The 69816-nt window shown below is 43.1% G+C and overlaps 7 protein-coding genes across 10 annotated transcripts in view; 3 read left to right on the top strand and 4 right to left on the bottom strand.

The window, feature by feature from the left end:
• The window catches only part of usp13 (ubiquitin specific peptidase 13), a 36803-nt gene extending 36051 nt beyond the window's left edge, over positions 1–752 (bottom strand). The window contains exon 1 of one of the 2 annotated variants that reach the window (XM_086284290.1): positions 314–752. In XM_086284290.1, the coding sequence (XP_086140416.1) occupies positions 314–424 (111 nt within the window). In that variant the 5' untranslated portion in view covers positions 425–752. The remainder of the gene's footprint in view (positions 1–313) is intronic. The other variant, XM_086284289.1, reaches the window with a different exon arrangement.
• A 911-nt stretch (positions 753–1663) lies between these two features.
• ndufb5 (NADH:ubiquinone oxidoreductase subunit B5) lies at positions 1664–7542 on the bottom strand. Its single transcript, XM_086284623.1, has 6 exons — positions 7382–7542; positions 5762–5844; positions 5158–5224; positions 4978–5039; positions 2629–2735; positions 1664–1872 (listed from the first exon to the last, which is right to left on the bottom strand). The coding sequence occupies exons 1-6, from the start codon at positions 7497–7499 to the stop codon at positions 1752–1754; spliced, it is 558 nt and encodes a 185-aa protein (XP_086140749.1). The 5' UTR covers positions 7500–7542; the 3' UTR covers positions 1664–1751.
• Positions 7543–7737: 195 nt separating this feature from the next.
• Positions 7738–12433, top strand: mrpl47 (mitochondrial ribosomal protein L47). Its single transcript, XM_086284624.1, has 7 exons — positions 7738–7898; positions 8507–8655; positions 8919–8979; positions 9060–9156; positions 9231–9361; positions 10378–10473; positions 10559–12433. The coding sequence occupies exons 1-7, from the start codon at positions 7744–7746 to the stop codon at positions 10668–10670; spliced, it is 801 nt and encodes a 266-aa protein (XP_086140750.1). The 5' UTR covers positions 7738–7743; the 3' UTR covers positions 10671–12433.
• Positions 10898–20326, bottom strand: actl6a (actin-like 6A). Of its 2 annotated transcripts, none has more exons than XM_086284621.1 (14): positions 20082–20326; positions 17166–17443; positions 16331–16505; positions 14337–14437; positions 14019–14116; positions 13785–13879; positions 12956–13062; positions 12705–12794; positions 12570–12631; positions 12303–12417; positions 12102–12182; positions 11878–11973; positions 11632–11718; positions 10898–11538 (listed from the first exon to the last, which is right to left on the bottom strand). In XM_086284621.1, exons 2-14 carry the CDS (start codon positions 17274–17276, stop codon positions 11458–11460), a joined length of 1299 nt encoding a protein of 432 aa, XP_086140747.1. In that variant the 5' UTR covers positions 17277–17443; positions 20082–20326; the 3' UTR covers positions 10898–11457. The 2 variants fall into 2 exon arrangements, with proteins under 2 accessions (XP_086140747.1, XP_086140748.1); XM_086284622.1 differs by having other exon boundaries at positions 17166–17242; positions 20082–20322.
• Positions 20248–23913, top strand: aldh7a1 (aldehyde dehydrogenase 7 family, member A1). The gene is made up of 2 exons (XM_086284619.1): positions 20248–20364; positions 21808–23913. The coding sequence occupies exon 2, from the start codon at positions 21813–21815 to the stop codon at positions 23439–23441; it is 1629 nt and encodes a 542-aa protein (XP_086140745.1). The 5' UTR covers positions 20248–20364; positions 21808–21812; the 3' UTR covers positions 23442–23913.
• Positions 23914–26133: 2220 nt separating this feature from the next.
• On the top strand, positions 26134–47353 carry LOC147300797 (guanine nucleotide-binding protein subunit beta-4). 2 transcript variants are annotated; one of them, XM_086284766.1, is made up of 10 exons: positions 26134–26287; positions 35703–35879; positions 36167–36205; positions 36555–36661; positions 39784–39847; positions 40196–40358; positions 41139–41205; positions 41433–41634; positions 42263–42479; positions 43008–47353. In XM_086284766.1, exons 2-10 carry the CDS (start codon positions 35823–35825, stop codon positions 43112–43114), a joined length of 1023 nt encoding a protein of 340 aa, XP_086140892.1. In that variant the 5' UTR covers positions 26134–26287; positions 35703–35822; the 3' UTR covers positions 43115–47353. The 2 variants fall into 2 exon arrangements, with proteins under 2 accessions (XP_086140892.1, XP_086140891.1); XM_086284765.1 differs by lacking the exon at positions 26134–26287 and adding an exon at positions 31254–31484.
• Positions 47354–48299: 946 nt separating this feature from the next.
• Positions 48300–61661, bottom strand: mfn1b (mitofusin 1b). Its single transcript, XM_086282445.1, has 18 exons — positions 61496–61661; positions 60912–61069; positions 60663–60798; positions 59840–60002; positions 58353–58477; positions 58163–58271; positions 56078–56185; positions 55815–55968; positions 55512–55579; positions 53967–54088; positions 53585–53711; positions 52272–52376; positions 51790–51892; positions 50967–51193; positions 50716–50886; positions 49818–50014; positions 49442–49576; positions 48300–49217 (listed from the first exon to the last, which is right to left on the bottom strand). The coding sequence occupies exons 2-18, from the start codon at positions 61057–61059 to the stop codon at positions 49148–49150; spliced, it is 2268 nt and encodes a 755-aa protein (XP_086138571.1). The 5' UTR covers positions 61060–61069; positions 61496–61661; the 3' UTR covers positions 48300–49147.
• Between the last annotated feature and the right edge of the window lie 8155 nt (positions 61662–69816).

Genomic DNA, 69816 nt, shown 5'->3' with positions numbered 1-69816 from the left:
CTGGCCTGCGTGTGGACCTCCAGTAGTAGTGGGGTGGTGTGAAGTGGACACAAAGGAAACCCCTTTCATCTCTTTCGCCTGAGACGTAAACACCCTTTAATTGTCTTTTCCCCTCTCAAGCTCGCGGGGACGGTGACCATGGAAACACGCTCATTTACAGCAGATTCACGTGCGCCGCTGAGCTCGTGCAAAACAAGCTGTCAGCTCGCCTGCGACGCACTTTCTCTCCCCAAACAAGCCGCTCGTGTCGCACCGTGTGTGTGTGTGTGTGTGTGTGTGTGTGTGTGTGGAAGGGGGCGACAGGCACACTCACGGGAGAGTCGAAAGAAAAGGCGCACTCGCTCTTGAACACCCGGTCTCCTGTTCTGGGGACCCTGATGGTGGGCATGTATGGGACCAGCAGCTCTCCGAGGTCTGCAGCCATCTTCGCATTCCTGCTTCTCGCACCACAGTGCTGCGGAGCCTCCGGGGCAGCGCCTGTCACAGGAGAGGATGCTATTTTTAAAGCACTCCGTCTCTACATTCCTCCGACCAGGGGGATGTGACGCTGAAAAACATAAAAATAAAATGACCGAGGGGTGGAGGCAGGCAGGCTGCTGCACGGTGCGGCGCAAAGCTAATGTTGTTCTTTTGTGTTTCTATTCTTTTTCCTGTCTCCCATCACACAAAAAAAGAAAAATCTCGGACCTGCGCAGAAATTACATTGCTGCTGTTGGCTGTGGTGACGCCGCTGTGCTGCTCCTGCTCACGGGGATGTTTTACGAGAAGGCCCCTCCCGCCTCTGAGGATGATTCATAAAGCCGCCCACATTTACTACAGCATGTTTCCAGCTTCCAGGATTCAGGAAGTGCGTGATTATGGAGGACACTTTGATTTTTAGTAGCTGCTGCTGATCCTTTATCAATCTGCAGTCGGTTTGTTTAAAAAAGAGAGAGAGCAGGAAATGTCATTGCTCTGCAGGATTTTGCGAATATAATAAGTAAATAAACAAAAAATATACTGCAGATGGCAGATTTTTATTTTTAATATGTGATTTTAAGTCCACTTGTGCTGCGTGTGTCTAAAGAAGCCCTTTGTCCGCATGACCAGGCTAGTCTTGTCTGCAGAGCTCTGCCACCCGGTGGACGCTCGTGTTCATCGCAAGAAAATAAACTATAAACCAACAGGAGACCAACCTTCCTCAGAGATCTGGAAGAATTTACAGTACAAATAAATGTAAGGTGCAATTTGTTTTTAATTGCACTTGGCTGAAGCTTTCTCAGCCCTGGCTAAGCATTTGGATATATCTTGATCTTTGTCAACAGGCCAAGTATATCCTGGACAGGTTGTCAGCTCGATGCCGGGCTGATACAGAGACGGACAACCATAGGAGACTTTTAGAGTCACTAATTAACCCCACTAACTGCACGCGACGGAGAAAATTCAAACTCCTTCATGGAAAAAAAAATGTAATTATAGATATTATGCACATTTGATTTACTCTTCAACTTGAACTTTATTGGATGATTTCAGCTCAGAAGTATTCACACAAACTGAAGACCCCCCTCAGTGGGTTTCCTGCTCTGACACAAGCTGCCAGTCCCTGATCATCTGTAACTCTGGAATATCATCACGGTAAAGGTGTTTGCTGCATGAACTGAATTAAGACGCTAAAACATGAATATCAGAGTTCGATAGATACTTTATTCACGCAATAAGGGAAAAAATGTACAAACAGTGAGATTGATGTACAGATGACAGAAACATCTGGATTAATGGTCAGGCGATGACTTGGGGCTGTTGTCAATTAGCTCCTTGTTAAGGGTCGGCACTTGAAACCAGGGGCCGTCTCCTTGCTGCCTCATATGGCGACGCACCTCCAGCTGCGTCAGTCTGTGACAACAAAATCATGAATAAAAAGAGGCGGAGAATGTAACACCATGCTTTAGAAATGAGCAACCGGTTAAGTATGGAAGACTAATAATGTACGATGCTCGTAAAATAACAAAGAACTACATTTGTCACAGCTGCAGCACACACACTTAAATTGATTCCTCAAGATTTACCAATCTTATTAAATTTACCAATTTCAATAACCAATCTGCATATTTTTCAGAGAGCGTGTTCTGAAAAAGCCAAAGATGGTTCCCTCATAGGCTCGCCTGCACCTGTTTTCTTTTGGAGAGAGAAGAAAAACAAAAAACTGAGGTTTTCCACATCAGTGGAAGAATGCTATTATCAAGGAATGCAGCTGCTCTGCACGCCCTTTCAGGATCCCTCCCTGCACCAGAACTGCATCATGTTCTGGTGCTTTCCATGACTGGACACACTTAAGAACGGCTGCCGCTTTAGCGTTTGTAGTGAGTTTTCCATGACGGTGGTAGCAAACTGCTGTTTCCCATTTGTGCTGTAAAGCACATTTGTAAACCTCTGTGACAGTTAAAAACTCTCTCTTGGATGCTTCCCTCTGTAAAACTCAATATCAAGACACTGTTGGTTACACTACATAAACAGCTAAACACCAGCTGTAGCACATCAGTGTATCGTGTGGTGTATATGAGCCAAGCAGACACGTCTTCTAAAAGCATTTAAATTCATGTGTTTGTGTTGATGGTGAAGCGCACGAAGCACACTGGCAGTAACACCCACCTCATGTCTGCTTTTTCCTTTTCAATCTGGATCGCAGCCATCATCTTTTCGTAGTCCTTCACTGGGGAATCATAGATGTTCCGTGTGATCCACCTGGTGATGGGGTGCTGAAACAACAGCGCACAAGGATTTTGTGCAAACATAGGACTGTCCCTTTAGTGCAGGCATGTGACATACATTTGTTGCAGTTCAGTGTTATTGTGGTTACAGAGGAGCTTTGGTCAAGTAAACTTTCTTGAGGGGACATTTTTTATCCTGTTTTAATTCTTAAGCTCAAGATCCGCCTCACCAACAGCTTAAGGTCATAAGGAGCATTTACCAGGCTCTGCCCATGAAAACTCAGAAACCATACACTTTTTTTACAAAGATTATTTTCCTTTGGAGATGCTTTCATGTTGACTGTGGCTGGTGCTGCTGTGCGTTCGTGTCGTCTGGATCGGCTTTGGTGAATGTTTTGGGTTTGGTGTTGACATCTGTCCAGCCTCGCTTGTGGAATATTCCACTCTCACCCAAGGTGGAAGCGTGCCACTTGTGGCTAGGGAAGATTGAGTGCTTTAATGAACTTTGATTCACTGCTTGATCAAAGCTTGTGCGCCAAAACACACTGGAGGGTTTTTTTTTATAGGAATAAAAGCATTTTTAAGAAATAGAGTGCCACTGAGTCCTTTGAAGACTTTGCTTAAAAATCATACCCAGTTTAAAATTAGTTGCTTTCTCCTTATCAGAAGCCTCCTTAGACAGGAGACTAGCATGGCTGCTATTTTTAACTCCTTTCCTGGAAGTCCCGGTCTGTTCCATTGCACTTGTGCATCTGCAGCACATGATGGATCTCCTCCAGTGTGTCACTGCAATAATACTTCAACTCTAACTTCATTTTTGGGAAAAGGACAAAGAGCCAGAATCTAGAAAGTGCAAGGCAGTCGTCAGTGTGTGGACACAGACTGGTACGTGCTACGTACAGACTGCTTGCTCCAAGTCCAGAGATTATACTCTCACCATCTACAAGTCCGCTATGGCCTGCTTGAGTCCCAGTGATGGGACACTGGGCCATGTTGCCACTGTGTGCACCTATGTGTCTATGGAACTGTGCAGGCTGCACTACCGCACCCCCACACCCTCAGAGATGCAGGATTTTGAACTGAGCACTGATAACAAGCCGGACGGTCCCTCTCCTCTTTAGTCTGAAGGATGCTGTGTTCATGTTTTCCAAAAAACTTTGATTTGTCTGACCACAGGACTGTTTCCCCACTTGGCTCCAGTCCATTTTAAACGAGCTTTGTCCTGGATCATGTTCACATACGCCTTGTCTTTACATTATGATGCTTTGACATGCATTTGTTGATGACACGGTGACAGAATTATGACGGTTTATCTCTGACAGGAGCAAACAGGAGGGACACAAAGTAAGGAAGCAGCCCAGGGCAGACGCACACCCAGGCTACTGCAGCCCTTTGGCATACAGGTCGTTTGCACAACCAGGTCAGCTATGCCAGGGCTCCATGTCTGGTTTGAATGCAGAGCAGCCTGAGGGCCTGGAACTGAAGGGCAGCCAATATTGATTTTCTCCTTGTCCCTTTGCCCCAAAAGGAGGTTTCTCCAGAATCTCCAGCTGTGCTGATATTATTTACTGTGAATGATGAGATATTCAGTCTTCTTTGTGGTGGGAAACATTCAGTTTTGTGCAGTTTAGTGAGCCTCTGCTCATCGACACGTCTGAAACTCTGCCTCTCTAACATCATCTTTTTACACACAATCATGTTACTGACCTATTATCAGTTAACTTCATTAGATGTGAATTTCCCCCCAGTTATTTCTTTTTAGTACTGCTTACTTTTCAAGCTTTTTTTTTTTGGCCTCCATCCCATCAGTTTTTTGTTAAACCACGTAGCTCTAATCAAATTCAAAACGATCAAATGTTTTCAAATAATGTTTTCAAATAATTTTGGCCTGTTATAGGATACCTGTCAAAAAATAAAGATGCTGCAGTGCACATAATGATGAGCCAGCTCTGCCTCACCGACATAACAGACATTTAATCGAGCAACATAATGACGTGCAAAGCACGCGGTTTCAGTCGAGGCTTCTTTTAACTCTACACTGAACGGGGCCCTCGGAGAGACTTTTACCTGAGGGACCCGTCGTAGCACCTGGGTTTGAAAATGTAACACAACAGTCCCATAAAACACTCACTGGAGGAAAACATGATGTTGGGGGGGGTTAACAATGAATATGCACATATTATGATTACACTTCAAAATAAAATCCGTGAGCATATCCTTCCCTTAATACGAGTTTGAAGCAATGACAGAAAGAAGCACCACAAACAACCAAAGAGACAAAGGGACGCACCTTGTAGTACTCCCAGTGCTCGGGCTCGTAGCCTTCAGGAATTTCAGCCAGCTCTGCCTCACCTACACGACAGACATTTAATCGAGCAACAGAGATATTCATTCCATACGTATTTGAGTAAGTCCTGGAAAATATTAGAAGCCGACTAGAATACACAATAAAACACTTATGCTTACTCACCGATGAAGATATTCACCCCCGTGACGACGATAGCCACTGGAACACCAGTCAGCAAGATGTAAAATTGCTGAGGGAAAAAATGAGAAGAAAATCAAATATATGGCAAATTCAGTTGTTGATGCGTCCATCCAAAATTAACCAAGTAAGAAATATCTCTTACTTTTTAACTCAGCGAACTGACTTTTTTATTTTTTTAAACCAGCTTAAACAGTATCATGTTGGCCATTTTAGTTTTGATGTATGCACTGCTCTCTGCTGCTGGTGCCTTTGAGCAAGGTGAGTAACACAAATGTGGAAGCTTGTTTTTTGGCTGAGTGTAAGAACATGAACACAAACATTCTTTAAAATAAGAGAGAAAACATGGTTACTATTTAGAAACCTGCACTGTGGGTGAATAATAAACTTCCAACAGTACGTCTGAGCAGTCAAGGAAAATATGTTGAGGGAAAACTTCCTTTGTTACATTTCAATAACAAGATTTTGTTTTGTTCTTTCAAAGGGTGAACACAAACATTATATTATAATGATACAGCAAAGTTAACAGAGAGCACTTCTGCAGTGTATGTACGTGAGCTTGGTGGATGTGATGGTGCTCTGCACTTACCAATAGGCGCAGAAATCTCCTGTCATAGTAGTCAGAGGGTTTGATGACAAACAGTCTCTTTCCGTGACCCCAACGGACCGCAACTGCAAAACAGGGCACAGTTACTATCATGATGCCTGTGATTGGTTATAGTGAGCACGCACGCTGCCTCTTCAGTTGCATGGAGGCTCTGTCCAGTGTACCAAGTATCTCTATAATGTATTACAAATGCAAAGTCTATGACCTACCACTACATCATGATTAGGTGGGTGGAGCTTGTATTTTGTGTTGTTTTTCTAGCAGGCTTAGATGTTTTACATGGTTGACACGTTTGCCCCATCTCCCTTGTTGAAGAGACGTTGTTTCTAATGGTGGCTGCCCGATTGAGTTTAGTGCTATAATTACATATTCATATAATTGGACTACAAAAACTCAGATTATGATTACGTTTCACTTCAACAATAAATAATCCCAGATTATTTTTGCAATAATGGCAGTCATCCATTACTGCGGACATCTTCTTAGTAATAATCTTTGGTTTGACCATATGGGCAAAAATCAAGAATGACCATCACTGCAGCTCTTCAAATGTGTATTCGTGTGGCTGTTCCCTTTAGAGGTTGCCACAGCAGATCGTCTCCCTCCTTCACTACATCCACAAATCTTCTCAGCGGCCTTCCCTTTTATCTGCCTTTGCAAAACAAATCCACTACCTCTCCTCTGTAATTGTCCAAACCATCTCAGCCTTGCTTCTCTAACTTTGTCTCCAAAGCGCTCAGCCTGAGCTCATGTGCTCATTTCTAACCTTGTCCATCATGGTCACTCCCAATGAAAGTCTGAGCATCTTTAACTGTGCCACCTGCAAATCTGCCTTCTGTCTTTTTGTCCATACATAATAGCAGACCTCACTACAGCCTTGTAAACATTTATTTTCGCTCTTGCAAAGTATTGCATGAACTGTTTAAAACAGGGGTAGGGAACTCCAGGCCTCGAGAACCGGTGTCCGGCAGGTTTTAGATGTGTCCTTGAGCCAACAAAGCTGATTTAAAGGGCTAAATTAGCTCCTCAACATGTCTTGAAGTTCTGCAGAGGCCTGGTAATGAACTAATCATTTGATTCAAGTGTGGTGACCCAGGGTGAGATCTAAAACCTGCAGGACACCAGCTCTCGAGGACTGACGGTCCCTACCCCTGGTTTAAAGGGTGTCCCACTGAGTCAGGTGGCTTTACTGAAACCTTATAATTTAAGGATATTAAAGAACATGTCGCTATTAAAAACATGGTGAAACGCCTTTAGATAAAACTGCAGACCATAGCACTGCATGCAACAAGCAGATTTATGTTAAGCGTTGACACAGAGATGACAAACTATCATTCAAACCCTGTAACCCAACTAATGTTTACTAAATACGCACCGCTTACTGCAATGAAAAGGCAGAGGTTGAAACTGGAGGATAAACAGTGGCGTATATAAACAGTACATATGTATACGGAGCTATAATAAAGTCACTGTCTTCCTTTATTGACACCAGGACACACGTTAACAGCTAGCTCTTGTTAGCAAGCTAACAAGGTCATGAGAAAAGACAAGCAGCCTTCCGGTCAGTCGTCTCATTTTTTAAACGACTGGGGTGTGTCTTACCTTTATCTGTGCGGGGGATTGCTCGAGTGAGTAAATTAGCCGCAGTATTTCCAGATTTCAGAGGACTCAGTCTGGCTGCAAAAGCAGCAACAGACCTGAGAACGCTCGTGCCCACCATCGTTACTTTGGGAGGACGGCCCAGCAACACGAACTGTGATTGGCCGTTAAGCGAATAAGCGAATCATATTTGATAAGAGCACAGGTGTAATTTATTTTCAACTGAAATGTTATACGGGGTTTTATTATTAAATTAATATTATAATAATGTATTTAGCACCATAAAATTATTTAAAAATATATCTTTCTTCTTTTTTCTTTCTTTTTCTTTTTAAGAAAAAGAGACAAAATGCATTCTGGGTAATATGGGAAGCGCTACATCAAAAATGGCGGCGTCCTCATCCGCAGGACGCGTTTTGACTCTTTGCAAGCAGTTTCAAAATGTCTTTAGGATATCCTCAGCGACAAACGCGCGACAGGGCGCTGTTAGTTCGGCCAAATGCCAGACTTCTCTTCTCAGGTAAGAGATCAGTTTAATGCATTCCCCAAAACGGAACAATAATGTGGGTTAACAACGACACATTCAAAGCTGTCGGTCAACAGCTCAGCAGTCCCTGTTTGCGCAAAGATGCCAGTGATTGTTTACAGCAAAGTCAAAGAGACAGGTTTTCTTTATTACGGTGAGGTAGAAACCCCGAGTTCCCATGTTGATGTACTCAGTGGACATTTATGGTTTTATGGCTGTATTTAAGACTGAAGTGAGATTTTGACTGCTGTGATCGTGGGGTCTCCATTATGTCCCATCAATACACAGCTGTTAACTATACGTGTGAAAAGTAAGTCACAGCCTAAAGACCAACTGACAGGTCAGTGATGTTTTAGGACAGAAGAGGCTCCAAAGAACTTCAAATGATCCAAAGTCTTATTTGACGTTAAAGAGCTTAACACCAAAAATATCTGCCTGGGATTAAACCAGAAAGTGCTGAAATGTAACACTTAAATTTCAAGATGGAATTCCCTGAATTCAGTTTTTGTTGTTTGGGGTTTTTTTTAATTGCGGAAAAATAATTTACCTGCTTCGGCATTTGTTATCAGGCTTACTGTGTGCACTTTCTTCATGTTCAACAGGGAGAAGTCTCCCATTGTCACCCCATCCTGGAGCAATCCCATCAGCTCTCCAGGTCAGCATCGAGCTCTGCACACAACCATCAGCAGGAGAGGACTAGAGGAGTTCTTTGATTCACCTGAGAACTGGGGAGAGGCCAATGTGAAGTCAGGTAAAATATTACAGCACGCAAAGAGAACATTGTCTGCAGGTTTGATTGTAGTTTGAATCAACCTGAATATGTTCATTTTATTTGCACCTGAATGTAGATCAGTGTAAACACAATCTGCTAAACACTATTTATCAGCACAATTTGTTAAAAAGTATAGTAAATACTGTTTAACAAATTGTTTGTGGTCAGATGTGTGAGTTTAGAGTGACATGATCATTTTACTATTGCACTAACGAGGTTGTTATAACTTCTTGCACTATTAGGCGCACCGTGGACTGCCAAACAACTGAGAACAAAGAGCAACGAGGACTTGCACAAACTCTGGTGAGCTGTGTGGAAATGAAGCGTCTCAGTGGAAACATTTAAAACATTTAGCGGCGTGTAACCCTCTGATTGTGTCTCAGGTATGTCCTGCTGAAAGAAAAGAACATGCTGCTCACACTTGAACAGGAAGCAAAAAGGCAGAGGGTCCAGATGCCAAGTCCAGAAAGACTAAGAAAGGTTCGTCTCATGCTGAGCTGATAGCTGACACGATGTAGGTGCCAATGATTATATGAGGCTTTCTCCCCTCCCAGGTTGAGCGGTCCATGATCAGGCTAGAGACGGTGGCGAAGGAGAGAGAGAGTGCACTGCGTCTGCTGCAAACAGGACAAGAGAAAGGCCGACCAGGAGCCTGGAGGAGGAACATATTTGGATATGTGTACTGGTGAGGGCAGTCTTGCATATCAGACCTACATGGGAAAAAGATATGTCATACCTTTATCATATGGTGATGGGGAAACGGCCTGTTTGCAGGACATAGTAGGTCCATATAAACACATGTGGTCCAAGCTTTGTTACACATATTTCATTCTCAGATTGAGCCTGAAAAATATTATCAGTGTTTTCTTGGATTGAAAAATAAAATAAAGAGTATTTACCAAGAAACCAGTTTAAGCTGCTTTCAGCTCTGCGATATGCTGCTTGATCCTGCTGGAAGCAGTCATCAGAAGATCAGCATATTGTTGTTATAAAGGGATGAAATGATCAACAACTATACTCAGCTAGGCTGTGGCATTTAAATAGCCCCCACACATCATACCACCACCACCATCAGCCTGAACTGTTGATCCGAGGCAGGATGGATCCAGGATTTCATGTTGTTTATACCAAATTTGGACTATTGTCTGAATGTTGCAGCAGAAATGAAATCTCATCAGACCAAACAATCTTTTTCCAATCTTCTGTTGCCCGGTGCTGGTGAGCCCTTGTGAATTGTAGCCTCAGTTTCCTGTCTGACAGGAGCGGCAATCCATGCGGTCTGCTGCTGCTGTGGCCCACCTGATCCTAGGTTCAGATATGCTCTTCTGTATGCCTTGGTTCTAACATGTGGTGATTTGAGTTACTGTTTCCTTCCTATTGGCTTGAAACAGCCTATCAGTTCTCCCCTGAAACCACCAGGCTATTGTTTGGACAGAGAACTGCCACTCATTGGACAAATTTTCAGCAGTTTTGAACTACTTGGAGCAGCCAATCTGGCACTAACAACCACGTCACGCTCATCTTAACCTTGCCGCAATGCGATTGGCTTAAAGCGCTTCGAGTGCTCAGAGTAGAAAAGCACCACGTAAGCACCCGTCCATAGTTGTGGTAATGAGCAGCTGAACCGATTCATCCTTGGCAAAGCTAATTTGAGACTTTTATTGGACGCCCTGTAATCTCATTGATTTATTTCCTCCACAGGTATCGATTCAAAGAGTATGCTATTCCCTGGTACATGAACAGACGATACAAGCGCAAGAGGTTCTACACACCCAAGTTTGTTGAACCACATATAAGGTAAGACCAGTGTATGCAATATCATGTACATTTTTAAGTACGTGATACTTTTCTTACAAAGGATTTTACTTCCTTTCTCCTTCAGGCTGCGTATTGAGAATTACCTTCGGGAAAGGGCAAGGAATGAAAACTTAAAGAAGAGACGTCTCACCAAGTTACAGGAGAGGTTCCCCCAGATTAAAGCTCCTGCATCCTGAAAATGTGGATCTGACTAGTGTGAATCAGCTCATCAAATAGCCATGGATGGACTGAAACTGTTGTATGACCACCTTTCATGTGATCTCAAAGATAAATTATGTAAGATGGCTCTAAAGTGTGCCGCTCTCTCTATTTGACCCCGACTCCGGTGTTCTTTACGCTCCTGTATGAAAACCCTCAGAACTGAAGTAACCAGTGGGCTATTGAGACTACAGCACTCAGTTAATCATTAAAAAAAAAACAACTTTATTTGTAAAAGACCACATGAAGCCAATGACAAGCAAGACTGAAAATTAAATACAGATTTGAGTTAATACCAGTAAGCACAGGTAGGAACGGACTGGCCTTTACCTGTGACGACTTGACCTGCTACATAGGAAGAAAAAAAAGGTTCATGAACGAGACGATATTCACGTCAAACTAACAGGTTGTTTTTCCAAATACATCCTAATCATCCCAAGTTTACCATATCAGCATTCTGCACAAATCATTTTGGCTTCTGTACTCTGTCGTTTTGATCAGAAACTTGACTTTTTGATTCGAGGTTCCCACCAACAACTTACAGATAAGGCAACCGGCCGACTTTCAGGGAGCTCTCAGAGGAGCTGAAATTGCAGATGTTTGTTTTCTACAGCAAATCCCAGACAGGTGTATGGACAAACTCTGTTTTAAAAACAAGTCGTACAAAAATAAAACAGCGAGGTGTTCCTGAGTCTGGGTCAGAGGGGGGAACCATTCACGACGTTGAGCTTGCAGTGAAAAAGACGATGAGGATCGGGGGTCAAATCAAGGGCACTTCCTGTCCACGCACTGCTTTCCTCCCTCCTCATACTCCTGTTTGGAGATCCACATCTGCTGGAAGGTTCCCTGGAGGATGCAAGAAAAATGTTTAAAAGACTCTGAAAACACTTTAGTGCCTTTAATGTGGTACAGACATGAAGTCATTTTGTGTGTCCTTACCAGAGATGCCAGGATGGAGCCTCCTATCCAGGCGCTGAACCGGCGCTCCACTGTAGTGCTGTTTGCTATCAGCTTCAACCTCATACTCTGCAAAAGCACGCGATTAAAGATCTCTCAAAAAATGATGAACAAAATGTAGCAAATTTAAAATGGAAAGACAAACATTGCAGTACATCACTGACTAAAGCTAAAGATGGTACTGATAAAAACATATTTAGTGACATGCTGGCACTGGCTGATACTCACCGGAGGGGTTTTCTGGGAGAGTTCTCTGTTCAGTCGGTCAGTGAAGCCCTGAATGAGCGTGTTTCCACCAGTCACCACCACACTGCCATACAGACCCTTGGATAACAGTCACAGGTCAGTAAGTGGGGTTGTAGGGTTTAGGCACAGATACGAAGCACAAAAACTACTCAGATTACATAAAACGGTGTTTCTGAAAAGAAAATCCAGTTGAACGAGGTGCTTACAGGCCGGATGTCGATGTCGCACATTCCCACACTTGTTGTCACGACGTGGCCAACTCCTAGCATGGTGTTCCCAGACAGTCCCTAAAAGCGATCAAACACAAATGTTACATTCATAAATAAAAACATTTGACCACCTCAGAGCAATATACATTTAATCACCAGCGCCGTTCATTCATCCGGGACCTGCTGAGTAAAACTCACCTTAGCATTGGAGGGGTCAAACAGCCCCTCTGGGATCTTCAGCCTCTCTGCTCCAAAGTCACAGTTGTAGCCATTGGGCAGCTCATAGTGCACTGTGGGCATCTGGGCAGCAACCCTGATGAACAAAAGAAAAGGGGGGGGAAGTACTGAAATGTATCATATCGATCTATGTGTGAGTAAACATCTCTGGTTCTAATGTGACTCTTTTTCTAGTACAGCGTTAGAGTGAATCTGTTAAACTGAAGTACAGGATCAAACCACTCTCACTGTTCATCATATGGAGAGTCTGACACCTGCAGCACTGATGCCTGGAAGTCCTGGATTACACACTGGAAGAAAAAGACACACTTTCATTACCAAACATGTAATTATTATTACTGTGCTGCCGAGTTTGCTGCTTACATTACACATGTAGTTGTGCCAAGAGCGGGTGACTTGAGGTAGTTTCTCCTTTTTCTTCCAACTGGCTTGGGCTCCCTCCCGCACTGGATCCTGTATGGACAAACCCCCCCACTGTGGTTAGACTCATGGCAATAAGGGCTTGAACCCAGTAATGTGGCAATGATGTGTAGAAAAGCCATGCGTGGTAAATGTTGAGCAAAGTTAATCATTTAACATTCATCAAATGAAACAATCACTCCCACAGATCGTACCTTCGATGCAATCATGTAGGGAGGGATTATCTCCACATTTAGCTCCTGAAACAGCTCCCTGCACTGCATGCTCATGAAGTCTCCAGCCAGGGGCGACTTGACGATGCCTGTTGAGAGTGAAAGAGTAACGCAACTTCAATGACACGGTAACTTTGTAGGCACCGTAACACATATCATTTAAAAGCACTCAAAGACCGTAATGTGACTTCAGTAACACCCCATTTATCATTTTCTACAAAGACTGCACAGTAACAGTGACCCTGAATGGATCACTCCCATTCCTGCTGGATTTTGTCCTCAGCATAATTAATAAATCTGGTCTTATTAACTAATGAATAAAACCTGACTTTGCTTTTCTATTTGTCAGATATCCTGTTCTTCATTTATCTTTAGAAAGACAGTAAACAAAAAAGGCCACAGAAAACTTTTGTGAATGTAGTGAAAGAGGACACGCAGAGTGCTGCTGTGACAGAAAACAATGCTGCTTAGGAAAATGTTAGATGGACACACGATCCGCTGCAGCAATCCCTGAAGGAAGGAGCCCAAAGGAGGAGGAGGGCAAGTACTTGACCAATCAGAAACGTTCACAGTAAATCCTGCTCCCAGTCTCACGATACCTTTGCAAAATAATCTCCCACAGTTCAAAAACATGCATGTTATGTTAACGGTCCATCCATCAGCCCTGCGACAGGCTGGTAACTTGTCCAAGGTGTACCCGCCTCCTGCGTTACGGCAGCTGGGATTGGCTCATCACAGCAAGCTGAGCTCTTCTGGTCAAACTGCAGTCCCTTTATGATTTTATGATGTGTATGTTACAATAGCTTCTCACCTTGCTGCAGAACATAGCCGTCGTGCACTGGAATTGCAGTAGTGTGTGTTGCACCACTGTCTAGAACCAGGCCTGTAGACCGCCCATTGGCAAAGCTTGTATGTTTAAAGTTAAAGAAATATGTGGTTTAAAGTCCAGCAGATGGCATGAAATTTCATCAGAGCTGTCTGTGATGATTAACTGAACGCACTGCTTTAGTGTCCGTCCTGGATGACGTGAAACAGTAAAGGATACGCAGAGAGCACGGCTGACTTGCAAAGGAAGAAGGCAGGAATGTTGTAATGCTCAAACATCAGCTCTGTTAGTTTCTCTCTCTTTGCTCGTGTGTTCCACTGCAAACACAGAACAGAAGTTAGCCCACTTACAACAAATCACTGCCAGATACACACAGATACCTGCAGATGGTGATGAGGGCAAGGACAGGAAACACACTCTTCACATGGCGCTGAGCTCAAATAGCTCAGATGTTAACATCAATGTGTCACATATTTATTTTTAAACAGAGCAGCAAATCAAACCGATTAATTTTTTGAGACTCAAAAGTTAACTCACCGACGCCTCTGACATGAGCACGGGGTGCAGGCTGGGTTCAGACTTGAAGTGCATCTTGTACGTGTGATCCAGAATAGCCTGGAAACTGTCCCAGTCCTCAACTAGAGGCAGAGTTAAGAGAAAACAAATGAAGGGCCTGGTAACTGCCAAACACCTCTGAAATCTTTTTTTATGTCACCGTACCTACATTAAAACATATGACAAAGCAATCACTTGTGCATAGAATAAGGTAGCCAAAACCATTTACATTTCATATGAAGAGCTGCAGCTTTTTGTTAACATTTACTAGTTTAAATTAAAAGACGTGAATATCAATCGTGGCTCAAGAGTTGGCAGTTCGTCTTGTAATCGGGCAGTCTCGGTCGTTGTGTCCTTGGGCAAGACACTTCACCCGTTGCCTGGTCAGAGGGGCTGGTGGCGCCAGTGTCCGGCAGCCTCGCCTCTGTCAGTGCGCCCCAGGGTGCCTGTGCCATCACCAGTGTGTGAATGTGTGTGTGAATGGGTGGATGACTGGGTGTAGTGTGAAGCGCTTTGGGGTCCATAGGGACTAAGTAAAGCACTATACAAATACAGACCATTTACCATAAGCAAATAACAGCAACGTTGTCATGCTAAGGCTTTGCAGTCTCTGTGGATACAGACCTCAAAAAGCCCCTTCATCAACACTATCATGTGTGTTGGGTCAGATGGTGGAGAAATTGGAGCAATTATAATTTTTTTTAGATAATAATTTGAGCACCAGGCACCATTTTTCCAGGTTAGCCCTCTAAGGGAGACTCTGGTCCCACTGTGCTCTTCTGCTGCAATTAAGATTTGTGTCACACTCATCTCTAAATAGCCTGAGAAACTCCAGTGGACCAGATTCTGATGAGCATCAGCAGCTAGGTCAGTGCACTGGGGCACTTGCCATCACTAATACTTTGGGTAAATGCTTTAAAAAGTGTCAACACCATCAGTGGACTGCAATCACTTAATACTTTAACTGGCAAAAGCCATTTATTATCTGTGAATCAAGCCACTACAAACAAACATGGCCATTACAATTTTTAGTTGTCCAACAGTCCAAAACCCAAATATAGAAGCAAACTGCTGCGATGTTAGAGCCTGAAATGGCTTAGTTAAATGAATTATATGAAAAAAAACTAACAGTAACTTTATGTCACTTCTGATACTAATAAATGTTCAAGTAAGTAAATCTGAAAACTAAGTAAAGGGCATTTAGGGCAAATGAATAATTGTTTCACCCAAAGAACAATCAAAAGATCAGTCGATGACGTGAACAACCATAAACTGCAAATATCTGAAATTTCTAATAAGGAAAGAAAACTGTTCAGCTGACCAGAACATAAAAACGAACCTCTAAAGCTTAGTCCGCTCCAGCATACAAACACCATCGCAGAAGAGCCAAATCACCAATTTAGTCTTTTTTAAACCAGTTTAGTTCATTTACAGCCCTGCTGCTCACTGGGGAACCAGACCAACAGCAGCAGCAACAGCCCTGGTTGGTGACCGTTAAACTGAAATCCAAAGTTTTTCAAAATAAGCCCAAACACAGTTTGGGTTATTCCGCACATGCCCCGTTATGACACAGACACTGCAGTAAACCACAGATTGCAGAGGGCTTGGCTTCCATCAGGAGAACACTGCACACCACAGCTGATGCTGATGAGCTGCCTTGAGCTTCAAATAATCTCATTAATATTCATGATGCGCTCCAGTCATATATATATATACGTCAGCCAGGGTTTAACGAGCTCGCCAATGAAGTCGTTGTCAGACCAAAACAGACTAATTATGGATTTGGATCAAGCAGGCCAGATTATACACATTCACATTTGCATCAGAGATCAAAACCTGTTCCGTGTTTTCCAACAGCTCTTCTTCCCATTTATTTAAATCCTTTTTTACAACATACATATGAAAAGATCAAGGCCAGTCTTTTATGTACAGGTGAAAAAAGTCCTATTCTCCAATCACTTGGACTAAACGCTTACTCATGCCATTCTTGAGCGGAGACATGACCTCCATGTTCTCTCTGGGTACCCTCAGCTGATTGGTATCAATATAGTAGGTGGTGCCGCTCTGCTTGCCCTTGTCACCATCAGTCTCCATGGGTGTGCTGCCATCCTCTCGGTCAAGAGTCACACCTATTACTGTGGGAAAGTCCGCCTGAGATGGGACAAAAGAAACAAAACACACCAAATTACAGGTTAAGGCTGTTTGCAAGAGCCTGATTTCGGACCAGCATAACAACAGAAATTCACAAAAACTCCTTTCACAAAGTTAGTCATCCTCCTTTGCAGTGAGTGAATGAATTGACATTTTTGTGGAACACTGAGGTGCCATAATGTGATGCAATCCCTCCTGAATTATGAAGACAAACAGTTGGGAAATTTTCAAAAGTACCTGATTTGAATCTGGCCGTTTTTGACCAGTTTATTATGCAAAAACTGTATTTACAGTGTCTAGCTAAATGCTGAGAGGATTTTCAGAAGAAGAGGGTTATGTCAAAAGCAGAAAGAAAAAACATCTTTTAAATGGTAGAATTTGTGCTTGCATATAATCTGCTGATAGGCGATTAGTGTCCATCTGTAATGTCTTACATTTATTCACACAAGATTCATTTTATCCCTCAGGACTTGCACGTAAACCAGAGGAAACAGAAAAAGGAAGTATTCTGGAATAATCTGAACTCAATTTATGCCTCCTGCCTCCAAGGTGACTCCAACCCTGATTTCTCATCATTGCCGTTCCCCCAGAGGGATGTTGAAGATGCACAGAGGAAGAAAAGACACGTTGTTAATAAGGTCATTCAAGTGAGCCACTTACCTTGGGACAGTCTTCTCCTGCGTAGCCAGCTCTTACAGAATAAGAGCCAATGTCAAACACCAATGCTCCCACCTCATCTGCAGAAATAAGGGAAGGGCTGCGATTGAACATTTTTCGAATGAAGTTATGCACAAAATATGGGGGAACATTTTATTCCTGTAATTTGTACACAATGCGGGCAAAAGTATTGGGCTACACATCTTAATCTTTGAGTTCATGCATTTTCACTGCCACAGGTTTATAACATCAAGCTCCCAGCCATGCAGCCTTCATAAAATCTGTAAAAAAAAACATGGGTCTTTGTAAAGAACTTATTGATAAATTAGACAGCAAATTATTTGAGACGTTCAACAATCTCTCCCAGAGTGATTGCAGTCAATGCACATCAGACTGCAACTGTTTGCAGAAAGGTTGCCACCAACAAGGTGAGATGTGCCTCCTTATTGATAGTATTCCCAGAATATTTTAATTTATTTAATAAAAGATTTATATTTAGTGTCACTGGATCGATACAATATCCCCACGCAAAACATCGCAATACTATGCTGTATCAATCTTAAATAATCATTAACCTCCTAAGACCCTAACTCTTCCACGGCATGCATTTTTGATTTCTCTTTGATATTTGGGCTGATTGGGATCCAATGAATGTAAAAAATATATATAAATTACTAGAATTTTTTTTTACCTGATTTTTTGTTTCTAAGAAAAATGAGAACCATATATGAGGATATTTGTTTAAAATTTCGACAGAACAGTAGCAGTATAATGTCCTCATGAGTGGATTTCAGGCCCTTGTAGAGCAAAATTGAGTATTTTGGTCTAAATAACCCAAAATGTGATGTCTTCATATGTGGACGCCAGGTCCTAAGAGGTTAAATACATTGAAGCTATCTATAAAGTGAGGTATCAAATACAAATTATATTACTTATATGTGTATATGCGTGCATGTGCGTTGTTTGTTGTTGTTTCTGTTCTTTTCTCCTCCCTCACCCAGGCAGCTGTCCCCACCTGTATGAAGACTGCCACCATCATCCCAGTCCCCAAGAGCTCTGCTGTGACAGCCAGTAGCCATCATGCCGATCGTCACGAAATGCTTTGAGAGGCTGATTATGGCCCACATCAAAGCCACCATCAGAGTCACTTCAGACCCACACCAGTACGCCTACCGGAAGAATCGATCCACAGAAGATGCCATCTCTTCTGTGGTTCACACCACCCTCACCCACCTGGAGCAGAAGAATTCCTACGTCTGTTTGCTCTTCATGGACTTCTTCTCCGCTTGCAATACAATTATCCCGCAGACACTTGTTGACAAATTACTGACCCTGGGACTGAGCTCCTCTCTTTGTAACTGGGTCCTGGACTTCCTGACCAACAGACCGCAGTCTGTGAGGATCCACAACGTCTCCTCATCTTCCAGAGTCCTCAGCACTGGCTCCCCTCAGGGCTGTGTGCTAAGTCCCCTCCTGTTCACGCTGCTTACATATGACTGCTCACCCATCCATCCAAGCTGTGTTATTATAAAGTTTGAGGACGACACAGCTGTGGCTGGTTGCATCACAAACAATGATGAGACCAGCTACAGGAAGGAGGTGGAACACTTGGAGGACTTTTGCAGGAAAAACAATCTCTGCTTGAATGAGAAGAAGACGAAGGAGATGGTTGTGGATTTCAGGAGGGGAAGACACACACCCCTGCACGTTGGAGGATCTGCAGTCGAAGTAGTACCCAGCTACAAGTACCTGGGTACGTACCTGGATAGCAACCTCACCTTGAAAAAAAACACTTCCAGCCTGATCAGGAAGGCTCACCAGAGCCTCTACTTCCTGAGGAGGTTGAAGCGTGCGGGAATGGAGAGCTCAGTCCTCATCTCCTTCTACAGATGTGCGGTGGAAAATGTTCTGTGCTCTGGCATCAACGTGTGGCACAGAAACTGCACTGTGGCAGAGAGGAAAGCTCTACAGAGGGTGGTGAAGGCTGCACAGAGAGTTGTCGGAGGCAGCCTCCCAACCGTCACAGACATATACACCTCCAGATGAATGAAGGACCCCACTCACCCAGCACATACATTCTTTGTCCCCTCAGGCAGGAGGCTGAGGAGCATTAAATACAAAACCAGCAGACTGAGAAACAGCTTCATTCCAGAAGCTGGGAAACTTCTCCATGCATAATGGACAAGAACTGTTATTGTAGCACCTTAACCACTACTGACACTGTCACTTTATCAATGCTGGTCATCATGCCCTTTGCTGCTAAAGTATTTATTTACACCTATATTTATACCCACACTCTATACTGGTACTCAGCTTGTTGCACTCTACTTATAATATTATTTATTGTATTGTCTTATTAGCTCCTTGAATCCTTTCTAAGCATCTTACTATAAGCCGCATGCGTCACTAATGAAAAGGTCTATTCGGTACCTACACGTTTATAACAACTGACACCGGCTACCCGGAGGAACTATGAAGTTATTCTCTGTAAAACACAGGAACGACAGGATGGGTCATCAGTATGTCTTTGCAGGGTCTTTGTATTGGGTTTATCGCGATGAGAGCCTCGGTATCGTCATAACTACCGTTATTTTTACCGTTACATAACATAAACGGTATTTGTTCGTGAGCTCGGCAAGCCCATTTTCATTCATTTCCTTGCTAGCTAGACGACACCGGCTGAGTGACTTGTATAACACTTCACGTCTGCACGACTAAGCACCTGTGATATCTATATATTTGAACAGCCCTAAACACATGAGAATTAAAATGGACACAAGACTATATCGCTGACCAACTACGAAGCAGAACTTTAGCATAGCTAGCATAACGAGCTAACTAGCTACAAAGCTGGCTAGCTCCAACCAGGGACAACGTGGACGACAGTTGTGTATAAAATCAGCATATTATCATACTCACCACCACCGTACACTCCACCACTCATCCTCTAAGTTATAACGACAGTAACTTTAACAATATATGTTATTACAGGAGAAACACAACCACAAAGCGATTAATCACAACAAAGGAAATCTGCTAGCATGCATCAGTCCAACAAAGCGGGCTCCACAGTGCTTCGAGACAGCTGTCCAATCAGAGAGCAGCAATTCTCAGTACTTCCGTTTCCACGGTGATAGTCGGAAGTGACTGCGAGTACTTCCATGCTTTGGAGTGGACGTGGCCCTGAGGATTTCATATCGACGTGAGTTAAAACTCGTCATAAGTGTCTCAAATGTAACTTTAAAGATTAAAAATCGATGCACGGATCGTGCACGTGCAGACTTGATGAGTACACGCTGGTGTTGGTGAATGAAAAGTGGAGGACCTTGAGTCACGGTCACGGTCAGACTCAAAACATTGACTGTTCTAAGCGAGCATGTCCACGCTGAAAAAGCAGCAGCGCTGTTGTACGGACACGCTTATATTAGAAAATCGGAAATGCAATCCTTAGATTACACGTTATGCGTCATCATTGTCCAGCTTTTGCAGCTCAATCCAAGTTTTCCAGCCTCGTGTTTGTCCGGTGTTGGGTTAATTGCGCAAGCGCACGGTGGAAATGGTTAAGGAACTTGCTGGACAGTAGCAGAGTAGCCTCAGGAAAGGTGTTTATATAACTGTGCCTCTTCTCGATTTCTAATTACTAAAATACACTTTTTATGTAATATGTAGGTTCATACATGTCGCAATAGTGATGTTTACCATGTTATTAATTCAAAGTTAATATGAATATATCTTTGAAAGTTTTATCTTTTTATGGATTACTTATGAGGCCCAGTTGGCTCTTGTTTGTTAACAACCTGCAATATTAGACCAAGACAGTAACACTGGTTGTGCGATAAAAAGCATGTATTTTTGTTATTGATTAATTTAAATCAATTTGCTTTTTTTTTTTTCCATCCATAAAACATCAGAAAATTGGAGATAGCTCTGTTGTTTCAAGGTGGTATCATCAAAATGTTCCTTTGGCTAATAATGACACATCAATAAGATTATGTTTACTTTTTAAAGAGTATGAAACTTAGCACTTGTTAATTTTTTTTGCCTTAATGTTAGCTATAGGTTCATTGGTTGATTTATAGATTAATTAATGAGTTGAATTAGTTGTAGTAACAAAGTCAACACAGTCCGGTGGGTTACACATTCACCTAACAGAGTCTCTCTGAGACTTCGTCAGAAAGGCCACTCTTTACAAAAATCCGACAGCCAGCACTGCCTGCTGTGGTGACCCTTTGTGAATACAGGGAGCAGCTGAAGGTCGCTTCGTTAATAATAACGTCTTGCATTACAAGACCTACATTATGTTCACATTTTTATTTTTGTGGAAAGTTATGAAAAATAGCTCATTTTATTAGATCTAAATATTTAAAGCCAAATGTTAAATGTTGCAGTGAAGCTGGCGGCTCATCACGCTGTAGGGGAAAAATATCAAACCTTTTTGGGTCTTTTCAGCCTTTCAAATGTAGTTTAGGTTTTTTGCTGCCTTTATATAACTTTAAGCTCCATTGTTGTATGGAGGATTTAAGACATCTCTTTTAGGTCTAGAATGTAGTTTTCATTCCTTTTTTCACTTTAAAGCTGAAATGTCAATAATTATTTATGAATTCTCTTTAGTGCAAAATAAATTTTTAACTTTGCTTCCTTCCAGCACTCATGCAGCGCTGCACCACACTGACCCTTGCTCGGCACAGCAGGCTCCTCTTAAGAAGTAAATTTGCACTTGCCCAGTGCCAGCAGTCAGCAGCTATGTCAAGTCTCCTGATCAACCAGCCCAAATACGCGTGGCTCAAAGAGCTGGGTTTGTCTGAGGACAACCCAGGTGTTTACAACGGTAGCTGGGGAGGTAGTGGGGAGGTTATCACGTCATACTGCCCTGCCAACAATGAGCCGATTGCCAGAGTTACCCAGGCTACTTTGGCGGAGTATGAAGAGACTGTTCAGAAGACGAAGGAGGCTTGGAAGTTGTGGGCAGACATTCCCGCTCCTAAAAGAGCGGAGATTGTGAGACAGATTGGGGATGCATTGAGAAAAAAGATTAAAGTACTTGGAAGTCTGGTGTCACTGGAAATGGGCAAAATCTATGTTGAGGGAGTTGGTGAAGTTCAGGAGTACGTTGACGTCTGTGATTATGCAGTTGGTCTGTCTAGAATGATCGGCGGGCCCATCCTGCCTTCAGAGAGACCGGGTCACGCCCTCATTGAACAGTGGAACCCAGTCGGCCTGGTCGGCATTATCACCGCCTTCAACTTCCCCGTAGCTGTCTACGGCTGGAACAACGCCATCGCTCTGACCTGCGGCAACGTCTGCCTCTGGAAAGGAGCTCCGACCACTCCTCTCACAAGTGTTGCAGTTACCAAGATCGTGGCTGAGGTGCTGGAGCAGAACAATCTCCCTGGCTCAATCTGCTCCATGACCTGTGGCGGAGCAGATATCGGCACGGCCATGGCAAAGGATGAGCGTGTGGATCTGTTGTCCTTTACTGGCAGCACTTATGTTGGCAAGATGGTGGCCATGATGGTGCAAGAAAGGTTTGGGCGCAAGCTGCTGGAGCTCGGTGGCAACAACGCCATTATCGTGTTTGAAGATGCTGACCTGAATCTCGTGGTGCCCTCTGCCGTCTTCGCTTCCGTCGGAACCGCTGGCCAGCGCTGCACCACAACCAGGAGGTTGATGCTGCACGAGAGCGTTCATGACACAGTGGTTGAAAGCCTCGCCAAGGCCTATAAACAAGTCCGCATCGGAGACCCCTGGGACCCCAGCACCCTCTATGGTCCTCTGCACACCAAGCAAGCTGTCGAGCAGTACCTGGCTGCCATCGAGCAGGCAAAGCAGCAGGGCGGCACTGTGGTGTGTGGAGGAAAGGTGATGGACCGTCCTGGAAATTATGTGGAGCCCACCATCATTACAGGACTGGCTCATGATGCCTCTATTGTCCACACCGAAACCTTTGTCCCCATCCTGTATGTCCTGAAGTTCAAGACAGAGGAGGAGGCATTTGCCTGGAACAATGAGGTGAAGCAGGGTCTGTCCAGCAGCATCTTTACCAAAGATCTAGGCCGGGTTTTCCGTTGGCTTGGCCCCAGAGGGTCAGATTGTGGCATCGTAAATGTCAACATTCCCACGAGCGGAGCAGAGATCGGAGGAGCTTTTGGTGGGGAGAAACATACAGGCGGTGGAAGAGAGTCAGGCAGTGATTCATGGAAGCAGTACATGAGGCGCTCGACATGCACAATCAATTACAGCAAGGATCTTCCTCTGGCCCAGGGAATCAAGTTTGAGTGAGCCAGCCGGCTTTAAGCGTCGATGAGCCCCGAGGACAACACTAAATAGTTTGAATGGCCAAGTGAAATGCATGGTAATGCATTTGCATTCAGAAAGGTCAGCTTGTGTTTAGATCTGTCTCAGTCACATAGGATAAGTGTATCTGTATGAATGTAGTTTAAAAATATTCTGGATTTAAAACAGTTTCAGGAGTTTTTGTTCAAGGTTAAATTTTCCCCCAAATGTGTGCACCTTTCTACAAGCACTTAATGAAGTTTGGCTAATCGATCAATTACAATCGTTACATTTTGGAAGAAAAACTAGACAAAGTTGTAAATGTGTCGATCATTGCAGTTCACCATTAACAGAAATGTTGCGTAGTCAACACTGGCTGTTTTGCACCCAGTTAACACATGAATATACTGTAATTTCTATAATACACAGTATTTTCCAGGCAACCAAACAACAATAAAAGGCAATGGGTTGACATGTGTACTGTCTGTGGATATTTCGTATTTTAATGCTTTCACTGAGAGAACCCAAGTGCAATAGTCAAATCCCAGTAAAATTTGGATCATGAACATATATCTTCTTCTTTAAACAAATAATGTGTGCTGTAATAATTTCCATGTTCGACATGCACTGACAAGGAAGTTACTCCCGTGACTTGGGCCTGTCCTGGAACACAGACGCTCAGTTAGATTTGGATGGGGGGTTAGAGGCCAGGTCAGTGCCTTTTTGGCTCTTTGGTTTATAATAAACAACCATGAAATTGTTCTTCAGTGGAAAAAGCGTTGTCGGTGCATTTTTCCCACGCTGGGCGAAAAGGTGACTGGGAAAATCTCTCTGCAGGTACACATCAGTGTAATGTCCAATAAAGGCCAGGTTTTGTGAAAAAGTTGGAAAGAGATGATCAAAGTTATTAGCCTGTTGCATTTTAATGTGACTGACTTTGAAAATGAAAGTTTTTAGTTGAGCTCATCTTATTTTTTTTAGAATTACAATCCTGGATTTTAGTTAAGATGTACACAGAGGGACGAGAAGATAAAAATCATATATAAACAAGCAGCGTACATATTTATTATATTTGACATGGTTTAATTTTATGGAACTTTGCAGCTGCTGATTACTGCGATGATTCAGTCGACATGGTATGATATGCTCTGAGCACTGTTTAAATACTGTCACGTTGTTAGGTACAACAAAGGGACATCTGTTGAACTGCTCGTTAATGCAAATATCAGACAGTCACAAGGCAGCAGCTCTATTTAGGCATGTAGACACATCCAAGCATCAGAATGGGGAAGAAAGGTAATTTTGAGCGACTGAGCCAGACTGTTTTAATCTAATAAGAAGCAACTCAAATATCACTAAGGTAGGCAGAAGAGCATCTCTGAACAACCAGCACCCCTGATGCTACACCTGATGCTACACCTGATGCTACTCTCGGCAAGAACAGGTAACAACTCAGCCTCACCATAACTGGCAACGGAATATTGGAAAGATGCTAGCTGGTCCGATGAGTCTTCTGTGTGACATCCAGATGGTGGGGTCAGATGTTGGGGTGAATGACATGAAAGCATGGATCCACTGTGCTTTCTATTAATGCTTCAGTCTGCTGGTACTCTAATAGTGTGAGGGATGTTTTTATGGCACACTTTGGACCCCTCAGTACCAACTGATCATCATTTAACCACACCCTACCTGAGTGCTGTTACTGACCGTGTCCATCAGCAACAACACTCAGCGGTTGCTAAAGGAAATAGCTCGCCTGTATTAGCACAGTGTAGCCGTCTTCTGCTTCCAGCAGGAGAGTGAGCTGTGGCACAAAGCTCGGGTAATCTCAAACTGGGTTTTTGAACATGACAATGAGTGACTGTACTCAAATGACCTCAAGTCACCAGATCTCAATCCATTAGAGCACCTGTGAGATTTAGTGGAACAGACGTCACGCATTTGCTGCTATTATGTAAAAATGGACCACAATCTCAGAAGGATGCTGTTGAATCGACCCATTTCATTTTTGTCTTAGAATATTCTAAACCGTTACAGAAAGGAAGCACATACTGGACAAAAGTGTTACTGTGGGAATGGATCATTTACAAAAATGGTGTAGACATGAGGCAGTGTATAAGCAAGTATATACAGGCTGTGTATGAATAGAAGCGCGTTTCTGCCATTAAAAATAAATCTTAAAAAATTTACCAGGTAAAGCAATTAAGCAGTAATTTTCTCAGTTTTGAGTTATTGTGTTGGATATTTTTAAATTGAAATTCTAAGAAATTAACTCAAAATTTTGACTCACAAATGGAAAAAAAAGGGTTTTTTTCAGTGACAGAAACAAGTTTTCATATACAGGAATGGTAAAATAAGAAGTCACACAGATGTCTCAAACTATAAATGCTCATGTTTGAAGATGCGCGTCAGAATCATGTCAAAGGTTGATGAGTATTTTGGAGCCAATTTTGTTTATGCTGTTCTTCTAGGAAGCCCTGTATGAAAACACGTGTGGCCACCTGCCAAGGGACCTGCAACAAGTTTTTTGGTGGGAAAGTAAAAAAAACTGGGATTATTCTTTCATTTCTATTTATTTACATTCTTCAACTAGTACTGAAGAAATCAACTCTGTCCCTTTAATAGAAAAATTACTCCATCGGCTATCCTTTGTCTCCCCCCCATATATCATCACCCTCCCACTCAGTAGCTCTCCATCCTCTAGCTCTCCATTTGCTGCTCCTCCTGGCAGCATCTACACTCACGGCTGAAAGGAAGAACTGAAACCACGGCGCTCTGTGCGACTCATAATCCATGCCATTTAGGACATATGCAGAAACAGCCACTTCCCCTCCTCATCTGCACTGGAAAAGGTAGAAAAGCTTTCATTCTTTTTTTTTTTTTAATGTCAAGCTTTTTGATTCACAGCAATGATGTATTGGCGCAGTAACCTCTATATTTACCAGGGAAAATGTACTTACTCAGGAATACTGTATACATTTAAGTACAAATGAGAATATTCCTACTGTTTTAATATAATATTTAAATATTTTTTTACATAGAAAAATTATGTTTCCAAGGCTAAAGTCTGCAGTATAAACCTTACTAAAACTCAGATATTTTTCTGGCACTTAACTCACCTTTTGGTGTTTGCAGTGTAATAGAGGAAACGCTGGTGACTGTGGTGTTTAGTGAGGTTGTGAACTCAGACTTTGTACCTGGTATAAAGTTGGTTTTGAGGCAGTGCAGAGGTGAACTGTAGATCTTATCTCATGTTAAAAATCTGTGGTGCACCAAAATGTCAAGTCAAAAAAAAAGGGAAAGAAATAGTGTGCTCGTGGTAATAAATTAATGATCATGTGGCGTTGGAGGGTTGAAGCTGTTTGGCGGCCTCTGCAAAGGGTGGTATTAGCACACCAAGGTTATTCCTCACTCCCCCAATACTGATGTGTGATCGACTTCTTTGGAAACTCATAGCATGTTGGTTCATGCTTTGTGCTGCTTGTTGCACCCCTGGTTTACAGAAGTGTCTGGGATTCCCCTGGACCGAAACACTCTCACTTCTTCTGTTTGCACATTTCCTCCGCAGCTTCTCCCTAAATCAAAAGATTAAGGGTTGCTCTTCCTTAATGTAATTGAGGGTGTCGTTTGATTAATAAATGTGGAAATTGTGTACTTTTGAAACCCACAGTGAAAATATAGCATCAAAAAATATGCGGCTTTTCAACAAATAGATAAATTTTTGGACACTAGTACATTTATTTGATTTTAACATGGATATTCACATTATAGAAAAACACTTTTGCTCTAAATTTTTCTTCTTGTAATTTAATGTTGTGTGCTGGAGACATAAAGCTTCGTGGGCAAAAAAAAAAAATTAAACCTGATTTTATTCTATGTGAGAAAGTCAATGATGTCATAATAATGGCATCGCACAGATCTATGCATATAGATGTATTATCTTCTCCAAAATGGACACAGTGTCACTTCTGTATTACATGTCCATACTTCTGTTTTGCTCTACCAATGTGGACAGCAGCAGTACATGACTTCACAGTCGTTGATCGAGGAGAGTGTGATTCCCAGCACAACACGCGAGGCATGATCACAGAAGGGTTCTTCGCCAAGCTGCTGCTGTGTGACACTCTCATGGCCCAGGAATAGCACTGAGATTAGACAAGAACCTAAACCCTTCATGTTATTTTTATGAGTTCATAATGACATCAATTGCCAAGACCCCCGAAGCGTCAAAACCATGGCAGAGCTGAAGACACAGTGTCTCCTCACCTCTTCTGTAAATATTGACAACAATTTGAACATAAACTTTCGAATTAGGATTCACTCCAGAAGCCTGTTGTTACTGATTTTCTGTCCAGTTCTTGTGTAATTTGGCAAACCTCAGCCTTCACCTCTCTCTGTTTCCCTTCCTTAAGAATGGCTCTTGACAGACACCTTTCCTCTGAGACCATTTGTGAGACTTGAACATAAGATGCATCTCTCAAATGCATCATGTGTCAGGTCTTTCCTAGATTTGATTCGCATACTGATCCTCTGCTGTAGATAGTTTTTGTAGGCCAGTCTCCTACATTTTTTTTAATAACGCACTGCACACTATGCTGAGATATGCCATGTTTTTGCACCACGTATTGCACCCAAAGCAGACAATGTCCAAAGAAAAAGTTTGAAAGACCTTCGGGAAGCCTGGACCCACTGCTCCAGAAAGCAGCCTGGCTCTTTGGAAGCAAAACATAACGGAATGAGGAGTGGCACAGCACTTTGACAAATGACACAGAGGTCACAGGACAGGATATAGACCATTATGTGTCCAAATGCAGAGATTGTTCTCCATCAAGCTTTTACTCAAAATACATAATTTAACAAGAGCCAATGAAGGCTAAGCTGTGGCAGTCTGCAAGTAAACCCAGAATTTGCCAACATCTATTTCCCTCATCACACAGAGTGAGACAGGACTGGTGAGCTCAGCAAGGCACGCATATTTTAAGTCACTTTGCACTCTTCAAGAGGGCCTTTTTTTCAATAATCCATTATGCATAGCAGCTCTGGCTCTCCCTGGTATTTCTCCTACCTTTTTGACGTCAGTTGCCATTTGTGAGGGTTACCCTGACAACGGCCTGCCTCCCCGGGAGATGTCTGGTGGATAAGACGGCCCCGATAAAGCCTTTTACTGTTGCTACACATTTTAATTGCCTCTGATACTGTGAAAGTATTACATGGGGGTGTGATGGCATGTGGCCTAAAATCGAAACATCGGGATTAAAAAAACCCCAACATTTAGGAGGTGGGGGATTGACGTCCCGTTATCTCCACTCGATCGGATCCCCCACGTTTTGGGGTCATTATTGAGCAGTCCTGTGAAACTGAATTGGATATGATAGATCTATTTTTGAGCACACTGTTCTACACAAGACACATGCATTACCCAGTTTAAAAATGTCATATATAAAGGTGGTGTAATATGAGAAAAGATCACTGGAATTCCCCTGAACAATATGCACACAGATTTATGATATGAGGCAGAAAGATCAGATATTATCCTGGTGATTTTATATTATTATTATTTATTATTTATTAACTAAAATGAAAAACAAACCCTAACCCCCTCCCCTTATGGATTTCCAAAAACGTCAGTGATAATACGCTGAAATGTATTATTACAGCATGCTGAGAATTTTGTATCCACGCTGACAAACAGAAAAATCTAAATTGTGCCGACCTGTTGATGGTTTTGGGATGACTTGTAGTCAGCAGTATACAGGTACGTCAGTTCTTGCTGTTTCTCCTATGCCATAAAATCATCGTAAAATTCAAATGATGTTATTCACTTGCATGACTGCTATGCTTTGAGCTGTGTTGCTAAATTCGAATAAATGCAAAAATGTACAACAACACGACAAAGCTACTGTACACAATACCTGTTCCAGGCTCCAGGAAACTATTTATAGCCTCGGCAACATGTGTGTCTTTCTTTTTTTCACACACCAGGCTATTGATGTTCTATTTTTACAGTGTCAATTTGCTCCCCCCAACCCAACCCTGCTTCTTCCTTCCTGGTTGCTAAGCAATGGACCAAGGGACCTGATTGGCCTAGGATGTGCTTTTGGACACACTGACTGCGATTCTCAGCTGGTTAATGAATTCAGTCTTTTTTGCTCACTATACAGAGAGAACACAAGCTGACTTCTTCTTAGGCAGTTATCTTCCATTTAAAACCAATCTCTGATCCAAAACACTACAAAAACACAAAACAAAAAAAACGACAGCACTCAGTGTTGACTAATGTAGCACATGACTAGAGCTGAGCTGTAGCGGTGTTCAGGCTGCATGATTTAGCTCTACCTTGTGCAATTAGGAGTCTATTTTTGCATAACTTCAGACATGATCTGACAAAACGCTAAAGGGTGACCCAGTATTATGTCATCTGTGAAACCGGCTGGCTTAAACTTGTTAGTACAACTTTACAAGCACGCTATAAATGAAACAGTAATACTAAATCCACTTAAATGTTCTGATTATCTTTATTATGACTGATAAGATGTATTTTCTATAACACATGGGCAAATTATTGATTGTGGTTTTGGCCGGTGTCATCCTACGGATCAAATTTCTATTTTGCTAAATGCTGTAGAATGTGTGGTTTTAATGTATGAATACAGGCTAATGAATAAAACATACTGTGAATAATATCCTGTTCCGAGGCTGTGCAAATTAACACTGTAAAATAAAGAAAATGTAATCCCATTGGCACTAATGGCAAACCATCCAAGGCATATGTCTCTGCTATCATGGTAATCCTAATCCTCATACTACTGCTGTGTGTATGAATTAAATTAGACTTAATCTGCCCCCATGCAACTCCGAAAGGAAACCAGGCGCTGGAAAACTTTCATCTCCTTTCCATTGATTATGGCTCGTGCAGAGATATGGAAAAGCCTATCCCACTGCTCCCTTTCATTGGCCCCATTAAATATTCATCCTGTCCTAATGGAGAGAGATCGTTTTCAATGAACCCACTGCAGGCCAACTGCTGTGTGCCAGGGTGAGACTTGGCACAGCTGTCTCCTGAGGGATTTCAGTTTGTTTTAGACAGATTTATAATTCTAACTCACTCATTAGATTTGTCTGAATAGTAAAGCAACGAAATCCATTAAACTGTCAAGAAACCAAAGGATGACTAGAGAAAGTAGACAAATATTTCTGCTACTTTGATGATGAAGAGCGAGCTATGTTTGTCATACACATTTTAGAGCTGCACTTACCACTCATTTTTGATTTTGATTAATCGGTTCATTTCTTGTCTGGCCTTTCACGGTGCGAAGCTCTACAGCAGACCTGCAGGTACCTTCACGTCTCAGCCATCGCTAGTCTATGTGGTCACAACTGTTGCTGTTGACAGACTACATTCGTGAAGTTGTTAAAAACACTGCAGTCTCCTCACCTTTCACTTCTACTGCAGTGTCTGCGTTATTTACTCAGTTTGTATTTGAATGAGAGGGCAAAGGTGGAGTTTGCAAACCTTAGATGACTGTCGTTTGAATCACTACAATGACTGGCTTTTTAGGTCTAATATTTGTTTCCTGTATCCCATTCGGTTCCTTTTTGTAGAGGGAGCTGCCAGACGGTACCATTTCGCCCGTAGGGTGTACGAGTCATTATAGATATTTTTAGAGCTAGTTAAAGTGTTGTTAATGATTCCTCGAGATTATTGACGTAATTATAACTAATTTAGTACGACATTGTTACACTACAAGTTGTTGTATTAACAAGGAAACATGAATATGAATGTGTCATGTAGCGGGCACCCCTCAGCGTAGGCTGTTGCTATGTTCCCACTTTCATGGGTGTGGTGATTAGCCTGCTTGGTGAAAATTTTAGTCAAATCCGACACGAGTCGCGCTCGCTTCTGACCATTTAAACCGATTAAAACGGGCTTAAAATTAGCACGGCTCCCTTTGCGATTCCCTCACAGCTGTGGCCATGGTTGTCGTGTGAAAACGGATCGGTGTGACTCGGACTGAAGGACGGACGGAGCCCCAAACCGCCTGTTTTCAGGTGAGGACGTGCACTCAAGTCTTGATATTTTGGTGGCGTTTTTTTTATTTTTCTTTTACAAACGCTATTTCCTGCTCTGGTCGCGGCTGTTTTTGTTTGTTTTACATTGAGCTCGGCTGATATGCAAAAACCGCCGTTAGCTGGTTCGCTCCAGGCAGCAGTGTTGAAATAACTGTTCCCGGGCTGCGCTGTTTTCTTTCTCTAAGCTAAAAGCTTTACGTTGTTGAAATTTCTCTGCTCACCAAACGCGGCCTTTTACACACTGTCAGGCGGAACTGTAGGGGCAAAACCCTTCACTGGGCAGACAGCAGTTCAGATATTTCCATTTCATACATCTGGTTCTCTCATATGTGGCTGCGTAGATTTTCTTTTCCTTTTCTACTAAATATACATGACAGCCTTCCTCTGAGCATCAACTGGTGCCGCGCCGTTTGGCTCCTGCTCTTTGGTCCGTGTGTCACGGATGTATTCAGTGTCTTTACACGTTTGTAAAAATGGAATACATTTTGCTTTTGGTCTTTGCATAGTAAAGTGTTTCACTGTTTAAACAAAAAGCTTTTAAATGTGGGGAAAGCTAGACCGGCTAGCTGATTGGTCGATAAGATGATCGGAAGGATGACCACAAATGTCCGCAGCTCGGTGTTTCGCAGAGGTTCATGTCCTACTATAAACTGAGTATGCTCGGGTTTGGGCCTCTGCTTTGACCCAGAGCAGTGTGACGCTTTGGGGGGATTTTATTTAAGCATTAACCTACTTCAGAACAAGTGTGGAAGCAATGAAATCATAATCATGGCGCATATTTCCTGTGCAGTTTCATATGTGCTCTAGTTATTGCAGGAAGCCTCACCATACGGGACATTTTTCAGATATTTGCTTCATTCTCTAGATGTCTGGAATAGTCTGTAGGTCACCTGAACAAGTTCACACCTGTGGAGTTGCCCTGCTGCCTCCTACTCATTTCAGTAGGTGCACATTCACTACAAATCACGTTTTGTCTTTTTGGTGTGTTTTCTAACAAATAACCCAGCACGTGGCATCAGCTGAAGACAAACAAACAAAAAATCTAATACTAGTCAATCTTATCTAGTAATCGGAAGCTCGGTGGTTCGATCCCAGATATTGATGCCTTCATCTGAGGGTGATAGAGCACTTAGACAAAGCAAAAAGACCTTGTGTGAACAAGGCATATTGTATAAAGTGCTTTGAGTGCTCGCTAGACAAGAGCCTGAAAAACGTTGGTTTAGAGCACTGATTGATTCCAAGTAATTAAAATTTTATCACAAGGTGTAAGTCATTCTTTTTAATAATAAGAGGATTTGTGCTGTATACAGGTATAAGATATGATTTCAGAAGTCATAATATGGACAACTTACTGTAAGCACTGGTATAAGGTGCTCACAGCAGGCCCAAGTGTGTCCACACCTGGATGTTGGTAAACCTCCTGCTCATTTTATTTTGCCGTGCCCCTAAAGCTGCTGCTCTGTTAACCAAACTAGACCACTGTGTGTTCTCACAGTTGGATTTTTCTGATTCAGATCTCATAGGATTTGCCTTTGGAGTTCCCATGCTGTCCTTAGGTGTAGTTCTGCCTTAACATGAACTACTGTGTCTGTGTGTCTGCAGGAGCAGACACTGAACAGTCTGACACGGATGTAGAGTTTAGTGAGCGAGCAGTGAACTTATGTGTCTTGGAGTTGGATACAGTTCAGATAACGTTTGTATTCCTCACACATGATAAACACAGACAGGTTCGCAGTATTGATTAAGTCATAAAAGCAGCAACAGCAGCCAGTATCATAGTCAAACTATTAAACTATTAATTAACATTCAAAGAAACAAAAAACAGTGAGTTTTAAAAAAAAAAAGATTATTATACTGCAGGCTTTGAGGCCATGTGTGTTTTTTCTGTTACTGTAACAAATCTAAATGTCATTTTAATATATTGTAGTTTTTATTTATTTTATAGATTTCTCGTGTCTTAATTAAAATGTTCTTTGTCCTGATGATTTGATGCTTTGTGAAACACTTTGTGAACTATATTGATCAGTACTTAAGTCATTACTCCTTACATTTGATTGCTGCTGTTAATGAGAAGTTATTAGATAAAAGTCACTTTGGCTTTATAGCTAAACATTTTGTGCACAAACACTGAGTGATGCTTAAGCTGTTTGTTGAGATTATTCTCAGTGATTTACCAGGTGACACATTCACCTGTAATGTGAAAGCTCTGCGGTATGAGACCAGGAGGAGACACACCCGGGCTCGGGGCATCAGCAGCTAGTGCTGGGCCCAGGCCTGGAGTCTTTGCACGATCAAAGATGCACATCTGTCCGCTGTCCTGATCCTTTGGGAAATAAGGGAGCAGCCGAAAATGCCTGTGGTCAGTTTTCAAAATAAAATGTAGCGTTTGTGATTATTTCCACCAGTGCCTTTCTGTCTTACATGTCCACAGTTTGAAGCAGGCAGCAGATGTTTTATCCCAGTTTAGGCACCGCGGTGTCCTGTCGGCCACTGGGAGCACCAGGCTGAACAAGATGAATGAATGCACGGAGGGCTGTGTGCTTGGATGTTGTGCAGAGAAGTAGCAATTGTGGCCTCCCGTGGCCTATCGCAGAGGCCCCAAATGTGGCGGCGGTGCCAAGCAGACCTATCTGCTATACTGGCACCACATACTAAACAATGGGCAGCTGCAACACACAGCTCCGCTTTTGTTGCGGCTGATCCTGGGCCATGATCTAGGTCTTTGTAGGCCAGCTCACTGGCTGCACGCATGACTCAAATCACACAAGTGGAGGGAAAAAATACACACATACACAAACGACCCGAGTTTCACAACTGTAAGTCACTACACGTAAATGTTGTATGAGCGTGTGTTTTGCCTGTCTTTGTGCTTACGACAGCACTTTCATGTGTTCTGTTTTAGCTGCTGAATGAATAATAATCACTACTGGAATATGAACATTCATGTGACACTCCCATAAATCAGTGCTTGCAGTTTTATTCTGGTTGGATATCCTTCTGTCTGTCAGCATTATGAAGCTGAATTATTTCTCACGTCATCTCCCAGCATAACCAGGAGGTGGAGAAGGTCAAACTGGGTGTTATGGTCCTCCACGAGAGGCACATGGTGACGTGGCAGAGAGGTACAGGGTAGTGGATCCAAAGCAGTGATAGCGTGGGTGCACATCACTGGAGAGCTGACGCCCAGACCCTTCTTAGTGGGGGTTGCGTCAGCTGGAGAAGCGCTGAGAGCGTTGCAGTGCCTGTCAAAGACCCCGTTGGCTGAGCCAAGGCCACGACGAGCAGTCGAGGTCTCTGTTGTGTCAGTGCAGTGGAAAAACGGGCCAAAACCAGCTCAAGTGATGTCGAGATAAAAGTCATCTGAACTGTATAAACATCTTATCATTATCTTATGTTGTTTACCTGCCTTTTTTTCCACGATTGTGCTCATGAATTACCTCGTGTACCACGGCTTTAAAGCATCTGCAAAACTGAAGCTGAAACACAAACATCCTCCTCGTTACATCTGCACTGTTTCCTGTGAAGAGGAAAGACTGAACTTGGTTTAATTGTTGAATTTTAGAAAACGGGACTAAAAATGTAATCTCCCTGAGTTTGTCTTCTGGACTGTGAAACAGAGTGGAAAGTCAGGGGGCGGGGCGAGGTATGTTGGAGCCGTGTGGAGGGGGGGTTGCTGTCCAAACATTTCCAAGGAGTGTGTAAGTGCTCTGTGACCCACATTCAGACTCCCCAAGGTAAAGGAAGTGGCAACCGGCATGTGCGCGTGCATGTTTGTGCGCATGCATCTGCAAAGGGATGACGCACTTAACCCTGACACACACATTTAGATAGACACTCACACACAAACTAAAAAATATATGCTTTCTTTCCCCACTTGGACATGTTATCAAATAGACAATCCAGATCTGCCCACAGTACACAACAGAGCACATTCAACACAAAAACACAGACTGCGGGCGGAGCAGCCAGTGCAATGCAGCAACACAAAAGGCTGATTGAGCCAGTAAAGGTCAGAGCCTGGCTCAGATGGCCTTTTGAACCAGACTGAGGAGGGTGTTTGAAGAGCCAGACCACCCTTGGAGCTCCGCCCGGCCCCACCCTCTGCAGCACCTTCTTCTTTGGTGTGAACCCAAACAGGATACTTGTGTTTGTTTCCCATCCTTCAACCTAAAAGTGTTTCTTCTGTCTTTCTTGCAGGCGTCAGCTGGTAAAGTGTGCGTGAGTGCGTGTGTGTGTGTGTGTGCGTGTGAGTTTGCATGCGTGTGTTTTCCCAGCGTAGTCGGTGTTTGGAGCAGAGCGTGGCCCATCAGCGAAACAATGAGCGAGCTGGAACAATTGCGACAGGAAGCTGAGCAACTACGCAATCAGATTCGGGTACGACGACATGCTGTTTGTGCTTTTTTGTTTATATTGTTGTTGTTGTTTTTGTGTGTGTGTATACATCACACGTGCGCCTCTGTGTGTTCACTGCATGCAGCGACACTGTGACGTGTGTAACTTTTGTCAGACCGTCACTTGAATAAACATCAGTCGGTCTGTGTGATTGCTGTTTGATCATCTCTGCGACTGGCGGTGAATCACAGCAGGTTTAAACACATTGATGAGCCGTTTGCTACGTGGTGGTTGAATACGCTAACATTTCCCGTTTTGTTATGTTGCAGGATGCCAGAAAAGCCTGCAGTGACTCCACTCTGTCACAGGTACGAGTTTAAGGTTACTATATATCTATAAATGCATTTACCATTCGGTTCATTGGTAGATCTTTTTGCCACACGTGTTACTTGTGAATAATGTGTGAAAAATTACATAAATTTGATCAATTATATCTCATGTAAATCAGAATAAAAACCGGGGATCTCAGTGTGTCAGTATTTACACATGCTGTCATTGGATCCATATAAATATCCCACAGACGTGCAGCAGCGTGAGCTCGTCTAACGTTCGCCCCGCTGCCTCGTCGACAGATAATGGCCTGTTTTTGGTGTCCACTGATGAGTGTGTGTGAGCCTTCTAGTGTAACCGCTGACACTTCTTCCTGTGTTTTGGCAGATCACAGCTGGTCTGGACTCGGTGGGCCGGATACAGATGCGGACGCGACGCACTCTCAGGGGCCACCTGGCCAAGATCTATGCAATGCACTGGGGGAGTGACTCCAGGTAGTGTGCTGGTTATACAGACAACAGAATTATTAACTGCAGCCAGGATGTGAAATTCACTCGAGCAATGTTCTTTTTCTGCTCTTTCATTGAGCGTCTGCTTACTACTAGAGATGGCACGATACCACTTTTTTATGTCCGATACGATATCATAAATTTGGATATCTGCCGATACCGATATGAATCCGATATAGTGTTTTTTAATCAACAAAACTGTTTTTTAAATATCTTGCTGCATTTTGTATAAGTTCATACTCAAGTTTAAAACAACAACTACACTAAAGCTATTCTGTTATACCTGTATGCAAAAAAAAATATTTCATAGTTCAGCAATACTGATCAATCTAATAAACTTAAACCTGCACCATCCTCCCTATTCTGGTATTTTAAAGAGTACTTAGCGTAAATATTAAGCAACCTAACTAATAGGGTTCCAACTCCCAGCAACAAAAATAAATAAATAAAAAATAGGGAACCACCCCTCACGCTCCACCTCATGATGCTTAATCGACGTAATCAACCTTAATTTGATGCAGTGTGAAAAAAAATGCACAGAAATCAATTATTTTTCAAGAAATATTAAATAGATTCAACATCTTTCTTCAACAAAATTGCAGACTGCACAGATGGTACCTTCCCAAAGGAAAAAGTACTATAGCTTACTAGGGTATATTAGACTTAATAGTCACTATATACAGTAATGGACTTCTATTCATTTTGCATCAAATTAAAACTTTGGGTGTCAGATAATTATTTATTAAAAGCTCGACATTTTAAATGAGAATAAGAAAGAAAAGTATGTCTTTGTGCCCCCTTTTCCCTGTTCATGCCCTATCGGCCCCCCTGGCTAAACTTTGCTAGATCCGCCCCTGCACAGTTACCAGCGTCAGCTACGTAGAAAAAGATCCTGGTGTAGAAAGTAATATTAAATAAATTCTAACAACAGCTGATCAAGCTTAAACGTGCTTCTGTTGTTCAGCCGCTGGTTTCCTCTTTCTGGTGCAAAGTGGGCCAAAAACAAACCAGAGAGATGGACTCGCGACAGAAAAGCCGATCAGCTGATCATTAAGCAGTTTCATGATTGAAGTAGCAGCAAGAAGAGGCAGTCGCTCCATATATCGCTTGTTAAGCTTAACGCAGGAATGCTTTACAAACATTCAGAGATGGACTTACACACTTGCTTTACTTCTCTCGGGATAACTTTGTCGGAGATGAAATGCCGGGTTGCTAGCGAAGCTCCAAATGCTATCCAGACCACCGACAGGTCCCACATGCCACAGCCGCTCTATCACGTGATGCATACTGCTCCGAGTGCTAACGTTCTGAGGCGAGTTACGGCGCGTTGCAAGTTTTGTGAGGTGCTTTCGTGATATTTAATGGATCGGATTACATTTTTTATTTTTCTCCGATATCCGATCCAGTAATTTAGGTCAGTATCGGACCGATACCGATACGTAATATCGGATCGGTCCATCTCTACTTACTACGGCTTTGGTTTTTGTTGTATTGGAGCATTCGTACATTAATCACTCAGCTGTTTTCTGCTGGAGGAGTCCAGAGCAGTGAATGTTGGACTTGTATTCACTGAGATGCTGCTTCGCCTGATGGCATCTTTTCTGAATTGGCAGTAGTTGATCTGCTTTGTCTCTAGCTGGCAGTGCTGGCACTGAATTTGAGTTCTGGTTGGTCAGTAACAGAATGACCGTGGTCAGACTACATGGAGTCTGCCTGTGGGGCTGATGGTCTGCTTTTTATTGAAATCAAATATGAACACACCTTTAGAAAGCAGTCATAACCATAAATCCTCAGTCACATCCTGGGTTCATCTCTGTTGATGCTTCATTTATACAACATTTATTAACAGTTTGTAGACCAACACAAGCTCCAGGTGAAAGTGTGCTGCACAGCAAAAATGAATTTACAGTCGTGAGGTTCACAACCTCTCGTATTTATTGCTGTTAAAAATTGTATCTTTGTGTGTGTGTGTCACTCTCTTTCTTTGTGTCTGTCTTCCAATGCAATGCACTGGTGCAGTGACGACAGTCCCAGGTGTGGGGCTAAACTACTACCACTACTGCTGTTCATGTTTTTACTGCTACCTGTCTATTAATATGACTAATACCACCATACATGGGACGAGCACCGTTTTACTGTGAGCACAATAGTAATCGCAGCTACCACAGCTTATTTAATAATCTTCTTAAGGATGCAGTTTGTAAGTTCCTAAAATCAGAACATTTTTAAAAATAATTAATATATTTCAAATTTTACCAGTGAGGAAATCTTCAGCTGTCGCTACATGCACTGAGTGCTCGATGAATTCAAGCTTACAAACTGCCTTTTTAACGGTTTGCTGCAGTTATGAGCACTGAGACGGAGCAGTTAATGTCACCATGAGTGTGCATGCACATCACTAATCCTTAGGCAATACGTTGGTAGATACAGATTAATAAGTGTCTCTGTTTTTGTAGTTAGTAGTTTTTATTAACATAAGATGCAGTTTCATTAGAAGGTTCTGCTCAGATGCACAGGTGTGTCCTCGTTGGTGTGTAGGTGTGAATGTGTGCCTGGGTGTGCCTCGCACCCTCCAGGTGACCCTGCAGGTGGCCACTGTTTGTTTTGTATACAGCTACTGACATTTGAGCATGATAGCTCTCCTCTTGATTTGTACCGCAGCACCAACAAGCTACTTCCTGTCCCCGGAGAGATGGAAACACCCAGTCAGGATAGGAGGGAGGGGTTCCAGCTGTTTGTGCATCTGCACCATCTGTAGATCTCGCCCTATCGTACCCATCTCTGACTCCACCTTTTCTCGGGGCTATTTTTGCTGCCGATACATTTAGCCGCCCCACCTCTGCTTCTTTCTAGCGCTTTCCCACCCGACAGTAGACTTTTATGTAACTGGGGTAATAAATATTCCACAGAGTGGGACATTACCTGGGACGAAGAGGCTTCCAGCGGGAGAAGAAGTGAGAGCGTTGTAACCAGGCTGACAGTGCAGCGCAGTAACTTGCAAGGCTGGCTCTCATTGCTTTTAATGAAACTGGGTGCATGCAGCTTAGCTCGTGTAGGCTTTTCACCACGAGCTCAGAGTCACGCTGCTCTTCTCACCTCGTTTTTAGGTTACTTGTCAGTGCATCACAAGATGGGAAGCTAATCATCTGGGACAGCTACACAACAAATAAGGTTTGATTATTTTTGTTGTGATTTTTGTAACATCTACAACTGCACCTGCATTAAGATCCAACCCAGTGCAACGTAAAATAGTGATTTCAGACCCTCATCTCTCACGTATGCATCAGTTAATTATGGCTTCTACTTTCTTTATTTTATTTTGTTTGCAACAGCACCAGATGAAGAAATAGAAGAATCCATCCTTTCATTTCCTTTTTACTTAAGTTCCTATAAGTGAAAATAATGTTTTGATCTAATTTTCATCAGTTGAACTCAGCCTTGAAGCTTTTAGTCAAACTAAGGCGCCACATGAAGCGCTTTCACTGTATTTAATAACGAAATCACTTTCCTTTTAATCAGATGCACGCCATCCCTCTGCGCTCTTCATGGGTGATGACGTGCGCCTACGCCCCTTCTGGAAACTACGTGGCCTGTGGAGGTTTGGACAACATCTGCTCCATATACAGCCTGAAGACCCGCGAAGGCAACGTGCGCGTCACCAGAGAGCTACCTGGACACACAGGTAAGCACACGCTCAGCCAAGAAACAAATACAGACGGTTAATTACAAACGAGCACTAGAGCCACATGAAGGGGAAAAGTTAGTGAAACTGTCCGTCAGAGTCTCAGAAAGTCATCGTTTGTGTTTTAGCTCGTAAACACAGGGTGGGGATAAGTGTGAGGATGTTGGGGAGCTCTGCAGAAAGCTGCAGCGATCAGAAGGAAAACCAGAACTGATCCGAAACGTTTGAGTCGTCTCACTAACTCATCTACATGAGCCGGTTTAGAGGCTGGCGTGGAGTCGTTTGATTCATCAATCTTCACATTTCAACTTTATTCTCAGAATGAATAATATTTTTCTTAATGTGGCCCTGATACTCTGTCATAATTCACAGACCCTCAATAAGATCTTTCATATTTCTTTCTTTTTTATTATTTGTTGCTTTTATCGGAGAGTGAAGATTAGACAGGTGAGTCTGGGGGAGGGAGAGACCAGCGACCCTTATATTTATTTATTCTGTTTTCATATTAAACATTTGAATCCAATCTGACTTCTGTACTGTAGCTGTAGATCCTGCATGTCCTGGCTGACGGGGGCCATAAGGGCTTTTCTACAGTGTAGTGGCTCACACCTCCCCAGTTTGATTTCAGGAGGAGACATTAATCCCTTTAGGGTTGCATTAGGAAGCACAGCCAGTGTGAAACATGTGGAAGAGCTGACAGTAGGAGAGAGGAAGTACACAGTGTGAGTGGGGAGCACACAGGAGTCCTCGTCTCATCTGGAACCTTCTGTTTGCCTCCAGGTTATTTGTCCTGCTGCCGTTTCTTGGATGATAACCAGATACTCACCAGCTCTGGAGACACCACCTGGTGAGCAGTTTAAACCATTCAAATATTCCAGTGATGTTTCGCAGTAGACTGCGGACGCTCTTACGAGCTGCGTAACGTGCATGTTGTCATCACAGGAGGTTTGTAAAGCTGCGTGCAGAGCCTTTGATCACTGCGATGATATTGCAATACGATCCATGAATGAGAAAGTCTAATAAAGCATATTTTTCATAAAGAATTCATATGTCTTTCCTGCTTCCTTGTTGCAGTGCATTGTGGGACATAGAGACGGGCCAGCAAACTACAAGCTTCTCTGGCCATACAGGCGATGTGATGAGCTTGTCTTTGAGCCCGGACTACAAGACCTTTGTGTCGGGAGCCTGCGACGCCACTTCCAAGCTGTGGGACATCCGCGACGGCATGTGCAGGCAGTCGTTCACCGGCCACGTGTCTGACATCAATGCCGTCAGCGTGAGTACCCGAGATTTAATCGCAAGGAGACGTGGGAGCGTCGGCGATCACAAAGACTATTGCAGATTGATTATGTCTCAGCATTTTAGAAGTAAATGTGACCTGGTGTTTATCTTTTTTATGAGCGCTTCCGCGTAGCAGACTTCTAGGAAAATTGTGGGCTGATCCTGTGTTTATTCCAAACAAACGGCTGTCACCGTAGCCTGACAGAGAACCGGGATAATACTGGAGCAAATGTTGAGCAGGAAGAGCACCCAGCCAAAGAGGGTGGAGGGTGAAGTCTGACTGAAATGTATTAATAAAGTTATCATTTAGTCAAATGAAAAAGGCTCATTTTAAAAACCTGAAGACGACGTGAAGCCTGGTTAAAGTTCACGGCCTTTATGTCAGCATGATGAAAGCAGAGCGAGTGACAGACTGAAGCTGAGCACCTTCCTGTGGAGGAGCAGTGACGTCAGTGTTTGACAACAATAATCATCAGTGTGTTGGTTGTCATGCTTCCTGTATTATAATCTTTTCCTGGCAGTGTAAAACAGGCATCGTCATAGAAACGACTTCCTTAGAGACAAAACCCTGAAAACGTACAATTCATCACTTATCTGCGCGATCCATGTCCCCCCCCCGACAGTTTTTCCCCAATGGGAATGCCTTTGGGACGGGCTCTGATGACGCCACCTGCAGGCTGTTTGATCTGCGTGCAGACCAGGAGCTGATGACGTACAGCCACGACAACATTATCTGTGGCATCACCTCCGTGGCGTTCTCCAAGAGCGGCCGCCTGCTCCTGGCCGGCTATGATGACTTCAACTGCAACGTCTGGGACACGCTGAAGGGCGAGCGTGCAGGTGAGTCACACCTGAACTCTGATTGTGGGTTCTCTACTACTGACAAATGTCAAGAACTTATTCAGCTCCTGTAAACAGTTTGTGTTCATGAAGACGCCCATGTGACTTTTTAACGATCGGTGGCGTCTGTCAGCTAATGACGTGCACGTCAGTGAACCTTGCTGCTTGTGCAAATACAGCATTTCAGATTTCTTATTGTTCAACAGCAGGGTCCGACTGGTCCCATTAAGGTTGTGGTATTATTTAGAGTTGAAGGACTCAGATGAAGTGAGGGAAATGCACGCAAACTGAATTCAACTCTTCTGAAGTGTGTTTATTTAAATTCAAACCAGCGAAACCAGTGGACTTTTGTTTTCGACGAGATAACGGATGTAAAACACGAGCTGATAAATACAGACATCATGAAGGCCTGCATCACTTATACAGCTGATGTTTTAAAGTCATTGCTGACCTGCAGTCTCGATTCTCAGTGGGATGGAGGTTTGTTTTGACCCTACCTGTGACTGTGGTTTGTTTTTCACCCTCCAGGTGTGTTAGCGGGCCACGACAACAGAGTGAGCTGCTTAGGAGTGACGGGCGACGGCATGGCTGTGGCCACCGGCTCCTGGGACAGTTTCCTCCGGATCTGGAATTAAACGAGCCTGTCATACTCAAAAACTACCCCCTCCTCCCTCCACAACCCCACCCGGCATATCCCAACTCATCACTGGGCGGGTGCACACACTGTGTTAGCTGACTCTCCTTAACTCAGCCCCCAGTTATCATCTCTGCTGGTGACCTGTGAGAAAGCACCAGATGTTTAGTTTTGTTCACCGAGCTGTTGCTCAGCAGCAGAAGTCAGAGCGTCCAGGAAAAATGTTACAGAAAAGAAGATTTGGTCCTCACACGAATAATTTTCCAAAGGTATGTGTTACCATGACTAACAACACGATTAGCATCGGTGTCTAACATGTACATTTATATATAAAGACAGTATATACATATATATGTATAGCATTGTGTGTGTATATATGCATCATATATGCATATATAATGTGTATGTATATATTTTTTTAGATTATTTCCAGCCCTTGAGTTGTTTTTTTTTTTTATAAATATCATTTTTGATATTGTATTTTATTTTGAATGGACATACTCATGTAATGCAACAAGATGCCAAATCGTGTGGGAGTTTAAACGGATACAAAGCAGTGTAATGTTTCCAAATTTTCCCGTTGATTTAGTGGCACTGATTCATCGTGCAGGAAAACAGGATCTGACACCTAAACCAAAAATCAAACTCACCTTATTCACCTGTATCTCTGTGTCATGGTTACAGGTGGTGACATCATTCATGCACCCTGTACCTGTAAATGTTGCATTCATGTCAATGATGGCTGTGATCGCTCTCTTTTTAAAAAAAGAACAAAAACCAACAAAAAAAACCTGAATCCCAGCGTTCCCACCAGTCTTTTATTTTGGAAGGAAGTGATTGGAGTGCTGTGGTTTAAGTCTGGATCCAGCTTTAACCCCAACGTAGAAACTGGTGAATTGTAGACTCAGATAGAAAACTTTATTTTATCCGAGGCCCTGCTTGAGTAGACTGTGGATGCTCAGGGGGCCGCTTCGGTCGCAATGATAGGATTGAAGGAGGTCGTTGCATCCCTGTTTCGTGCGGCCTACGCAATCTGAGATCACGCACCGGCCTTCAAATGACGCCGGTGTCCTTGCGCTGCAAGTGGACACCTTATCCCCGAGCGGCCTTTTAAAGGAGGAGCTTCATGTCAGGACCGCCAAGAACATTAGTGAGTCCATCAGAAGGAGGGATGACTTCCACAGCTCACCGTGACGTTTCTTTTCAATGAAGGATGGGTTGTTTGTCATTAACAAGGTGTGTGACTGGAACCATGGCAGCCACTCCCAAAGTCACAGCAGTGCCACCACAGGCCTGTAACAAGAAGAAAAAACAAAACTACACATTTTTAAGGGTTTAACACTTTCACTGTTTTCAACAGAAACATTATGAACTGTTACATATGGCAAGTGAAATGTACACTTAGTAGAGAGCTAGAAAAGCACTCATGAACTGTAGTACAAATGTTAAACCGTCGAGCACACGTGACTTATTTACACATAGACGTGGTAATTCTGATTTAAGTATTTTCTTATCGTGCATCTTCCATTATTCTCAGCTCCTTAAAAGGCTTTAAACACTCACACATGTGACGTGTGTGAGTTGGACCTATCCATCAGCTGTCTCAGGTGCCTATTTATAGATGTAAACATTGAGCCGCACGGCTGGATAACGAGGGTTGGTGCACCTGTGGATGTGGAGCTATCGTGTCTCCATTCTGCCTTACGATATCATTCATAATCGGAGGTTAAACTAGCTTCAGCTACCGTAATGTTTTTCTCTCACGCTTCCTGTTTAGGCGCTGATCAATAAGAACGTTTTCCCCGTAGAACACTACAAAACGAAGGCGTGCCTGCAGAAAACCCACCGCAACACCACAGACGGCTTAGAACGAGTGCTCAGCAGCACCTTTTATACAACTCTGCTTTCTAATATTACTACTGCAGATCAGTTTGTAGTATGTGTGAGATGCCCGTTTGCCCCCGTGTCAGTCTACTGACCCGCTGCTTCGTCACAGCTTTGCATCATGAAAGTCCTTTTTCAGCAAATGTTAAAAAGCAGTTCTAGTTTTTGAACCTGAGAATATCTTTGTGAGGTGTGTGTGGGGTGTAATCTGATGACGTTTGTGGATAACGTATAGATCCAAGTGTTAGACTGGTGCCAAAGTTACCCACAGACCTTGAGCTGTGAACTGAAAACTACACGTTAGCTCACTGTACTCCAGTGGCAGCCTCCTCCTCTTCCTCCATCAAATCAAAAGTCACCTCAGCGTCTGATTTTAAATCCAGTCTGGTGTTTGATGATCAAACAGGGCGGCTGCTTACATGTGATGGTGATGATGAGGAGAGGACGATGAGTTTTCCCAGAGTGCTGACAGAGCTCATTTTTCTATTCAGGTCGGTGGACATAAGGTGTTCACGGGTCCTCAGCTTGAATTTAAAGAAGCAGTATGAAATTTTAGGAAATGTGCTTTCTTGCAGTCGTATCAGAATATTAAAGTTAATTAAAATGTCACTGGATGCCACTGTAAATACAAACTAATATTCAGACTGTCACAGAAACCAGACAACATAATACATGAATGGGTTTGTTTTTCCAATTTATTGCTTAAAAATGTATTGAGACATTTCTTTCACTGGGAAAAATTCACAGTAACGATGTGCAAGTCTCAAACTCACAAAACCACACATATCAGACGTGATGCATCAGGGTTAAACAGCCAATTCATCACCAGGAACATCCAAAGCCTCCATCCTGGTGTTTGTGATAAGAGTGTGGCCTTCAAACTGCACGATCGTGGGTTAATTACTTGACACTCGTGTGTCATTAGCATAACGTGACCAAAATGTACAAATTAGACTTTATTTATTAATCTAGTGTGACTCTGAGCAGCTGAGTCTGTAAACTGGTAGAGGTGCATTGTCTGTGATGCCTGACAGTAACTAGATGCTGCGTGTTTGTGTTCAGCTTCATAACGGCCTTTGTCACAATTAAAAGTGCTTCTCTTAATGAGGAAAAACACTTTTCTCAACATTTTTCCTGTAAAAACAGAAACAACTTCAAGATTAAATGGACTCGTATTCATACTACCTGAGCTGCATTCAGCCATAGCGCTTTATTCTGAGATCCACACAATGAAGAATAATGAAAGGCAGGGTTTCCTAGAGAGGCAAATGATGACTGTACAGAAATATGCAGCCTCTAAATATTGTTGTGAGATTTTGCCTTCCTTTCGGCGCTTTTAAAGAATAAATAGGATCCATCTCTGCCATCTTAGCGTGCGAGTCCCCGTGCCAGGAAGTGAGTAGACACCTTCCCCACAATGTTGAGCTGTTCCTTTAGTTTTTTCACTTTCATTTGCCAACATTAGCTGTGAAAAAAAAAACACCTCAGCCCTTAACAGCTTAAAAGGAAGGGAGTGTGTGTGTGGGGGGGGGGGGGGTGTTGTCTGCATTACTGACAGTGACTTAGCAGACAACCATCGTGTCGCTCTGTAATTCAGCACTATTAGCAGCTGGAACCCGGGAACAGTAATCCTTTTATGTGCCTGTGCCGTTCGCTCATGCAAGTAGAGCAGGAAATTCTTCAGTCAAAAAAAAAAACAAATACAGGTGCTTGACTTCATCTAACTGTTGTATTTACCTGAAGTCTTTTCCATCCCCGCAGCCCTACGTGATGTCCTTATTTGATACTTTTAGAGTCCAAAAGTACCAAAAACCGCAGTGTGTTCATTATTGAAGTAGACTTGACTGCACGCTGTTGTTTTTCAGCAGCTTTGGCGCATGCAGTGCAGATGTTGAACCTCAGAGCAGGCTTGCAAACGTCATTGCTGCACGCGTTCGCAGTATTTTTGGCAAAGGCCGTGCAAGTTCATCAGAAAATGGAAAAGTTGTTTCTGAAAGTCGCTCATCGGAGGAAAAAAGTATTCCCCATTAGCATTACAGGACCACCGCCGCCACCGCATGGTCACAAGAAAATGCACTGCCCTTCAAATCTACTTTGACTTACTGTTCTGAAACTTCCTTCGTTTGATTTTTATTTATTATGTTTTAAGCCAGTAAAGACCAGGGACTTGGTGCCATGATAATTCTCTTACAGTGCTATTGTGTGAAATTATAATCACTTGTTATGGAATAATTTTTATAGTCTTTTTTTCACACCAGACCTTTTTTTTTTTTTTTTGTATTTGTACAGTGGCGTGGTGATACTGATATGTTGCCATGAATTATTGTAACCAATAAAAAGCTTTTAACCAAGAAAACATGGATGGTCTTTGCAAACAAATACACAGCGCACACTCACGCAAACTTTCCCGCCCATATAACTGTGAAACACATCTACACACAAAGTCAGTCAGTGAGGTAGTTTGAGCTCAAAATGCTCTTTTTAACTATTATGTAAAGCACATACGAGTCATTTGATCGTTATTTACTTAGAAGTTAAAACAACGCGCAGGTGCCTTCGTCAGGAGTTGCTGTGGAGACTCGTAGCAAATGTCTTGCTAACAAGTGAATCAAGTCATCAAGCTATAAACCACTAATATAAAATGAGTCTGTATTCTTAGGGAACTGCAAACATACTCGGAGAACCTCCGTCCTTAAAAGAAAAACGAAATCCTGCACAGTTCCTATGCCAAGCTGTTTTTTGTTTTGCTTTTATGGCTCTAGTCACACCAAACCAGCCTCCTAATTCAGTGACAGATTACAAGTAGTTGTGGTAACCAAATTGCTGGTTGGAAGCAATGTGTATCCTAATAACCGCACTGCATTCACTCTCAGATTTGCTAAGGCTTGCAAATATTTGCTAATTCCCAAATGCGGCCGATTGCCAAAGCATATCCGAGTCACTCTGTGCAACATGTCTGCAGTGTCTCAGTACAACAGCGGACTCCACTAAACTGGCTGTTTTCTGGTTATGCTCCTACATAAACCTCGGGTGCAGCAACTACATCACTATCAGTGGAGGAATTCCTCTTTCAAATTGATGTAGGTCTGGCTGGAGATTTCTGTGCATGTAGACAGCCACAGGTTGGGCTTTTGATTTTTGCTGTTCATTTTACAGTCAGTAGTCATTATCAGCAGCAGACAGCATGTTATTGTCGACTTCACGCCATTCAATCGTAAACTAGCAGCAGAGTGACTAATTTATTGCAATATTGAACACATTTGACCTTTTTTCTGTAAGTGTCCAAAAAGAAACACACAAAATCTCGTTTTAGATCGTTGCAGTTTTAATGCAATTTGGAAAATCTACACATACTTCAGGACACATTTGAGGAAAAAAAGTTTACAAAGTGCACACTGGTGTAGTCATCATCGGGTAATGGGTATAAATAAAATAGGGTATTATAAAATATATATATGAATATTTTGAAAGCTTTTGTTCTATACAGTTTGAAGTATTAGAAAATAGCCGACAAGGCTTCAGCTTTTCAATCGTACTCAAACGATTGAGTGAATTTACTGAGCTTCCTGTAACTGTGAAAATGTTTTCTTTCATTATTAAATTAATTTGTTTTTCACACAATGTAGATGTGACCAAACAGATGCACGTACAGTCGTACTGATTTGCTCCATAGAGGTTACTGAAATATTCACAGTCAGAAGCACATTAGTGTCCAAATACAGCACCCGACCGGTGGTGTGCACGCCAACCAGGATAACCGTGACCCGTGGAGCATATCTGCACCACAGGATTCAGGTGTGTTCACTGCTTTTAGAAGAGCCTGACATACAGCAGACCCTGTTGTGTCTGGGCCTTTGCACGTCTCTCTGCTAATCATGAAGAATCGTCTTTTTTTTTTTTTTTTTTAGATTAACAGTCAAATCTACAAAATCACAAAAAGAAGGGAAAAAATTACAAGTGGCTATTCAGATTGAAAACTGTTCCCGGGGTACCAACACAATTATAAATGAATAATTGAGAAGCTGATTATCAAAACATCGGCGCATAAACCTCGGCTGTAGTTTGCGCGATCTTGCAGTGACGTGGCACCGAACTGAGGAATGACTGACTCCGTGAGAGCTGAACTGTGGAGCGATGAAGAACAGGATCTTCACTGCTCAGGCTGCAAATACTGCTTGGTGAACTCCTCCAGCTGTTTCTCCAGGTCAGTGGCTTTATGTCTGCACACATCGTGTATAAAGAGAAATACTTGACTTATTACCTTCTTGGGTTGAGATAACATTTTGTGATATCTGTCATGTAGAACTCAACTACACGTTTCCAATTACTGTTATCATTCATTTGATCTGAGACGTTAACGTTCCCCACACTGGTTCCTGATAAATTCTCAGACAGACACTTTACTTTTCCCGTTATTCCCGATAAGAGAGGGAGCTGGACTGACCGCAGGCTCTTGGAGCGGCTCTGGATGCTCTCCAGCTGATCGATCTTCGCTGTCAGTTGACGGATTTCTGCCTCCAGCTCTTTCTGCGTCTGGTGCACCTGCTGACAGAGCCTAGCAAAGGTGGTTGCCATCTCCCTGGTAACACAGAGGGCACAGTGTGGCACTGCTTATTTATTTAGCTCTGTTACAGAGGGCGGGGCTGAGCTGTGTAGGTTTAAATTAGGAAAGGAGGCAGGAGGAGGGAAGCAAAAACCATGAGGCTATAACCTGTTCATGCACACAGAAGAGCAAGTGGCAGAAATGATTTTTAGATGGTTCACAGTGCACACCGTCAGCTCACTGGATAGACAGATGATATGAAAGGCAGCACACTTACTGTTGGACTTGTTTGCTACAGTTTGCACTCGTAAGGCTGACCATGAGCTGCATTTTATCGGATGCATAGTCCACAAACTGCCGCTTCAGAGCACGCTCCTTTGCCTTCGTGGTCCAAGTGAGTCTCTCGTATAGGTACAGCAGGCCATAGAGAGAGGCTGACAGGGCGATCAGCCTCCAGCCAACGGTTCTCCACACCTGAGAGAGAGTAGGCAGGTGAAGCATGCTTATTTTGCTGTTTCAGTGGTGGAAGCTTAGATTAAACATGTCGAGTTCAGCACCATGTATTTGCAAATACTACTCTTCTCTCTATAGGTTTACAAAGACGGTCGTCTAAACAATCCTTTTGAGCTACAATGGAACAAATATCAACCATTTTTAACAGGAAAATGTTAAACAGGCTAAAATGCACATCACAAAGTTGGGAGTACATGGTACATGTTAGTTCAGTGGTGGCAAACATAAGGCCTGAATTTCGTTGGACACACAGTTTTGGACATTTAGCTGAACTTTACATTACTTTTGATTTCTGAATACTGGAACGCCCTGGTCCATAACAAAGCTCAGGGAGTGCAACAAATAAAAACTCAATGTCAAGACAGTTTCTTACAGTTAAATATGTCCAATCAGAGTTCATATTGTTCGACTGTCCACTATTAACTGAGAGGTTAAAATGAGACCTGGGTTCTCGGGCTCCTTTTATTAAAACAGGTTCAAACATCTTTGACAGTGAAACCAGTGCTGTGGTTAAGAGCAGCTTCTTCTATTTCTTTCTTCTTTTTATTGTAAATCACTTTTGTTTGAAATGTGCTAGATAAAAAAAATGGACTTACTGTCTTCCTTACTCACACACCATATTTCATATGTTGGAATTAAAAACGACCTCAGACACAACATACCACTCCTCCAACGACCAGTACGCCCATTGAAGTGCGGGAATTGAGGGAAGCGATGGCTACTATCAGGTCCTCCTGGGTCATGAGGGCTGTCTGCTGGTTGGGCACTGCCACGGTCGTGGGGGGCGCAGAGGAGGAGGGTGTTTGGGTCTGAGGCAGTGCTGGGAGAGGTGTCTAAGGAATGACAAGCAGAGTTTTTCAGAATAGGATGTGAAAAAGTCTCATTACAATAATAATTCTTGATTGGTGCGCACCTGAAAGTTCTGGTCCACCAGTCTAAGAGCTCTCTCTGCATTGGCAGATCCCAGAAAGCGGTGGACTAACGCTTTCCAGCCCAGCGAAAACTTAAACTCAATGTCTTCCTGGAAGTCGCTGCAAAGTGTGGCGCAGTTTAGGTCGTAACTCATGTCAAACTTCCTGCTGTTCATCAGCATGGACACCTGGCTCTGGGTTGAAGAGGGAAGCAGAGGGAGCATGCTCTCTGGAAAGGGAGAATCCCAGCATAAAATGAAGAGAAGGCATATTTGGACACTAAGTGGGCAGCCCTTCAAAATGAGGACATTCACATTTGGAAACATTTGGAGCTGGTATAATTTTAGGGACCTGCTGGGCTCAAAGTTAAGAACCAAATATGACACGTTTGTGTTGCACTTTTCCTTACAAGGAAAAAGAGAAACCGATTTATAGAACAGCTCCGGAAGTCTTTTCATCAGAGGGCACATTAACACCTTTACAACATCACTGTCACCGAGCACAGCTTGCATGCGTGCATGACAGTGACGCATTTGTCGCATAATGGGGCATGGAATGACGGCATTCAGCGAGGAGGGTAAATATAGCAGTGATCAGGGTGTAGCAGACATCAGCCTGAAGGCAAAAAGGTTCTGACCAAGTTTAGCAATGCTGCGAATGAGTGACGGAGCGAAAAAATGCTGCCCTGAAGCCATTTTCTAATAAAAAATATCCATTTCTTAAGAGATGAAACCATTTTCAGAAATTGCGTTAACGACTTCAGCTTTTATATTGCAACATTGCAAAGGAGCTCTTATTCATTAACATCCGTGTTACGTGAATTACCTATCATGTATTCCTGGGTGGACTGAACAGAGGCGTTGACAGCATTGGAGCAGCGGAAAGCCAAATTCTTGCCCATCCCCTCCTCCACGTGACCCAGCAGCTCCTGCCAACAGCAACAGGGGTCAGAGGTCAGATGGAAAAAAGGATCTTTGCACGCATGGCACTGTCACAGTGTTTATGCAGACTTTGCATCTGTTATTCCACTAAAACTGAAACTGGAACACTGTAGTGCTAAAGCTAGCAGATGCTAAATGCTTTCAGAGGCCTGTCAGATAAAGTTAAACTAAATGTGTGTAGTACACAGTGTAGCAGAGAGAAACTTCAGCAAGTAGTATGTACAGGCAGTTTATCTGCTTGGTGACTCAATGTGTAGCAGACAACTTTAATGAGCATCGATTGTTGACCCTTACAGCCGGCTAAGCAGAACATCATTTTATTGGCTTTTATTTCGTCTGAGGTGTTTTTATGCTGCCTTTACTTACAGACTTGTACATTTTGAGGACCTGAGGTGAGGGGTGGAAGTCACAGTGGAACTCATCAACAATTAAATGAAGGCGACAGATCTCCTCCCCCATGGCGGTGGAAACCTGGATAAAACGCAACATGGGAGCTCAAGTTGATCTAGTCAGTGACACACAATGGAGCTTCCTCTGGTTTCTGTCCAGGCATCAAGAAGTTTTTCCAATTTCAATATCAGCGAAATAAAGAAGAAAAAAAAAAACAATTACAGTTTTATTTTTGCATATAGAGGTAATTAAGTTACTTTCATTTAAAGGAGAAAGGAAACAGACAAAAGCTCTGTTAATCAGCTTGTCACCTGCTGACTCTGAGAAAGTGATCCATGCGTTTATTTCATCCAGGCTTGACGACTGTAATAGTCTTTATTTCGGTACCAGCCAGGCTCTGCTCTTCAGCTAGTTCAGGATGCTGCAGTCCGACTCCTGACAGGCGCTCGTAAACATGACCATATCTCTCCAGGCTCGTTTACACTGGCTTCCAGTGCATTGTAGAATTGATGTTATTGCTTGTTTTTAAGTCTCTAAATGGATTAGCTCTGTCATACCTCTCTGACCTTTTAACTAAAAATACTGCAAACAGATCTCTCAGGTCAGCTGATAAGTTGCTTCTGATTGTCCCTAGCAGCAGGCTACACACAGAGCAGACTTTGGATCAGTCTGCCTCTTCAGATTAGGATCTCTCCAACACTTGACATTTTTAAAGCCTGTCTCAAAACACATTTTTACTCTCTAGCTTTTACTCATGACTGAGTGTTTTATTCTCTGTGCGTGTTTGTTCTACTTGTTACTTTTGTTACTATGTACAGCACTTTGGTCAACATGTGTGGTTTTTAAATGTTGCTTACAAATTGATTGATTGATTGATTGATATAATATTTGCTATTTGCTGACCTACTGGCATTTATAACATCTGATAAATTTATCAGCTGATCTAAAGAAGAGACAGGTGAAACACCCTTCAATCAGGTGTTGATTATGCATAATTTGGCCACCAGAGGGCACCCTGCCATCTGCTGTTGGCAACGTGTTTGCTAATAAAAGCAGACAGCGTGACCAAGTTCATAAATAAACGAGAAATCTGTTTTATAAGCAGAAAAAAAACCTCTTAGCTGATATATAGTAATATCTGGCTCCTTAAAAACTATGATGAGATGAAACAGCTAAGTGATCAGCAGATAATTAGCACTGCATGTGTTGGTGTAATCACAAAGTAAATATCTGAGGTTGGAGATCCTTCAGGGTAGAAAAAAATCAATTTCTCCTTTTGTCAGTGTTACCTTGGACTCCACGTCCTCACTGATCGCCTTGATCTTCTTTTTAATTTCATCGACTAGCAGGTTGAGTTGATTCTTGACAAACTCCAGCCGATCCATCTGATACTCTCTGTCCTCCAGTGCCGCCACTCTGAAGACCCCCACCCCCCAAACAGGAAATGCTGTCACACATGCAAACTAGCAGGTAAATAACTTGACAGTAAAACGTTGATTAGACCTGCACAGCAGAAAGAAGCAAAGCAAAAAACAAAAAACAAAAAAAAACACATGTTGACAACTCAAATGATCACATAATTTTTCAGCATGCTGATGTTTTATCTCTAGAAACCCTTCAGCTGGAGGAAGATCAGACATTATAAGTAAAGAAAACGTAGTGGGCGCTCACCTCTTCTCCGCGGCCTCGATGTGGATGGCATCCATTATGCTCTTGACTTGTTCTGTGATCTGCTTGGCCCTGATAGTGTGCTGCTCAAACTTTGTTTTCACTGCTGACTGCGAGATACACTCCTGCGAGGCCATAACACACAAGTTACTGTGACATTTACTGTGGCTGCTGCTGGACGCCGTGCGGGAACTTGCACGCCACCAGGGACGAATGTAGGACAAGATAAACACCTGCTACGTTTGACTTAAAAGAAGAAGAAAAGAAATGGAAACACAGGTGTGGAAACGACAGCAGCAGAGTGCGTATCTTGTGTCACGCAGCCCACATTTGGTCACAGTAGTGTGTTGGTGATCTCACAACAAAATTAAGAAATAAAAATCAACATATTAAGTGAATTTAAACACAAACGCAACAGAATGAAGGAGGAAGTGCAACATAGATAAGTAGGAATTTATGTCATGTTGGGATTTAAAGTAGCTGTTCTTCATTTTAAGTTAAGTAAAGAGTATCGCGATGACTTACTGGAAACAGATTCCTGACCCTGACAGAAGCAGCTCTCTAACGATATAGTAAATCTACGTCATCAGAACTGTGCTTTCTTTGTTTTTCTCACAGAGCACTTTTTGTTTCCCCTTTCCCAGCTGTATGATGATTTGTCTGATATGCTCTCTTCCAAACAATTCCTCCTTTATTGGGCTATTTCAGGTGTAAAGGAGGAGGAGAAGTGTATGCTAACTTGCTAACTGCCTACTTTAACATTTTCCTATGTTGGATGTAATCTGATGTTCCAGCATCCATCACTAACAACCCCAACAGCCAGACCAAGCTGCCAGTGAAGCCAAATGTCTCTTATTCTATGTGCTTTTATTCCCAGGATCTATACAGTAAAATACAACAAAAAACAAAATACCACAATAAGATGCAAAATTAAAATAAATAAATAAAAAAAGCAGCAATAGAAAACTCAATGAAAAAAATGTGGAATAAAACAAACGGCTGCCCTCACCTAAGTGAATCTAGATTTCAGCAATGAAGACGCAGGTTGATGTAAAAAAGGCGCAGCGAGTGGACGGCTCTGCGGGAGTCAAGGTCTGAGCAGCTGGCTGCTTCTGTCAGCTGTTACTGCTCGAGGGAAGACTCACGCCGACTCTTGGTTTTTTTTTTTAAACATCGAAACACACAGACTACTACTACTTTGAGCTGGCAAAGGAACATCTGAAGATTTCTTATTTATTCCACAAATGTTAGCAGACTTATGCAACAAGCTAAGTTCTGCTTCTTGTAGAGCAGCCACTCTTTTCTTCTCCTGCTCACAATGAATGAGGAAACAATCTCAGTTAGCTTAGCGGTGAGTTCCCTTCTTTCTTCAGCGGTAATTTCTGACGATGCGCTAACTGCAGCTCTCAGCAGGCATCCATGCAACCTAACGTTTCTTTGAATCCTATATTTGTAACGACTGAAACATCCATCCAACACTCAGTTTGTTAGTAAACATTGGAATATACGCTTCAATGTATTCGTTTTCCTAAACGCACACAAACACACCTCAAACCTCCTTTCAAAGCACTGAAACTCCTTCAGTCTCTCCTGGAAGCCCTCAGCAAGAGCGCCACCTGTTGGACAATTTAATCACATTAGAAAGATCATAAAGTTCTGAACATGACTGCAAAAATGCACGCGTACAATACTTTGACTCACATCGGATGTAAACATCTAAACCTCTAATTTAATATTCATTCATAGTTCTGCTTTATATTGATATCAAGGCTTCTGCGTAACACTGGTGAACACACGTGTATGAAATCTGGGTAGTACACTTTGTTAGTCCGACCTTCCCTGTATCCTCACCTGTTTCAGGCATGCCTTGTGCACGCTGCATACGGGAATTGAGCACCTCCTTTGCAGAGACAAAGAAAATGTGGTTGGGTGCCTTATCACTGTCCAAAACTTTGAGCTCATCCACCAAGAAGTTCACACAACGGTCTGTGTGCTGCTTCCTCACCTGAAAAAGAAGACACGCCACCTTCACGTATGAGGTTTTTTACATTATTTATTCTCAAAGTAACAATCTCTTTCATTGGAGGCTGATGACACAGCAATCCCATACTCACGTCCTCCATGTATTCTGGTTCATTTGCTGAGGCGTCCCAGCGATTGTTGAGGATGAAGATGTTCGGCTTTGAAAGACGCTCATTCACTTTGTGGAAAAAGTGCTTTTCCTAGAAGCAAAGAAGTTAAAGGACAGTCTGAGTAGTGCAGAACAGTAAAGACAGGAAGTCATTTCTTTCTTTCCAAAACAAAGCTCCTGCTTGATTTGACAGGGTGCAGACTGCAGGGGTAAAAATCCTCACGGTTTCCACACTTATGCAGAAATGGTAGCTTTATGTTTGCTACTCAGCCATCAAAGTTATTTACATAAATCCTCGATTTATATCTACAGAAAAGCCCAGAGTGGAATGCAAGTCTGCTTTGCCTTTAAGAACTGCAGCTGCGCTAAAGATCTCTGTGACTGGCTGTGTTTAGCTTCACGCTGCATGAATGTGCAGACAGAAAGAAGAGTGGGGTCTGTTTGTGGTCAGGCATAAACACTGGCTGGTTGCACTCTTATCAGCTCAGCATAGAGAACATCCACACGGCCCCTCTGGCACTCACAGAACTGGAAACTTGGAGTTCTTTAGCCGTCAGAATTGTTGTCTGAAGACCAACAAGGATACCCAATGGATTTACTTTGCCCAATGGATCATCACGGCCTTGCCGTATTGGTCCATTTGATCGACCTTTGTTGTTATTATTTATTTTATTTTCAGTTGTTACAGATGGGACAGACATGACTGAGGGATAGGAAAGGGAGAAAGAAAGATGAAGGGAAAGAAAAACAGAAGGGAAGCGGGACAGTGAGAAAGGGCACTTAAAAAGAGAAAGAAGAAAAAAAATCTCCCAGATCACCTGTTGAGAGGAAAAAGAGAAAACAAGCAAAAAAAAAAAAAAGCAACATACTAAACAACACCATCACGTTAATCTAGCCAAGTGTAAACAGCAGTAAATACTAAATATTGAATGTTGTTGTGCAGCACATAGGAACGACAGTGCACAATGTGCTTGGAAATAGCAGCCAATAGAGGTGTAGTTTGTGTCTATGAACAGTGCACACCTGTGTGGATCAGCGCGCTTGTATTCAAAAGGTTTCCCCATGTAACGGTCTGCTAGAGGATGTAGAGGGCCATAGCCCCGTCCCCCAAGGCATAAAGCAGGCATGGAAGAGATCCAGGCCCCAGACATCCAGAGGCCCCAGAGTACGAGAGTCCAAGGAGGACCACTGGAGTGTGGGAAGAGCTGAGGAGAGCCCTAGATGAGGGGTCACCCAGTAGCCACGGAGCAGAAGCCAGAGGGGGCTGCGGTGGCGTGCCCGCCGGCTCTGCCGGCAGCCAGCTGTGCCAGAGTGAACCGAGCCGCAGGCCCAGAGGCCGGAGGCCCCCCTTTGCCCCGGAAGAGACCTGACCGACCAACAGGCACCAGGCCCCGCCAAGTAGTCACCGGGAGTGAGCTGGTACATGCCTGAGCGCCCAGCCCCGGACACCAAGAACCACCAACGCACCGACCCCTGAGGGCATCAGTTACCGGCAGGGAGTGTGGTGAGGGGAGATAGGCCTTTGGAGGACACCATCCACTTAAATTAAAAACTTAGAGGCTTATAGAGCAATGACGGGTGACAACGGGCCGACGGACACAGCGACCCTATCATCTAATAGCTATCAATATATGCATTAATATACATTTAAATTTTCTTTGCAAGCTCCTTTGAATACATTTAAACAAGTAACTGACAAAGAAAGAGCAGATAAAATATCAGTAACTAACAAGCCTAATAATGGTTTTAATGACTGACACAAGCATATAGGCAATCTGAAAAAAGCTGACTAGACAGATCAGATAAGATGACAGGTGCTGGCAATACGATGACAAAATTCAGAGCTGAATTACAAGCGGGAACAATGAGGGAATTTCTTTGATCAATCCTTAAGTGAGTGGCGCTCACCCATGGAGCTGTTTCGATGATTTAAAACGTTATCCGGCCTTTTCCCCAGCTCGGGTTATTCCCTATCTACGCATGAAAGTGCCGCTGCAACTAATTATTGAAACAGAGTGACACCAGGACAGCAGCCAAACATGAGTTTGATGTGTGTGAGACACTTTACCGTGTTCATGAGTGTAGACTCCGAGTTTGCCACCAGCACAAAAACATCAGCATCCAGGCAAAACTTGTCTATCCAGCTGTCCAGCTCTAACGTGACGTCTGTTCCGGGGCTGGAAGTCAGAAGGGAGGTCAAATACACCAAATGTACGAGATAGGTGGACTTTTCAGATGCGAAGATCTGATCCTGTTACCTGTCTACAAGCACCAGGTCATCTCGCAGCAGAGCACATTTTGTCTTTGGCCAGAAGACACGTACTAGGCAGCCGGCATCCAGGCTTTCATCCATGAGAAGCGCGTGAGCCAGCTGGTTCACGGTCTGCAGACAGGGAGGAAATCCACTGATCTTAGGAATATTTACACAAAAAGTTTATAGTAATGCAAATGAAAATTATAGCACATTTTGCAGCCACCAAAATGTGTTAAAAACCACCGAAGGGTGCTGAATTGTCCCAAGAATCCATCAGAGTGTGAGAGAGTGTTAACAAAGCACCTTAGGTCTGTATGACTGGAAGAAAAGTGGCTTGTAGTGAAAAGTGCTTTGAGTGCTTGATTCGAGTAGAAGCGCATTATTTATAAATATGAGTAAATTTACCACTTGGAAACCCACCTAGCTTTAATCACTTGAGTTATAACACGTAAAAACACCGGACTGATTATTAGGAAGGTGAGACGAAGCCGCTCAGCTCCACACAGTAAACAAGACTGTAGGGTCTCCTTTAAATTTCAGACACCTGACACTGCAGTAAACAGCCTGCCTTCATGTCACATGTTCTTACATGGCTACAAGTTCAGCCTTTGCCCAGTTCAATTTGCATTCAACTGACTATTTACGTGGCTGTAGCTCACGAGGTAGAGCAAGCCAAATCAAATCAAATCAAATCAAATCACTTTTATTGTCACATCACATGTGCAGGCACACTGGCACAGCACATGCGAGTGAAATTCTTGTGTGCGAGCCCCACAAGCAACAGAGATGTGCAAACACAACAACACAAACGAGCAAAATACAAGAATGGCCAACCTGAAACTAATAAATATATGTACAATATATAATAGTGTATGCATTTCTGGATGTGTATACTAAATATTTTCCTACGTGTGTGTGTGTGTGTGTGTGTGTGTATACACATTTTTACAAATTAAATAGTAAAAAATAAATAAATAAATAATAATAATAATAATAATAATAATAATAAAATATATAAAATATACAGAGTTGAATATGTGCAGAACAAGTGGCATTTATATACAGTGTGGAGTGCATAATGTTGAAGCCATCGACTACCTGAAAGGTTTGTGGTTCAATCCCTGGCTGCTCCATTCTGCATGCTTGCAGACACATCGGAGTATGAATGTGTGTGAAGTTAGACAGAAAGCACTTACACAGAAATAAGTGCTGGTGTGAAAGCGCCATAGAAGAACCAGTCCATTTAGCTACTCAAGTGCTACATTTATCTGCAACTGTGAAAAACCAACAAGAATAAGAATGTATAGTATGATAGAAAGAGCGGCAAGCAGTGTGAGCAGATGCTCTGATTAACGACCACGGTGGCATTCTGGTGCGTGTGTTCACATAAACTTTGTCCTCGGTTTCTCTGGAGGGGATCAGCTGCACATAATTACTAGACAGAGCTCGCAAACTTCCAAAAACATTCTGCTGCCTCTGAATTAAACTTACCTTGACACTCTTCTTTTCATCTGAGCCGTCTGTCTTGAGGTAGGCCTTATCGTCATCGGTGCCCTCCACACTCAAGAAGCAGTTGGTGGTGTGGCCAATACCACTTGGCAGCACTCGATCCCTCAGCATGGCATTAATCACTGTGCTTTTACCATTACTGGTCCTGAGATCAACAAACAGATTCTTTACTTACTTATTTAACCTTTATTCACACAGGCGGTCCCACTGACACTCGAGGTCTCATTTGCAAGTGAGACCTGTTGTTGCTCAGTGTGCTCATAATTTTAAAAACTCATAAAGAAATGAAAGTGTTATGTACAAAGTTCCTGTTATTTTCAGCTAGTCCAGCTGCTGTATGGTGCAATTTATTGCCATCTGACTGAATTACTTTAATATAGGACATGCTTGTTTTGCTGTAACACATTAGTTTCACGGTCAAGTAACTACTCGAGGCACGTGACTCATAGTTAAAGAAAATGAAAGTAAAGACACACCTATCCACACAACAGGGAAAAGAGTGCTTTACATTCCCACGACTGAGAGCGTCACAAAAAAAAAAACCCACTCTGGAAAATACCATTTAAGAATAGCACCGCTTTTGGTAGAGCATGTGTAAAGCATCATGGTTATTATAGTTCAACGAAAGTAAACATAAAAAGTAAAACTGGATGTGAAAACACCTCATTACACCGTTTATATTGTAATACCTGTTCTGATCTTCTTAAATCTCACAAACACATAACTGAAGTAAACCGATAATAAAAACTTTTTATTAATAAAATGTCATTAAATAAAAATAAATCTGGTCAACAGGTAGACTAACCTGCCAAAAAAGGCCACTTTCATGTGCCTGCGTGCCAGCACCTCCTTGATGACAGCCAGTTTGTCTCTATATGCCTTAATCTGCTCCTTCTGATCCTGAGTTGCGATGTTCTCCAAAACTTTATTCCCGCTGATGTCTGTCAGCACAAAAACACAGCATGAAGAAAAGCAAGTGCTGTGCGCCTCCTGCACCAACACTCCTGATTGACAAGAAGTCGGTGTTAGAAGCTCCCAGGCAAACTTCTCTCACCTTCCACAAACTCTGAAGTCTCCTTCACGTAGTGGAGTAGCTGCTCGAACACATCGCTTATCGTCTTCTTGGCCACAACAAAGTGCTTGAGAGGGGAAAACTCGCCCCGGGCCGAGTCTGTCCGTCTGAGTGGAGGCGCCGCAGCCATGCTGGTCAATCTGAAACCGGAGGCGTCAGCAAGGACAAACACACTCGTATCAGCGGGCACGAACAACACCGCAAACACAGTTTGGATCGAGCCGAAACACTTCTGTTGATCTTAATATTACAGTTACATAACTTAAGTATCAAAGTATCAAACTGCAGTGGATGGAAGATGGATTGTTTATTAAAAGTGTTTTAGCAAAGTTATCGAACAAGAGTTAGCAGTGACGCCGTGCATCTTCCTACACATTGCTACACACGGTGTTCAGATAGGTAGCTGTACACACATATGTCCGGCTTTTCTTGGTTAGTTATTAGCAGCTGTCACACTTGAAAATCTCTCACGGTGAGTGCTGTCCTGGAGGCTAACCGATTAAGCTAGGTCATGTTACAGGCAGCCGTAAGCTAGCATTAGCCCCGGTGCTACTTTTTTTCCTCACCGCTGTCCAAAGAGAGCCCGCGTCCTCTTCTCATAACACAAATAATATAGATCCGGGTGGACAATGCAGAGATCTCCTTTGCTTACTGGAAGATTGATTGCTGTCAGACTGGCCCGTGTGTTCACTGTAATGTCACAGCGCCAAGTTAGTTAGAGGAAGAAGTATGCTTCCGAAACAACTTTTCAAAATAAAATGCAGCTTTGACAGAAACACTAGAAAGTAGGGCTGGGTATCTCACTGATTTCAAGAATCGATTTGATTCCGATTCGATTCAATTCGATTCGATTTAAATCTGGGAAATTTTGCCTCAGACAGTCAGAAATATTATAATTCAGATCATTACATTTACATATTTTTCTATCTATAAAAAGGAAGCTGACACTTTCCAGACTTTATCAAAGGTGTGAGCATCACAGCAGATGCCTTTGTGTCAAAGTAGCTGAAGATAAAACACAGAAAAACATAAAGGGGATTTTCCTGGACTGGAATTTTATAAAAATATTCTGCAGTACATCAGAAACAAAAGAAAACCATTAATCAACATATGAACATTACCTCTGAAGTTAAACAGCGACCGACAGCGCTGTAAACAACGGTAGACTTGTGCGTAACAAGCAAGCGAATAATGCAGAAAACAGATTTTTAGACGGGAAACTGTTGTTGAAGTATACTGAGAGAGAGAGAAAGAAAGAGAGATGTGCATGAAGTGTGGTGGAAGCAAAACAGCAAAAGTCAGAGGGAATTCATGACGATGTTTTTATGAAGCGTAGTTTGGATCTTCTTTTGCTGCTGGTTTGGTCAATAATGTTTGGAGAGAGATCAAACTAACAGCTTTAGCTTCACCGCAAAAGGGCGTAAACACAAAGCGCAGACCCGCCGAAACTTCGGAATCAGCGAGCTGTCAGCTTTCAGCCCCGACCGTGTCCGTGCCGTCATGTGAGAGAAAGGCAACATCTCACTGATTCTGATCCGTCGGCGGGTCCGAGCTTTGTGTTTACATCTTTGTGCAGAATCTGTGTTCCTGCTCTCATTTACTGTTTTAGCTGTTTGGGGGTTCTTGAAATTTTGTGAGGTTTAACCTGAGATTCTGGCGTTTCGGGCAAAATAAATTAATGTTAAAAAAATCGATTCAGAATTTTAATGAATCGATATCACGTTATCCAAGCCAGAATCGATTTTAATCGATAAATCGATTATCAAAACCCACCCCTACTAGAAAGTACAGTACTGTAAATGTGACCGCTGCTAACTGATGTCGCTTTAGTTTAATTGCTGTTAAACTATGTGTGTTTTACTGTTTTACCGCTGCCATTGTTTTTAGAACTTAAACGTGTCACCCTTGAGAAACAATATCGACTCTATATATTTTTTCTCTTTGAAACCGCTTTAGCGGCCAATTGTCCTGACCGTTCTTTTATTTTCAAACTTTAAGTGTCTAGTCTTCCTGTTCTTCCATTTGACGCAGCCCCCGCCAGCGTCAGCTCCAGTCTCAGGACAGGGGGCGGAGATAAGTGACGAAACGGTTGTCCGGAAACAGCCAATCAATGAGCAAAGAATGTGTCCGACCCGGAGCTCTCCTTTACTGTAAACGCCTGTCCAGGATATACGATTTAAAAAACAGACTCTCTGCACATGTTTCTGCAAAAAACGTCTAAGCATTTAGTGAAAGTGAAGTGAAAGTAAAACAAACAAAACAAAAAAAACCAGTGAAACTGAAAAAAATAAGCACTAAACCCGGTAAACCTGTTATTAAAACCAAATTAAACTAAAATCAAATTTAAAACGAAACCAAAGGTAAAAACCTTTGAAAAATGAAAATAAGACAGCAACTCAACCCAGGTTGATGTTTGTGCCCTATCCCAGTTTGATAGAGGTTACACACCATTTTTAGAATACATACAGTGCTGTGAACAAGTATTTGCCCTTTCTGTTTTCTTTTTCTTCTGTGTGTGTTTATTTGTCACACTTTCAGATCTTTTTCAGATCATCAAACAAATTTTAGCATTAGACAAAGATAACCAGAGTAAATACAAAATGCACTTTTTAGATCATGATCAAGAGTGGGGAAAAAAGCTATCCACGCTTGGCTCTATGTGAAAAAGGTCATTTGAAACCTAATAACTGGTTGTGCCAGTCTTGGCAGCAAGACCTATAATCAAGCAATCATTTTGGTAATTGGCAATGAGTCTTTCACATCAGTGTGGAGAAATTTTTGCCTACCTTCTTTGCAGAACATTTTTAAATCAGCCAAATTCAGGGAACGAACGGGGCGGACATACTTTGTCTGTATTTTCTGGTAGAAAGCAGAATTCATGGTTTCATCACTTACTGGAAGTTGTCCAAGTCCTGAAGCAGTAAAGCACCACCAGACCATCACACTACCACCACCATGTTTGATTGTTAGTATGATGTTCCTTTATGGAAAAGCTTCAGCTTTTGTCTCATCAATCCACAGAATAGTTTCCTAAAACTCTTGAGGATCGTCAAGATGTTTTTTTGGCAAATTTTGGCAGTCAAGCCTTTATGTTCCTTTTGGTCAGCAGTGGTTTCCTCTTTAGAGCTCTCTCATGGATGCCATTTTTCCAGTCTCTTTCTTATTGTTGAATCATGAAATCTGACCTTAACTAGGGCAAGTGAGGCCTGCAGGTCTTTAGATGTTCTGGGTTCTTTTGTGACCTTTTGAATAAGTCGTTACTGTCCTCTTGCAATTTTGGTCGGGAAGGTTCGTCACTATCCCAGGTTTTCTCACTGTTGTTCACTGGAGTCTTTAGAAAAGCTTTAGAAATGACCCTAACCCTTCCAGACTGATAGATGTCAATGACTTTGTTTCTCATCTGTTGAGTTTCTTTAGACCGTGGCATGATGTGCTGATTTTTGAGGTCTTCTTGCCAGCTTCACTTTGTCAGACAGGATCTGTTTTATTGATTTTTTTGATTCATTATATCTGCCAGTAATCAGGCCTGAGTGTGAATAGTGACATTAAATTCAGCTTTCCAAAGAAACACACAAAAAAGTCGTTAATCACAGTTAATTTACGATTTACAAAAGTAAGAGTTAACGACTTTTTTACAGTACTGTATACAGCCAAACTGGTAATCCCAGCAGCAGTTTGGTTACTAAAGTAAAGATTCAAGAGCTTTATTGTCAATACAGTAGTATACACAGTATACAGTGTACCGCAATGCTGTTTCACCCTAAGCCCCCCATGGTGCATTTATACATATATAAAGGATATATCTCCAAGAGATATAAAACTAGGAATTACAAATAAATAATAAAATTAAGGGATAAAAAGGTACTACACTGAACAAAAATATAAACACAACACTTTTGTTTTTGCTCCCATTCCCCATGGGATGGACGTAGAGACCTAAAATTCATTCCAGATACACAATATAACCATCCCTCCCAAACAGTGGTCACAAATCAGTCCAAATGTGTGGTAGTGGGCACATCTGCTATATTGAGATAATCCATCTGTTACGCCCCAGTCTAGGGGTACAGGAACGCAACACAAGTTTGAAAGAATTGCCCCGCCCTGGTCCCCAAAACCATACACAAAGGGAAACCAATTTCTTAGTGAATCGTGATTTATTTTTCTGCACTGCAAAAATGAAGCTCCGGGGTGAACAAAGGCCAAAATAACAAACAAAACAAGCTAAGTCAGGAGGAGGTGTTATCTACAACCCTATGTGAAATCAAATATCAAACAAAAGACAAGCGCTACACCTAACTCCCTAACTGAAATAAACAGGAGAAAACAGTGCAAGGAAAAACAATAAGGCAGCTCACCCCTTCTGTTGCAGTGCTATTTACAAGGCTATTTACAATGAAAACTAATGTACACACTATATACAAAACTCCAAAAAAGTCGCACAAAAGTCTCAGGTTTTGGAGGCCAGGGTCAGGTCTGCTGCTGCTGTCAGTGGCTGCCCCGGGACAACTGCTGGTGAGGGATTTGAATGAAGATCACATGGCCAGGGGACCAATCAGCAGCCGTCAGCTCATCCACTCCGGGACCTGCAAAGACTTAAAGGCACAGACAACAACAGCCACCAAAACAGATTATGGACAGGGCCATAACACCATCCCACCTCACAGGTGTGCCACATCAGGATGCTGATCTGACATCATGAGTAGTGCACAGGTGTACCTCAGACTGCCCACAACAAAAGGCCACCCTGGAATGTGCAGTTTTGTCTCACAGCAAATGCCACAGATGCCACAAGCAATGAGGACGCATGCAATTGGCATGCTGACAGCAGGAATGTCAACCAGATCTGTCGCCCGTGCATTGAATGTTCATTTCTCAACCATAAGCCGTCTCCATAGGCGTTTCAGAGAATATGGCAGCACATCCAACCGGCCTCACAACCGCAGACCTCGTGTAACCACACCAGCCCAGGACCTCCACATCCAGCAGGTTCACCTCCAAGATCGTCTGAGACCAGCCACCCAGACAGCTGCTGGAACAATTTGTTTGCACAACCAAACAATTTCTGCACAAACTGTCAGAAACCGTCTCAGGGACGCTCAACTGCATGCCCGTCGTCCTCATCGGGGTCTTGACCTGACTCCAGCTCGTCGCCGTAACAGACTTGTGTGGGCAAATGCTCACATTCGATGGCGTCTGGCACGTTGGAGAGGTGTGCGCTTCACGGATGAATCATGGTTCACATTGTTCAGGGCAGATGGCAGCTGAGAATGTCCCAGTTCTTGCATGGCCAGCATACTCACCGGACATGTCACCCATTGAGCATGTTCGGGATGTGCTTGACCGGCGTATACAACAGCGTGTACCAGTTCCCACGAATATCCAACAACCTCGCACAGCCATTGAAGTGGAGTGGACCAACATTCCACAGGCCACAATTGACAATCTGATAGACTCCATGCGACGATGTGTTGCACTGCACGAGGCAAATGGTGGTCACACCAGATACTGATCGGTTCAAATCAAATCAAATCACTTTTATTGTCACATCACATGTGCAGGTACATTGGTACAGCACATGTGAGTGAAATTCTTGTGTGCGAGCTTCACAAGCAACAGAGTTGTGCAAAATACAATAATGTAAACAAGCAAAATACAAGAATGGCTACATCTGAAACTAATAAATATATGTACAATATATAATAGTATATGCATTTCTGGATGTGTATACTAAATATTTTTCTACGTGTGTGTGTGTGTACACATATTTTACAAATTAAATAGAGTAAACAATAAATAAAATATATAAAATAAAATATACAGAGTGAGACATGTGCAAAACAGTGGCGTTACTGTACAGTATGGAGTGCATAATGTTAAAGTTCCAGTAGTGAAACTGAGGTGTCTATGAAGTGTTCAGCAGTCTGATGGCCTGATGGAAAAAGCTGTCTCTCAGTCTGCTGGTACGGGACCGGATGCTGCAGAACCTCCTTCCTGATGGAAGCAGTCTGAACAGTTTATGGCTGGGGTGACTGGAGTCCTTGATGATCCTCCCCGCTTTCCTCAGGCACCGCTTCCTGTAGATGTCTTGGAGGGAGGGAAGCTCACCTCCAATTATCCGTTCAGAGCACCGCACTACTCACAGTGATAGAAGGTCCTGAGGATGCGGGGGCTCATGCCGAATCTTTTCAGTCTCCTGAGAAAGAAGAGGCGCTGCTGTGCCTTCTTCACTGTTTTGTTTGTGTGTACTGACCACGTAAGATCCTCAGCCAGATGTACGCCAAGGAACCGGAAGCTGCTCACTCTCTCCACAGCAGCGCCGTTGATGGTGATGGGGGTGTGTACTTCTCTGCACCTCCGGAAGTCCACTATCAACTCCTTTGTCTTTGCGACGTTGAGGGTGAGATGGTTGTCTTGACACCAGTGGGTCAGGGCGCTGACCTCCTCCCTGTAAGCCGTCTCATCACCGTTGGTGATAAGACCCACCACTGTAGTGTCGTCCGCAAACTTCACAATGATGTTGGAGTTGTTAGTGGCTGTGCAGTCGTAGGTGTAGAGTGAGTACAGGAGAGGGCTCAGTACACACCCCTGTGGAGCACCAGTGTTCAGTGTGATGGGGGATGAGGTGATGCTGCCCAGTCTGACCACTTGGCGTCTGTCAGACAGGAAGCTAAGGATCCAGCTGCAGAGGGAGCTGCTCAGTCCTAGATCCTGCAGTTTCCTGTCCAGCTTCGAGGGAACGATGGTATTGAATGCTGAGCTGTAATCTACAAACAGCATTCTCACATACGTGTCTCTCTTCTCCAGGTGTGACAGGGCAGTGTGTAGTGTCAGGGCTATGGCATCATCAGTGGACCTGTTGTGGCGGTATGCGAACTGTAGAGGGTCCAGTGAGTCGGGCAGTGCAGAGCAGATGAAGTCCCTGACCAGCTTCTCGAAGCATTTGCTTACGATGGGGGTCAGGGCTACAGGTCGCCAGTCGTTCAATGAGGAGATGGTGGAGGATTTGGGTACAGGGACGATGGTGGCCATTTTGAAGCAGGCTGGGACTACAGACAGAGAGAGGGAAAGGTTGAAGATGTGCGTGAACACTCCAGCTAGCTGAGCCGCGCATGACTTGAGGACGCGGCCGGGAATCCCGTCCGGACCAGTAGCTTTGCGTGTGTTCACCTTCCTGAAGCACCTCCGCACATCCTCCTCAGACACAGTGTGCGCACTGACGTCATCCGCGGTGCGCACACTGTCCAGTCTCATGGTGTTCGCTGTGTCGAATCTAGCGTAGAATACGTTTAGATCCTCACACAGAGAAGCCGTGGTCTGCGGTGTGCTGGTTTTCCCTCTAAAGTCTGTGATCGTGTTTAGTCCCTGCCACATACTCCGAGGGTTGTCAAACTGTTGCTCCACCCTGTCCCTGTACTCACGTTTGGCTGCTTTGATCGTCTTCCGGAGTTGGTAATGTGCGTGTTTGTAGTCCGATGTGTTCGCGGAGGCAAAGGCGGTGCTCCGTGCCGCCAGTGCCGCGCGAACATCTCCGTTAATCCAGGGTTTTTGATTTGGGAAGGTTCTGGGTCCCCAGACCCCCAATAGCGCAAAAAACTGCACATTCCAGGGTGGCCTTTTGTTGTGGGCAGTCTGAGGTACACCTGTGCACTACTCATGATGTCAGATCAGCATCCTGATGTGGCACACCTGTGAGGTGGGATGGATTATCTCAATATGGCAGATGTGCCCACTACCACACATTTGGACTGATTTGTGACCACTGTTTGGGAGGGATGGTTATATTGTGTATCTGGAATGAATTTTAGGTCTCTACGTCCATCCCATGGGGAATGGGAGCAGTAACAAAGGTGTTGCGTTTATATTTTTGTTCAGTGTAATTACTAACTATACAATTCTATACAATACTATAATGGTAACTATAAAATATTAACTGTACGATAAACAAAGATAAACAAAGACAGGACAGAGACAATACAAAGTGGAATGTGCAGTAGGTATTGAATACCAGTTTCAAGTTATTGTCAGGATATTAACGAGACAAGACAAAGACGTGCAAAATGTGCAAATATAATATAATTTCGGTGTGTGTTCAGAACTCTGTGACTGAGTGTGCAAAGCATAGTGTTCCCAGGACCAGTTTGTAGTGGATTTGTGGTAGTATTTGTTGTTTTTGAGTCTTTTGATGATTATTGCAAGGTGTTTGTAGAGGTGTATGTTTATATCAGTCCTTTTGTGGTAGTGAGTTGAGGGCCCTGCCTGCTTGGGGGAAGAAGCTCTTGCAGTGTCTGGTCGTTACAGTTTTAATGCTGCGAAACCGTCTGCCAGATGGAAGGAGGGAGAACAGTGCATGTGAGGGGTGGAAAGTGTCCTTCACTATGCTGTTCGCATGTCGAATGATGTGTCTGTCACAGAGTTGGGAGATGGATGTGAGAGGGCCTCCAATGATCCTCTTTGCTGTCCTCACGATCCGCTGCGGAGACTTCTTTTCAGCGAGGGTGCAGTTCCCGTACCAGATAATGATGTAGCAGCAGAGGACGCTCTCAATGGTTCCCCGGTAAAATAATGTGAGGATAAGAGGAGGGAGACTGGCCTTCTTCAGTTTCTTAATGATAACGACTGTGTTTAGACTGTTCCCCCCATTCCATGTAAGGCCACCTGGGTTGGCTGGAAGACTGTTTACTTAGCCTGGCAGGATGAAGGACACTGTCTCAGCTGAACTCTGGACACACACACACATACACTGATATGCACACACTGATCCCCCCTCCCTTTCCAAACGCCTTCGATGCTTGTGCCGAGGAAGATGGCAGTCGACTGGACCAGCGCAGACATGCTGCAGGACCGGATGCGCTGTCTACACCGGCTGTCTCTCACCCTTTACCCG

Source organism: Aulonocara sp. 'chitande type north' Nkhata Bay, linkage group LG23 (genome assembly GCF_057382095.1).
Source record: "Aulonocara sp. 'chitande type north' Nkhata Bay isolate Kocher_YH1m ecotype deep benthic linkage group LG23, A_spYH_male_GT1.1, whole genome shotgun sequence".
Classification (NCBI taxonomy): domain Eukaryota; kingdom Metazoa; phylum Chordata; class Actinopteri; order Cichliformes; family Cichlidae; genus Aulonocara; species Aulonocara sp. 'chitande type north' Nkhata Bay.
This window is presented reverse-complemented; position numbering and strand designations above follow the sequence as displayed.

Coding starts and splice junctions, on each gene's coding strand:
- ndufb5 (XM_086284623.1), bottom strand. CDS start 7,499: ATGGTGGGCACGAGCGTTCTCAGGTCTGTTGCTGCTTTTGCAGCCAGA. Junction 5,040..5,157: donor GGGGGTGAATATCTTCATCG/GTGAGTAAGCAT, acceptor TCTGTCGTGTAG/GTGAGGCAGAGCTGGCTGAA. Junction 2,736..4,977: donor AGCACTGGGAGTACTACAAG/GTGCGTCCCTTT, acceptor CTGTTGTTTCAG/CACCCCATCACCAGGTGGAT.
- mrpl47 (XM_086284624.1), top strand. CDS start 7,744: ATGGGAAGCGCTACATCAAAAATGGCGGCGTCCTCATCCGCAGGACGC. Junction 9,362..10,377: donor ATATTTGGATATGTGTACTG/GTGAGGGCAGTC, acceptor TTTCCTCCACAG/GTATCGATTCAAAGAGTATG. Junction 10,474..10,558: donor TTTGTTGAACCACATATAAG/GTAAGACCAGTG, acceptor TTTCTCCTTCAG/GCTGCGTATTGAGAATTACC.
- actl6a (XM_086284621.1), bottom strand. CDS start 17,276: ATGTTCAATCGCAGCCCTTCCCTTATTTCTGCAGATGAGGTGGGAGCA. Junction 14,438..16,330: donor TCCGCTCAAGAATGGCATGA/GTAAGCGTTTAG, acceptor CTCTGCCTCTAG/TTGAGGACTGGGACAGTTTC. Junction 14,117..14,336: donor TGCTCATGTCAGAGGCGTCG/GTGAGTTAACTT, acceptor CTGTGTTTGCAG/TGGAACACACGAGCAAAGAG.
- aldh7a1 (XM_086284619.1), top strand. CDS start 21,813: ATGCAGCGCTGCACCACACTGACCCTTGCTCGGCACAGCAGGCTCCTC.
- LOC147300797 (XM_086284766.1), top strand. CDS start 35,823: ATGAGCGAGCTGGAACAATTGCGACAGGAAGCTGAGCAACTACGCAAT. Junction 35,880..36,166: donor AACTACGCAATCAGATTCGG/GTACGACGACAT, acceptor GTTATGTTGCAG/GATGCCAGAAAAGCCTGCAG. Junction 41,635..42,262: donor CTGACATCAATGCCGTCAGC/GTGAGTACCCGA, acceptor CCCCCCCGACAG/TTTTTCCCCAATGGGAATGC.
- mfn1b (XM_086282445.1), bottom strand. CDS start 61,059: ATGGCTGCGGCGCCTCCACTCAGACGGACAGACTCGGCCCGGGGCGAG. Junction 60,003..60,662: donor AAAGTGGCCTTTTTTGGCAG/GTTAGTCTACCT, acceptor TGTTGATCTCAG/GACCAGTAATGGTAAAAGCA. Junction 50,015..50,715: donor TACTGGTCGTTGGAGGAGTG/GTATGTTGTGTC, acceptor ACTCTCTCTCAG/GTGTGGAGAACCGTTGGCTG.